Source organism: Staurois parvus, unplaced genomic scaffold (genome assembly GCF_062004578.1).
Source record: "Staurois parvus isolate SC_StPar_1 unplaced genomic scaffold, SC_StPar_1.0 ptg002140l, whole genome shotgun sequence".
Lineage (NCBI taxonomy): Eukaryota > Metazoa > Chordata > Amphibia > Anura > Ranidae > Staurois > Staurois parvus.
Window position 1 is genome coordinate 1,003,936 of NW_028319936.1, and position 72,089 is coordinate 1,076,024.

Sequence of the window (72,089 nt, forward strand, 5' to 3'; positions counted from 1 at the left end):
AGCTATCACAGCCGGGTGCCCACACTGAAGATGCCAGCCTCCTGGAATACAGGACGGCCAGTGAAATGAGCGGCGGGACACACACCACAGGACCGAGGGACAGGCAAGTGGCTGTTTTTCAAAAGTCAGCAGCTACAGTTTTTGATAGGTTGAGTGGAACTATCCTTTAAGACAGGGTCCCCCCTTTCTTTCATTTTTCCTTATTTGTCCTAGAACTTGTAGATTAGAACAGTTCCTCGGGTTCTTTTTTATAACAAAACAGGGCAAAAAAAATAGTGTACAATGAGCAAAGCTGACTTTCAAAGTGCACTAATCGGGCAATCCAATTTTAGCTTTGGATGGTAGCTGTGCATTTCTACATTTTGCTCTTAAAAGAAAAGCTCCACCCAAAAGGGGAAGTTTTGCTTTAAGGCCTCATCCCCTGTTCCCCGTTAAGCATTGGTATCTTTGGGGAGTGGGTACCCAATTTTGACAGGTACCCGCTCCCACTTCTGCTGCGACTACCTAGGCGATTGGAAATGGAAGTTCTCCTATACCCCCCCCCAGTCTTTTGGGATATGTGACAGGTCCCAGAGGACTGTGGGACTATTCGCAATGTGCAGCACTGCAGCTGGGAGCCCACACTTAAGATGCAGGTGCTGGGGACACGGGGTTTATTTACTAAAGCTGGAGAGTCCAAAATCAGACTCCCTTCTGCATAGAAACCAATCAGCTTCTAACCTCAGCTTGTTCAATGAAGCTTTGGCAATGAAACCTGGAAGCGGATTGGTTTCTATGCAGAAGGGAGTCTGATTTTGCACTCTCCAGCTTTAGTAAATAAACCCAAGGATGTCCAATGAACCTGGCTGCTCTGAGGACACCACTGGATTGTAGGACAAGTGAGTGGCTCTTTTATAAAAGTCAGCAGTTAGTTTTTGTAGTTGCTGACTTTTATTTATTTTTTTTTCACCAGAGACTGGAGCAACTTATTGCATAAAATTGACAGAGTGGGATAAATTACATTTCCATACATATAAAATAGGGAAGCACAGACAGGCTAACCTGCGTAAACCTGTCCAGTAATATCTGTTCAGCACTGCTCTTCATAAACAACACCACTTTTTTTTTTTTTTTTTTTTTTAAATATTTATTCATTATCCATATAAAATACAAATGTCATCATTACTCTCATATAACATACAAAAACTTTCAGATATATCAAACCCATTAATTATATCCCTTTCTCTCTTTATTCCCCTTCAATCCTTATACCCTTTACCTCTACCCCCCCAACTATTACCCCCACCCACCCCAGAAAACCAACCTCCCCCCACTAATAAAACACCCCATTCTGCATTTCTCATTACATCTTTTCCTAAGTAATATGTACTTTCACCTATCCCACTCTACTACTTCATATATTTCACCTTGGACACAAAATCTTCCCATTTTCCCCACCTTCTGTTATATAACCCCATCTTGTCTTCTTGCATATAATACAGTTTCTCCATCCTACATATCTGGTTCACTCTTTCCACCCAATCCTCTTCTCTCTGCACCTCTGAGTTATGGCAAAACTTAGGTATCAGACCCTTTGCCGCATTCAGATAGTACCATATACCCGAATCCTTGTATTTATTCACTGATAGTTCTGAACTATGTGGTAGACACAACTCTGGGTCCAAACCTATCTTAGTCACTGAGATTATCCCAATTAAATGAACCATTGTCCTCCAAAAACCTTGAATCTTTGGGCACTCCCACCATACATGATATAACGTACCTATCTTACCACACCCCCGCCAACACTCTGGTGTGTTCTCCCCACTCATCTTATATTCAACGTTCGGTGCCATGTGCCATCTTGGTAAACACTTATAGTTTACCTCCACCTCTCTCATGCTTATATTCTCGTGTGTTAGTCTATATATTTTCCTTTGTTTGTCTTCATCTATCTCTATTCCCAAATCCCTTTCCCATTTTTCTATGTGCATTGACTTTGTGTCATAAACACCACCACTATACCTTCATAGATATATTCCACAAATGTCTGCTGAAGTCAGTGTTTTCTGAAAGAAACTTGAAGGTCACCATTGTGGCCAATTACACTAGTACAGGGGGTTATTATTGTTACCAGTGACCCTAATGCTAGAGGTTAATATTACTGTCAATGACACCAATGCTGGGGCTTAATTTACTCCCACACTACAAGCCATACACGGTGAAGCAGCACCCAACTTATTGGTCATGACTTTTTTCTACCTTCAAAGTGTCCCTCCTAACTATGCATGCATATCTTGGTACCTTATTTTGCCTTTATACCTAATGTTTGCCTCTTGTTCTAAAAGTCTGTGACTAATTGAGGGTATGCTGAAAATGAAGGGGGGGGGGGGGTGATTTTGTGTGTGTGTGTGTGTTTTTTGGGCGGTTTTTTTGGGTGTGGTTAAACGTCGGAGTGGTCAGTAGGGTGTCCTTAGATTAAATTTTGAAAATCTTCTAACTTTATCTTAAAAATGTTCTTTAGGACGGGGCGCTGCTGCAGGTATGAAGTGTTGGCACCTAGAGGTGCCTGAATATACCTTCAGCAGCCTCCAAAACTTCCTGCCATGGCTGAATCTCTGGCTGTGTGACCTAGGTGCATGCTCTGAGGCTATTTAGAGCTGTACCTGCCAGAATCGCTCTGGACAGAGTCAGTTTAATATTAGTTTTCCCTGCCGCCAGTAAGACAGTCCTAATATGCACATTGTGCAAGTTGGTGCTTTTTTTCAGAGGATATATAGGATTGGAGTAGTTGTGGGTAGAATTGAAAACCATTCTGTATGACACCTAGTGGGTGCCACCAAATTCTCACTTTCCCTCATTATAGAAATTCCCTTCATTTAATTTTTGGTGGATATATTGTGTGCCCTCCTAACTCTCTTGTATTGAACTGTATCATTGCTGTATTGTCTCCCTTTATATTGTAAAGCGTTGAGCAAACTGTTGGTGCAATGTAAATCCTGTATAATATTAAGAATGCTTTTCTTCTGTAGTTAAAGCAATATTAAAGCGGAGTTCCAGTGGTTTTTGTGTTTAAAAGTCAGCAGCTACAAAAACTGTAGCTGCTGACTTTTTAAAAAACACACACTTGCCTGTCCCGGAGTCTGTTCTCACCTGCGGCATCCCTTGTCCTCTTCTCTCCTCCATGGCGCCAGCAACTCTACTGTGGGCACCGGGCTGTGACCACTTATGGCTTCACAGCCTGTTGCCCACTGCACGTGCGTGAGTCGTGCTGTGCATTTTCATTGGTCCAGCAGTCTTCTGGGACCTGTGAAAGTTACCAGGAGACTGCGAGAGGGAGGAGGGGACTGAATTTCCAGCTCACTTCACCGCGGCGAACTGAGCCAGAAGTGGGAGCAGGTATCTGTCAAGAACAGGTATCCACGCCCCCCCAGAAGGTGCCATATAGGGCAGTTGGGGGGGCGGGGAGGAGGCAAATAAGCAGAGCTTCCACATTTGAGTGTAGCTCTGCTTTAAAGGCTTTTCTCTTTTTTTTTTTTTTTTTTTTTGTTAAAATGAAAAACATGCTATACTTACCTGCTCTGTGCAATATTTACCTCTGTTTTGGAAGTTCCCCATAGGCACTCTCTCTCAGTAAGCCGGCTGATATAGGAGACATCCATGTGTTCTCTCCCAAGCTTGGCTGTGTGCTTGAATAGGCACACACAGTGCGGCTCCGCCATTCCCCCCCCCCCCCCTACAGTATTTGATTGACAGCAGCAGGAACCTGTGAGACCAGGAAGAGAAGGATTGATGCTGCAGGTGAGAAAGCATTGGATCGGTGGAGTCAGGTAAATGTTTAGGGTAAGGTCACAACAAGTAGTGGGAAATGTTTTCCTTAACATTTTGACTTTAGAACCACTTTATTATAGTAAAGGTTTATGGGTTACCTTCCTTTCTATTATTAAAGGGGTGAATACATTATGGACTGATTATGCAAACTTGTATCAAATATTACATTGCGATGCTCTTTTTGCAAAGCATACAATAGAAATAGTCTTCCCATTGTCAATGATGTCTCTGTACATTCGGCATCCTGCACTGGAATCCTGTCTTTGTCTACTATTATAATAGCTGCATTGTTCTTGTGGTTTGGATCCTACAGAGGATGATTATAGTATTCATTTTCAGCACATGAATATACTCATTTCAGTTAACAAAAACTACATATGTTTCATTCTATTTTTGTTTTTGTATCATTTTAAGAACTGAGTTCAGCCGCTATTGCCAAGTACATTTTAAATATTCGCTTTTTTTAGATCAGCTAAAACTTTTTTCAGCTTTCCTAGTTGTTCCATTGACACAAAGTAAAGTTTTCAGTATAGTAATGTAGTAATTCTTGTAATTTTATCCTACTGAACTGTAAATAGCAAGGTCCAAAACCAGGAGAGGCCTCTTAGCTATCCAGGCACTGTTAAGCAAACACTGCTTTTGTTACCAGAGTTGGGGTAGGGTTGTTAAAGTAAATCTTCATATTACATGTATGCTTTCAGTATATTGCTGCTTTCATTAGTTATTTGAATTGCAGAAAAAATATTTGTGCATTTGCTTTGCTTGTTGTAAAGTACCCTGGATTGTCCAGGACTGTCACGAATATTTGAACGAAGTCCTGCCATTTCTGTGTCCCTGCCAATGTCCTGGAAAACTGAGATCAGGGTGGGGGCAGCAGCAAATAGGGGTTCCTAATTCTGCAAGACCCTAGTACAGGAGTTTAAAAAATTAAAAACTTTCCTGGTCCCACTTGCTCAGCAGGAAAGAGGGGGTCATGGCACACTGGGGACTATTTTTTCATTTGTGGGAGCGGCAGGGTAATCTGCAGTGCTGCTGTTTCTTGTTAACCACTTGCCTACCGGGCACTTATAACCCCTTCCTTACCAGGCCAATTTTCCGCTTTCAGTGCTGTCGCACTTTGAATGACAATTGTGCGGTCACGCAACATTGTACACATATGAAATTTTTATAATTTTTTCCACACAAATAGAGCTTTCTTTTGGTGGTATTTACTCGCCGCTGGGTATTTTTTAATTTTTTTTTATTTTTTGTGCTATAAACAAAAAACCAAAAAAAAGTTTTTCTTTGTTTCTATTATAAAATTTAGCAAACATGTAATTTTTCTCCTTCACTGATGTGCGTTGATGAGGTGGCACTGACGGGCAGTTGTGGGTGGCACTGCTTGGCACTGATAATCAGGGCACTGATCATCAGTGCCCTGATCGGTGCCGATCCCTCCTCTGACAACTGCCGGTTCTCGGCAGTACTTTCCTCACGCAGTGAGGAAAGTGCAGCCGATAACTGGCAATTGCATTTCCAGATGATCAGTGTGTCATTGGACATGGCTGATCATGTGGTAAAAGGCCACTGTGATTGGCCTTTTACCATATCACGTGATCAGCTGTATCCGTAGGACACAGTGATCGCCGGGGGCGCGCATGAGAGCGCATTCTGGGAGGACGTCATGCTGCCCTCCCAGAACTGGCTGCCCGTAGTGAAGCTGTCATTCGGCTATCTGCCGTCGGCAAGTGGTAAACTCCCGGCCACTTTTGTATCACTCTGCCAAAGCAATGTAGAAGAGGCTGGGATGTTACCTGTCACCAGATTAACTAAACTGCTGAAAGCAACACAACAGGGCAAGTGACACAGAACAGTGTTGGAGACCCATCCCTCCCCCAGCAGCTTGGTCCAGGGATGACAGTGAGGACTCCGACATCCCCAGCATCCCCGAGGCAGTGTGAGTTGGTGGGAGGGGGTGCAGCCAGCCTCAGTCCCCATTCATTCTACTAGTGAATTGTCAGCAATGGAGGTAAGCTCTATGCTGGTGTTAGGGATTTGCAAAACTGCTGTGCTATTATAGATGTGAAAGTCTGCAATGGGCATATCTCTCCTTTTTTCTTGTAGCACTACCAGTGACTGTGAGAAATTGGGTTTAAAACTACACTGTCCAATTTTTCACGGTCAGGACAGTGCTACATGAAAATGGAGATTTTTTTTTTTTTTTAACTTCTATCTAAAATTTTAGAAAGGAAAGTGCTGTTCACTGACAAAGATGGTGTCTCTGTTTTCATGTAGCATTGTTCTGACTGTGAGAAATTGGACAGTGTAGTTTTTAAACCCAATTTCTCAGTCACAGTTTGCTGACGCCATCACTAAGGCCCCGCTTCACGCACCACATTTTTTACAATTGATGTTGAGCCACACCCACAATTGAATTCCCCCACCCCCAATTAAAATGATACTCCGCCTTTCTGGACATACAGAAAAAATTGTCCCTAAAAAATTTTTTTAAATGTTGGTAACTATGCTAATGTGTACACACAGTCATATGCAGTGGGGTTGATTTACTAAAACAGGAGGGTGTAAAATCTGGTGCAGTTGTGCATGGCAGCCAATCAGCTTCTAACTTCAGCTTATTCAAGGAAACTTTGGCAATAAAACCTAGAAGTTGATTGGTTGCTATACAGAGCTGCACCAGATTTTGCACTCTGCAGTTTTAGTAAATCAACCCCCAATAAGTGTAAGTGGAATTCATCATAGCAATCATTTCGATATATTTTAATTGATCTCAAATGAACACTGGTGGTTTGCTATAATCTACACTTTGCATAATATCTCTATTTGTGCTACTGAATTGACAATGCCTAATGTATATCTCTATTTGTGCTACTGAATTGACAATGCCTAATGTATTATCAGGTGTGCATTGTCTGTTCAGCTAAGGTGTGGAGATTTAGCAAAATTGTCAAGTTAATTATGTACCTGTGCCTTAAATAGGCCATACATTATACAGTTTTCTATCCTCCTACCAGGGGTTGCAGGAAAGAAAATTGCTCAATTCCCCCATTAACACAGTCAGTGTTGATGGGTGAATTCCTCATGCAGCGCTATTGTGTTCAGCCGTCACAGAGCCTTCCATGCCGGCAGAACACAATGATCTCTGCTATAGCCGTTCGCAGTGATCAAAATAAAAAAACCCTGACAGGCTTGTTGTACAGGTGATGGATCAACTCCAGTACATCAAGCATGACTATAGACGGATTGAATCTCAACTGGTCCCTGCTGAACCAGCCCAGATTTGATCCATCTATGGCCGGTTTAAGGCCTGGTGCACACTAGTGCGATTTTGGATGTGACTTGAATTTCACAGAATCACGTGACAATGGAAATCACGTTGTTTTAATGGTGTCCGTTCATACCAACATGACTCCGCATGGAGCGATTTTGGAGAAGGTTCCTGTACTAATTTGGTGTGTATCCAGTGCAATTTTGGCCCCATAAATATACAAACCTTATTATTATTATTATTATTATTATTATTATACAGTATTTATAAAGCGCCGATAGTTCACTCAGCAATGTACATTACAAAGGGGGACAGAACATGTGACAGAACAATACCAATACAATGCAAAACATGAGGGGATTAGGGCCCTGCTCTTTCGAGCTTACAATCTAGAAGGGACGGGATAGTTGTACAGGAGGAGATAGCTGTGGGGGATGGAGTGGTAGGAAGAGTGGAGGAGGTTGGTCAAGTTAGCAGGGGGTAGGCTTCCCTGAAGAGATGGGTTTTCAGGGTGCGCCTAAAGCAGTGTTTCTCAACTCCAGTCCTCATGGACCCCCAACAGGTCATGTTTTCAGGATTTCCATTATTTTGCACAGGTGATTTGATCAGTTTCACTGCCTTAGTAATTACCACAGCTGTTTCATCTGAGGGAAATCCTGAAAACATGACCTGTTGGGGGTCCATGAGGACTGGAGTTGAGAAACACTGGCCTAAAGGAGAGGAGAGTAGGTGATAATCTGATGGGTTGGGGAAGGGAGTTCCAGAGGATGGGTGACACCCTGGAGAAGTCCTGGAGGCGGGCATGAGAAGAGGAGACCAGGGAACTAGAGAGAAGGAGGTTTTGTGAGGAGCGGAGTGTGCGTGCTGGGTGGTACTTGGGTATTAGGTCGGTGATGTAGTTCGGGGCAGTATGGTGGACAGCTTTGTACGTCAGTGTTAGGATTTTAAATTTGATCCGTTGCGCAATCGGAAGCCAGTGGAGGGATTGGCAGAGGGGGGTGGCGGAAACGGAGCGGTTGGAAAGGTGAATGAGTCTGGCAGCTGTATTCAGGATCGACTGAAGCGGGGATAGCCAGCGGCGAGGCAGGCCAGTGAGGAGGGAGTTGCAGTAGTCGAGTTGTGATATGATGAGGGAGTGGATGAGCTGTTTAGTGGTTTCTGGGGTTAGGAACGTGCGGATTTTGGCGATGTTGCGGAGGTGGAGTCTGCACGAGTTTGTTAAAGATTGGACTTGGGGCTGGAAGGATAGGTTGGAGTCCAGAATGACACCAAGTACTCTGGCCTACAGGGCGGGTTTGATATTGGCGTTGTTGGATGTGATGGAGAAGTCAATGGGGGGTGGGGTTCGGGCTGGGGGGAAGACAAGAAACTCAGTTTTGGAGAGATTCAGTTTAAGGAAGTGGAGCGACATCCAATCTGATATGTCGCTCAGTAGGTGTGTGATTCGGGCAGAGACAGAGGGGGTGAGGTGGGGGGTTGAGAGATAGATTTGTGTGTCGTCGGCATAGAGGTGGTAGTTGAAGCCGTGAGAGTGTATGAGTTGGCCAAGGGAGGAGGTGTAGATGGAGAAGAGAAGGGGCCCAAGGACAGAGCCTTGAGGGACCCCAACAGAGAGGGGGAGTGAGAGGGAGGTGGTAGCATTATAGGTAACGCTGAAAGAGCGTTGTGACAGGTAGGATGAGAGCCAGGAGAAAGCAGAATCTCTGAGGCCGAGGGAGTGTAGTATTTTGAGGAGGAGGGGGTGGTCAACTGTGTCGAAGGCCGCAGAGAGGTCAAGGAGTAGGAGCACTGAATGGTGGCCATTAGCTTTGGCGGTTAGAAGGTCGTTGGAGAGTTTAAGTAAGGCGGTTTCGGTGGAGTGTAGGGGATGGAAGCCAGACTGTAGGGGATCGAGGAGGTTGTTGTCATTGAGGTGAGAGCATAGGCGGGTGTAGACGAGGCGCTCAAGGAGTTTAGATGTAAATGGGAGCAGGGAGATGGGTCTGAGGTTGTTCGGGTCATTGGGGTCCAGGGAGGGCTTTTTAAGTATGGGGTGATGTGTGCATGCTTCAGTGGGGAGGGGAAAGTGCCGGAGGAGAGGGAGAGATTAAAGATGTGGGTGAGGGAGCGTAGGATGGAGGGGGAGGGAGGTCGTAGGAATTGTGAGGGGATAGGGTCGAGGGGGCAGGTGGTGAGGCGGGCATCAGAGAGGATCTTGGAAACTTCCTCGATGGTAGTAAGGTCAAAGTTGCATCCAAGTAGCACTATATAATCACACTGAACGTCGGATCATTGTATTGCAGTAGAAGGAACCTAGCCTAAAAAAGACACTTGTGCATGCCTAGGCCTGGGAACCAATTATACTAATGCAGGCATGGACCAATGATGTCATTACATCACACCAATTATGCTGAAGGGAGTATAAATACTTTGGGAGCCTTGCCATGTATCTTTGGGCATAAGGGTGCCTCCTATATGCGGTTTTGTCCCATCTAGCACTGAGAGTGCTGGTAGTAAAAGAATGGATGCCCATTAGCTTTGTAGTCTCAGAAATGTCAGCAACATTAGTTTCACTAAATTCACTACATGAATCAGCCTACACTGGAAATTCACACGGTTTCTCAATACTACTGTTTACTTGCATTTGAAATATAGTTGACAATAATACAAAAATAATGAGGATTTGGAGCAAACTTGAAGTTATAATATTGGCTTTAATGTGAAAAGTTTACAAGTGGTTACAGTGCTCAAGTAATGACTTAAAGTAGAGTTCTGGTCTAAAAAAAAAAGAAGAAAAGTCAGTCAGCAGCTACAAATACAATACAATATAATAATACTTTTTAGTATACAGGATTTATATAGCTCCAACAGTTTTCTCAGCGCTTTACAATATAACGGGAGACAATACAGCAACAATACAGTTCAATACAAGAGGGTTAGGAGGGCCCTGTTCCTTGGAGCTTACAATCTAGGAGATTTTATTATAAGGACATTTGCATGTCCAGGTGTCCGACAATGTCCGCACAAGAGCTGATTTCCCTAATCAGTTTTGGGTGAAGGTGGCAGCATCTTAACTAAAGGAAACGGGTAGTAAAGCTTTCCAGCTGGTTTCCTACTGAGCATGCACAAGCGATGCTGTGCTTTGTGATTGGTCCCGAAGTCTTCTGGGATCTGTGATGTGTCCCAGAAAGCTGTGGGAGGAAGGAGGAGGGGTCGGAGATTGCCGCAGCAAACTCAGCTGGAAGTGGGAGTGGGTACCTTTCAAAACTCACTCCTCCTTAAAAAGTGCCAAATGTGGCAGTGGAGGTGGGGGGGGGGGGGAGGATGCCAACAAGCGGAAGGTGGTAACTCCAGCCCACTAACCTGTCTGTATCCTAAAGCAGACCTATATCAATATTGGGCAACAAAATCTGAGTGCATGAAGAAAAAATACATATTCTGATGTTATCATCAGTGAAAACGTCACATTAAAATGATCAGTAGATCCAAATGAATGCAGCTTTTTTTCATTGATAAATCATTAATATCTGTCACATACAGGGGCGGACTGACCATTTGGAAACTTAGGCACTGCCCGAGGGCCCGGGGTCAGTAGGGGGCCCCATGAGATGCCCCTGGTACACTTCTTTTTTTTTTTCTTTCATAGGCTTTTTTGAGTTTGGGCAAGGACACGGGGGCCCCATGAGTTGTCAGTTCGCCCCTGGTTACGTACCTGATTGGAGACTGAAATGACGAGGTCGGTCTCACTTGTGTCACTAGCCCTGACCCCACTGGAAGTGGAACAGAGGGTGTCTAGGGTCCAGGGGGACAAGAGCGCCAGCAGATGTTGTTTGCAGCTCGAGACTTTGGAAGACTGATGGACCACCAGGAACAGTAGTGATATGCAGAGCTGGTATGATAGGTCACCAGGTGTGCACCAGAGCAAGGCAGGAAGCTGGGATGGGACATAGGAGCAATGTCCTAGGAATAGCTGGGGTCATCAACTGGCGGACAGCAAGGTACCAAATCATAAACAAGCCAAAGTCAGGAGCAAAGCCAAAGTCAGGAACAAGTATCAAGCAGGAGAGGAATCAGAGTCAGGTTTGGAACAAGCCGGGTCAGCAACAAGGAAATCACACAGGAGCGAGCAGGAAATGGGGAACAGCTGAAGACCAGTCAGCACAGGTAGGGGCACCTTTTAAATAGTCCTTCTGGCACCAATCTTCGCCATGCGTGTGCGCAATTGCGCATGTCTATTCGCCAGCCATCTCATGGGAATTTCCTTACAATATCCCATTTAAATTCTGGTGTATTAACCCATGTGCTTTCACGCGATAAAGTACTAACCGGCTGCCAACACACCAAAACATCCGTGGCGAGTTGCTGTGCACTGTGGCATGCTGCAATGCCCTAATGTATCGGAGTGCCATTCAAGATGAATGACTATGCAACACATGCTTGCTTCATGTTGCAGTAATCCACATGTTCTCATAATGTGTATATGTAAATGAGCTCTAAATGCATTTTGTTTTTTTTAAAGCAACTAGCGCAAGTGTCTGAATTTTAATTGGCACATGCCTTGCAATCTGTATAGCAGGGCTCAGACTGGGAAATGGAGAAGCAGCATAAGAATCAATAAGGTGTGCCGCAGTGCTCATGTGCTAAAAAAGAGAACACACTGACCGGAAGAAAGAGCGATGTGATGGTGAGATGGGCTTATCAGTCTGCCTCCCTATTTTTTACTTTCCAGCCACAAGCTGGGGGCAGGGACTAGACCTACAGTGAAGGAAATAAGCATTTGATCCCCTGCTGATTTTGAATGTTTGCCCACTCACAAAAAAATGATCTGTCTAAAAAAGTTTCCTTCCTTGCCAGATAGCACTGTGCTGTGGCAAATCTCAGGACTGGATGAACAGTAATGTAAACAATCCTTTGGCAAGCAAACAGCTACTGTATATGTATTCATCATTGTATTTAGCTGTTTATCCAGAGTTTAGCTTTCAGCTGGGGTGAGTGTGACAAAGCTGTTCCCCTATAGAAACACTATAGTGGGTAAGCACTGTCGCCCTAAGGCAGAAAATATGTTACTAATAGAATCACGTGCTGAAAAAAGAAGAAAAATGCAATCATCATATCTAAGGATTGGTAATCTGCAATTATTAGATTTTTGTTCTTGGGTTACATACACTTTAAAGCTGAATGCAGTGATCAATAAAAAAAGACCTTTGAAATAGGCAAATCCTTCTGCAATGCAAGGGTTAAATGCTCATGTCTAGGGGTAAAGATACATTGTATTGAGACGCCCCTCCAAATCATTGGATTCAGGTGTTCCAATCACCTCCATGGCTACAGATATATAAAATTAAGCACCTAGGTATGCAGACTGCTTCTACAAACATTTGTGAAAGAATGGGTCGCTCTCAGTGAGGTAAAGCGTGGTATCGCGATAGATTGCCACCTGTGCAATAAGTCCATACGTGATATTTTCTTGCTACTAAATATTATACAGTCAACTGTTAGCCCTTGTTCACATCTATGCGGTTTTGAGGGCCACAATTTGCACAGGCATGAGAGCCCATTCATTTGAATGGACTTGCGTGCCCCAGGACATGCAAGGAAGAAGTCCCTGCACTACTTTTGGAAATCAAAGCCCGCATGGGAACCGAGGTTCCCAGTACAGTTGCGATTTCCAGTGCGGGTGGCGTGCCATTAGAATTAATGGCACCTGCCTGTGGGTAACACATTCCTTGTGGGTGGTGCAGCTGCGGGTATTTGTGCGGGTCCCGCAGTGGCACCACCTGCATAGATGTGAACCAGGGGTCAGTGGTGGTATAACAAAGTGGAAGCAACTGGGAATAACAGCAACTCGGCCATGAAGTGGTAGGCCACGTAAAATGACAGACCGGGTCAGAACATGCTGATGCACACAGTGCACAGAAGTTGCCAACTGTCTGCTAACAGTCAATAGCTAAACTTCATGTGACTTTCAGATTAGCACAACAACAGTGCATAGAGAGCTTCATGGAATGGGTTTCCATGGCCAAGCAGCTGCATCCAAGCCTTACATCACCAAGTGCAATGCAAAGCGTCAGATGCAGTGGTGTAAACCACACCACCACTGGACTCTAGAGCAGTGGAGACGTGTTCTCTGGAGGGAAGGATCACACTTCTCTGTCTAACAATCCGATGGACGTGTTTGGGTTTGGCGGTTGCCAGGAGAACGGTACTTGCCTGACTGCATTGTGCCAAATATAAAGTTTGGTGTAGAGGGGATTATGGTGTGAGGTTGTTCTTCAGGGGTTGGGCTTGGCCCCTTAGTTCCAGTGAAGGGAACTCTTAAGGTGTCAGCATGCCAAGACATTTCGGACATTGCATAAAGCAAGGTGTATAAAGACGTGGATGAGTGAGTTTGGGGTGGAGGAACTTGACTGGCCTGCACAGAGTCCTGACCTCAACCCAACAGAACACCTTTTGGATGAATTAGAGTGGAGACTGCGAGCCAGGCTTTCTCGTCCAACATAAGTGCCTGACCTCACAACTGCGCTTCTGGAAGAATGGTCAAACATTCCCACAGACACTTTCCTAAATCTTGTGGACAGCCTTCCCAGAAGAGTATAGGTATAGGGTGGGCCAACTCAATATTGAACCCTACAAAAACTGGGATGTCATTAAAGTTCATGTGCGTGTAAAGGCAGGCGTTCCAATACTTTTGGCAATATAGTGTATTTATACTTGCCTTATTCACCTCTCCTCTGGCAGCTGGTAATCTCCTTGGCTCCAGGATGTGGGCAGACCCTTGCCATCCTTACATAATTTGCAGAATTGCTGGTCCGGAATTGTATATGATGATGTTGGTATAGTGTACCTGCAACCAGAAAGGCAGCAAAGGGAACTGGCATTGGGGGACCAGTTGTACAGTGCAGAAGAAGCCTGCAGGACAGGAATAACATAAGTACACTCACCGGTCACTTTATTAGGTGCATTATGCTAGTACCTGGTTTGACCCCCTTTTTGCCTTTTGTTCCATATTGACATGAGTTACTGTTGCCTTTCTATCATCTCAAACTAGTCTGCCCATTTTCCTCTGACATCAACAAGGCATTTTTGTCCACACAACTGCCACTCACTGGATATTTTCTCTTTTTTGGACCATTCTCTGTAAACCCTAGAGATGGTTGTACATGCAAATCCCAGTAGATCAGCAGTTTTTGAAATACTCAGACCAGCTTGTCTGGCACCAACAACCATGCCACATTCAAAGTCACTTAAAACCCCTTTCTTCCCCATTCTGATGCTTGGCTTGAACTTCAGCAAGTCGTCTTCACCACGTCTGGATGCATAAATGCATTGAGTTGCTGCCATGTGGTTGGCTGATTAGCTATTTGTGTTACCAAGCAATTGAACAGGTGTAACTAATAAAGTGGTCGGTGACTATATAACTGCTTATTTCTCTACCCTAGACAATTCCTCTTTTCACTTAACCCAGTGTTCAGCATTAAATCCACTTCTCCATATCTATGCCTGGATGACGGTAAGAAACCAAAGTTCCTTCTTATCCTTCATTAGTAGTTGCTGTTAATCTCCCATCATAGCCAGCTTTGTTCCCAGTGTCTTCATTGTACTGGCAGGTATTATGTTCCTTCCTATGACTTGTGACTGACAAGAATACTTCTACACAGTTATGTTCCTGGGTAGTATAGGTCAGCGTTTCTTAAAGGGCAAATTCACCTTTAAAAAAAATAAAAATAAATTCAGCTGTTACAAATACTGTAACTGCTGACTTTTAAAAATGAGGTACTTACCAGCCCCTGGAGTCTGGCGCTGTCTTCCTGTAGTTGGATTTTCCCAACTGTCAAGACACCACAATCTAAAGTGTAAAAAAAACTTGTAAAATGTTGCTTATCAATTTGAAACTTGAGCCTGGGACAATGAACAGAACCAAAAATTTTACAATAGAAACCCCCTTAACATCAGAGATTACCCTCTTCTGATCAGAGGTCCCCTCAACACTACATCAGATGTTCCCTATCACATCAGAGGTCTTCCCATCACATAGGTGGCCTTCTATAAGTCAGAGAGCAACCCCATCAAAAACTCCCCTCATCACCTCAGAGTCTGCCCATCACAGAGTTCCCTCTTTCCATCAGAATCCTTATCTTATGGCTTCGGGAGCATGGCAGAGGGTAGGAGGAAGAACAGGTCTTAAAGAATGTGCACTACTGTCCTCTGCTGATGCTGGGTTGGTCCACTCAAGATCAATTTCATGTGTTACTATGGTGAGCTCAGGTTGGTTGCTAGAATCATAGCAACCAATGACACAATGCACCCTGGCCCAAGAGGGTCATTGGTTGTTATAGTGCTGGCGGCTGGCCTGCCTGCATCCTATTCAGGGCACTCTGGGTGAACCCAAACGGCATCCTGCTGGAGAAACACTGATATAGGTCATTCTAAGCGCAGTTGGATAGTGCCCTAGCAAATGGGTCCCTTTTTTTTTTTTTTTTAACAGGAAAACAACAACAAATCGTTAGATAATTCACTGACAGGGGTCCATTTGCACAGGAAGAGAGACTAGGAAATACAGAAGTATACCTGAGGAGGTATAGGCTTCAATGGGGTGCAAATAATGTATTTGAAATGCAGGATAACAGAGGATCCTCTGGAGTCACTGCACATGACTGAATGCACTAGGATCACTGGTTGACGCAAAAGTGCAGGGGGTCACTGGAGAAGCTAAGGTCACTGGAGACACCAAAGCGCATAGGTCACTGGAGACACAGAAGTCTATGAAGATACGGGAGCTCAGGGTCACTGGGCTCGCTGAAGACACGAGTCACTATAGATAACAGATTGCATCAGTCACTGGAGACACGGGAATCTATGAAGAAATAGGAGTGCAAGGGTCAGTGTAGATGCTGGAGTCACTGGAGACACCAGAACACAGGGGTCACAGGAGATATAGGAGTTACTGTAGATGCTAGGGTCATAGGAGACACATTAGTCTCTGGAGACACAGATGACATAGGAGACACAGGTCACTGGAGATATAGGAGATGTAGGGAGTTGCTTGAGTGCACAGGAGTCGCAGAATCACTGAAGGCACAAGACTGCACATGAGTGCAGGGGTCACTGGAGGCACAGGAGTGTAAAGGTCACTAGAAATGCAGGGGTTACTAGTGGCAGAAGAGTACAGGGGTCTCCAGTATCAAAGGAGTGCAGGGGTCTCTGAAGGTGCAGGGGTCACAGTTACTAGAAAGAGGAGTACACCTGAGGCACAGGTAGATGGTAGAGACACGGACTTTGGCTCAGACATAACACTGCAGTCAAGCACTGATAAGTGTATTGCTTAGCTCTTTAAGACCACTTCTGCAATCTGATGAGAAATCCAGAAATGCTGGTGTCAGCACAGAATGGTGTGTATGACAAAGTAGATCACCTGTGGATTTGTTAGGAATGGCACCTAAACAACACACTCAACATACAGTACAGGTGAAACTCGAAAGATTAGAAAATCGTGCAAAAGTTCATTAATTTCAGTAATGCAACTTAAAAGGTGAAACTAATATATGAGAGACTCATTACATGCAAAGCAAGATAGTTCAAGCCGTGATTTGACATAATTGTGATGATTATGGCTTACAGCTCATGAAAACCCCAAATCCACAATCTCAGAAAATTAGAATATTACATGCAATTAATAAAACAAGGATTGTACATAGAACAATATCGGACCTCTGAAAAGTATAAGCATGCATATGTACTCAGTACTTGGTTTGAGCCCCTTTTGCAGCAATTACTGCCTCAAGCAGTGTGGTATGGAAGCTATCAGCCTGTGGCACTGCTGAAGTGTTATGGAAGACCAGGATGCTTCAATAGCGGCCTTCAGCTCTTCTGCATTGTTCGGTCTCATGTCTCTCATCTTTCTCTTGACAATTTCTCTTGATTCTCTATGGGGTTCAGGTCAGGCGAGTTTGCTGGCCAATCAAGCACAGTAATCCCACGGTCATTGAACCAGGTTTTGGTGCTTTTGGCAGTGTGGGTAGGTGCCAAGTCCTGCTGGAAAATGAAGTCGGCATCCCCATAAAGCTCGTCTATGGAAGGAAGCATGAAGTGCTCCAAAATCTCCTGGTAGACAGCTGCGTTGACCCTGGACTTAATGAAGCACAGTGGACCAACACCAGCAGATGACATGGCTCCCCAAATCAACACAGACTGTGGAAACTTCACACTGGACTTCAAGCATCTTGCAGTGTGTGCCTCTCCATTCTTCCTCCATACTCTGGGTCCTTGGTTTCCAAATGAGATGCAAACGTTGCTCTCATCAGAAAAGAGGACTTTGGACCACTGAGCAACAGACCAGGTCTGTTTTTCTTTAGCCCAGGTAAGACGCTTCTGACGTTGTTTGTTGTTCAGGAGTGGCTTGACAAGAGGAATACGACATTTGAAGCCCATGTCCAGGATCCGTCTGTGTGTGGTGTGTCAGGAATGGACTGGCCAGCAATAGTGGGACTCAGCTGCCTTATGAGCTGCAGTACCAGGGCTGGCCAGCGGGTGCTCCCAGCAATCAGAGACTCAACCTTGCAGCCAGTCAAACACCTGGAACTAATTATACTGGTGTATTTAAGGGACATTCAGACCTGCAGACTCTGCCTTGGTGTTGTGTTTCTCTTGGGCCCTGTATCCTGTTCCTGCTCTCTGTTCCTGTCTGATTCTCTGCTGACCCTGCTCTGATCCCTGGCTTGTCTGACCATTCTCCTCTGCCTGACCCTCTGTACCACGCTGCCCGCTACCTGCTGAACCTGGCCTGTGACCCCGACCATTCTCCGCTTGCTCCCCCTGTACCTACCTGCCCGACTGATATTGACCCGGCCTGCCTGACGACGCTTGCATTGTATGTACTGTTATCTGTGGGTGGTTGGTTGGTTTGTTTGCACTGTGTTATGTTTTAGTATTGCACTGCGTTTATGTTTGTATGGTTAGTGTTAATAAATTACATTGTTTATAACATATCTGAAGTCTGCGTTTCCCTGCGTCAGTCACACACCTCTGGTCATACCCGGGAGCCCTGACATTACACCAAGGCCAATCCTGACCAGAAGTGGCTGCACAGGGAAGCCATCTTGGCTTGTTGATGGGAAGGATGGATCTGGATGAGGTTGCGTATTTATCTCTGCTAGTGTTTGATGACAGAGAGTATGCTTATCAAACTCTGAAGGAGTATACCCGGGATGAACTGCTAGAATGTATACGGCTCGCTCATGTTCTAGTAGATCAGGGCACAGAGTTGAGTTCTCTGAGGTGCAGCCTTTGATTGAGGTTTGTGCTGAGTTGGTTTCATCTGGTACCCCCGAATGCAGGGATGAATTTTTGCCACCATTTAGTGCAGACCAGGTAGAGTCCCTGGTATGGTTATTAGAGGATGATGTGGGTTACTTTCTGGAGCGGTATTCCACATGTTCACCACAGACACTAAGAGATTGTATAAACGCAGTGCAGTCTTTGGTCAGACAGGCTTTCTGTAAGCTCAGCTTTGTTCAACCCATACTGCAGACATGGACAGAGTTGTTGCACCCAGCCTCAGTCAGCTTACAAAGACCCAGTCCTGCTTCTAATTTATTTCCTCAAAACTCTATTCCTGCATTCCCAACAGCTCCTCCTGCCCTGCTATCTACCGCATGTCAGTACCCTGTTCCCACTCGCTGCACCTATCCTGCCTTTAACCCTGTAAAAAAGCCCTCTGTAGCAACTGCTCCCTCTCCTGTTCCATCCTCCAGTTCTTCTCTGTCTCCAGCTGCTCCATTCGTTTGCAGACCTGCGTTTACTTGCAGTGCTCCAGTAGTTAAAACCAGAAAAAAGCGAAAATTCTTTCCAACCAATACCATCCTGCCAGTATCCAAACCGGTGAGCCTGCCTTCCGTGGTTCAGCCTGAAGCCTCTACTCAGCCTGAAGCCTCTACTCAGCCTGAAGCCTCTACTCAGCCTGAATCCTCTACTCAGCCTGAATCCTCTACTCAGCCTGATGCCTGTACTCAGCCTGATGCCTGTACTCAGCCTGATGCCTGTACTCAGCCTGATGCCTGTACTCAGCCTGATGCCTGTACTCAGCCTGATGCCTGTACTCAGCCTGATGCCTGTACTCAGCCTGATGCCTGTACGCAGCCTGATGCCTCTACTTGGCCTGATGCCTCTCTTCGGCCTGAAGCCTCTACTCGGCCTGAAGCCTCTACTCGGCCTGAAGCCTCTACTCGGCCTGAAGCCTCTACTCGGCCTGAAGCCTCTACTCGGCCTGAAGCCTCTACTCGGCCTGAAGCCTCTACTCAGCCGGACGCCTCTACCCAGCATGATGAACTGATCCAGCCTGACGATCCTATTAGGCCAGTTGACTCGATGCCCGCTGTTGATCCAGATGATCCGGTACCTGATACGGTGCCCGCTGTCGTGCCAATTGACTCAGAGCCCGCTGTCGTACCTGGTGACTCGGTGCCCACTGCCTTGCCAGATGACGCGGTGCCCGCTGGCGAGCCAAATTACCTGATGCCTGGTGACCCAGTGCCCGCTGTCATGCCTGGTGACCCAGTGCTCGCTGTCGAGCCAGACAATCCGGTACCTGATGACCCGGTGCCCACTGTCGTGCCTGTTGACTCGGAGCCCACTGCCTTGCCAGATGACGCGGTGCCCGCTGTCGAGCCAAATGACCTGATGCCTGGTGACCCGATGCCCGCTGTCCAGCCAGATGATTCAATGTCTGCCCCAGTGCCCGCGGTCATGCCAGTTGACTCGGAGCCCACTGCCTTGCCAGATGACGCGGTGCTCGCTGTCGAGCCAAATGACTTGATGCCTGGTGCCCCGATGCCCGCTGTCCAGCCAGATGATCCAATGTCTGACCCAGTGCCAGCGGTCATGCCAGTTGACTCGGAGCCCACTGTCGTGCCTGGTGACTCGGTGCCCGCCGCTTCGCCTGGGGGCCCGAGACCTGTCGCTCCGCCTGGGGGTCCGGCGCCCGCCACTCCTCCTGAGGGCCCGAGACCTGTCGCTCCGCCCGGGGGTCCGGCGCCCGCCGCTCCGCCTGAGGGTCCGAGACCTGTCGCTCCGCCTGGGGGTCCGGCGCTTGCCGCTCCGCCTGGGGGTCCGGCGCTTGCCGCTCCGCCTGGGGGTCCGGCGCTTGCCGCTCCGCCTGGGGGTCCGGCACCCGCCGCTCCGCCTGGGGGCCCGATGCCTGTCGCCCCGCCTGGGGGCCCGATGCCTGTCGCCCCGCCCGGGGGCCCGGTGCCTGTCGCCCCGCCCGGGGGCCCGGTGCCTGTCGCCCCGCCCGGGGGCCCGGTGCCTGTCGCCCCGCCCGGGGGCCCGGTGCCTGTCGCCCCGCCCGGGGGCCCGGTGCCTGCTGCTCTGCCTGGGGGCCCGATGCCTGTCTCCCCGCCTGGGGGCCCGATGCCTGTCGCCCCGCCCGGGGGCCCGGTGCCTGCTGCTCTGCCTGGTGGCCCGCTGCCTGCTGCTTCGCCTGGTAATCCAATGTGCCTCTGCCCGGAGTCCAGCCCGATGTGCCTCTGCCCGGAGTCCAGCCCGATGTGCCTCTGCCTGGTGTGCCGCTGCCCGGAGTCCTGCCCGGTGTGCCAGTCTTTGATATCCCGCCAGTTACCAGACCCGGGCGGTGGAACATTTTGCCCAGCTAGGACTGTTTGGAGCGTCCTGAGGCCGCTCCTTGAGGGGGGGTACTGTCAGGAATGGACTGGCCAGCAATAGTGGGACTCAGCTGCCTTATGAGCTGCAGTACCAGGGCTGGCCAGCGGGTGCTCCCAGCAATCAGAGACTCAACCTTGCAGCCAGTCAAACACCTGGAACTAATTATACTGGTGTATTTAAGGGACATTCAGACCTGCAGACTCTGCCTTGGTGTTGTGTTTCTCTTGGGCCCTGTATCCTGTTCCTGCTCTCTGTTCCTGTCTGATTCTCTGCTGACCCTGCTCTGATCCCTGGCTTGTCTGACCATTCTCCTCTGCCTGACCCTCTGTACCACGCTGCCCGCTACCTGCTGAACCTGGCCTGTGACCCTGACCATTCTCCGCTTGCTCCCCCTGTACCTACCTGCCCGACTGATATTGACCCGGCCTGCCTGACGACGCTTGCATTGTATGTACTGTTATCTGTGGGTGGTTGGTTGGTTTGTTTGCACTGTGTTATGTTTTAGTATTGCACTGCGTTTATGTTTGTATGGTTAGTGTTAATAAATTACATTGTTTATAACATATCTGAAGTCTGCGTTTCCCTGCGTCAGTCACACACCTCTGGTAATACCCGGGAGCCCTGACATTGTGGCTCTTGATGCACTGATTCCAGCCTCAGTCCACTCCTTGTGACAGTCCCCAACACTTTTGAATGGCGTTTTCCTGACAATCCTCTCCAGGCTGCGGTCATCCCTGCTGCTTGTGCACCTTTTTTTCTTCCACAATTTTCCCTTCCACATAACTTTCTATTAATGTGCTTTGATACAGCACTTTGGGAACATCCACCTTTTTTTGCAATTACCTTTTTGAGGCTTTCCCTCCTTTTATGGAGGGTGTCAATGATGGTTTTCTGCACAACTGTCAGGTCAGCAGTCTTTCCCATGATTGTGATTCCTACTGAACCAGACTGAGAGCCCATTTAAAGGCTCAGGAACCCTTTGCAGGTGTTATGGCTTAATTAGCTGATTAGAGTGGGACACTTTGAGCCTAGAATATTGCACCTTTTCACAATATTCTCATTTTCTGAGATTGTGAATTTGGGGTTTTCATGAGCTGTAAGCCATAATCATCACAATTATGACAAATCACAGCTTGAACTATCTTGCTTTGCATGTAATGAGTCTATCTCATTTATTAGTTTCATCTTTTAAGTTGCATTACTGAAATAAATGAACTTTTGCAAGATATTCTAAAGTTTGAGTTTCGTGTGTGTGTGTGTGTGTGTATAGTTACATAGAGAGGTGGACCTAATAGAGATTTCATAACCATACCAAAAGCACACAAACACAGAACCATGTCAGGTTACTGTATCATTGGAACATTCCAACCAATGATCCAATTTTATCCTTTTACTCCAAATCACTGCGCTATCAACCAATTCTAAATGTTACGGAGAGTTGAGAATCCATTTATGTGACCACAAGGCTGTTAACCTAAAAATGTCCTATACTAATACTGTAACGAGGCAAAAGACTGCTCACATCTAGACACCTGGAAATTTTAAAGTAGAACTATAGGCACATTTTTTTTTTTTCCATTTTGGATAGAACAAGGGAGGGTTATGCCCCCTGTCAGACTTTTATGCCATCTGTGTCCTATTTCAGAAATGTCACTTTTTGTACCAATCCCAAACAGGAAGTGAGAGGAATCTGTTCAAATTAAAGGAATTCCTTGAGGACCCCCAGGTCACCAGACCTAGTGTCCTCATTGGAAGATTTCTCCTGTATTTGGAACAACCCAAAATGTGGGATTTTCTTTTGATTTCACTTTTAATGATAACGGTAAACGGTAAACAGGACAAATAGAGATAAATCTCCTTAACTAGGTGGCAGAGACAACAATAAAAACTGACAAGTGTTCTTATCCCTCTCCACTCCCCCAAAAGTAAAAAAAAAAGTGTTTTGCCTTTTTACTAGTTATACTTTATTTATTTATTTATCGAGTTTATATAGCGCCAAAGGGTTTGCTCAGCGCTGTACAATAGAGGGGGGACAATACATGAAACAGTACAGTAACATCAAACAGCACACAAGGGGTAAGAGGGCCCTACTCTTTTGAGCTTACAATCTAGGAGGGAGGGGGTAGAGGTACAGGAGGAAACGGCTGTGGGGGATGGAGTGGTAGGAGGAGGGAAGGGCAGCGGCTGTTAGGTGAGGGTGGGGTAGGCTTCCCTGAAGAGGTGGGTTTTCAGGGAGCGCCTGAAGGTGAGGAGGGAAGGTGACAGTCTGATGGATTGGGGTAGTGAGTTCCAGAGGATGGGGGAGGACCTGGAGAAGTCTTGCAGTCGTGCGTGGGAGGAGGAGACCAGGGAGCAAGATAGAAGGAGGTCCTGTGAAGAGCGAAGGGTACGGGTAGGGTGGTACTTGGGAATCAGGTCGGTGAGGTAGTTAGGGGCAGTGTTGTGAATGGCTTTATAGGTCAGAGTGAGCAGTTTGAATTTAATGCGTTGGGCAATGGGGAGCCAGTGGAGGGAGAGGCAGAGGGGGGTGGCAGAGGTGGAGCGGCTGGTGAGGTGGATGAGTCTGGCAGCTGAGTTCAGGATGGTCTGAAGCGGGGAGAGTTTGCACTGGGGTAGGCCGATGAGGAGGGAGTTGCAGTAGTCCAGGCGTGAGATAATCAGGGAGTGAACGAGTAGTTTAGTGGTGTCTGGGGTAAGGAAGGAGCGTATTTTGGCGATGTTGCGAAGGTGGAGCCTGCATGTATTTGTGAGTGATTTGACATGAGGTTGGAAGGAAAGGTTTGAGTCCAGAATGACGCCAAGGACCTTGGCTTGCTGGGCGGGATTGATGGTGGTGTTGTTGGTAGTGATGGAAAGGATGGGGGGGGGGGGGGCACGGGAAGGGGGAAAGACGAGAAGCTCGGTTTTGGAGAGGTTGAGTTTGAGGAAATGGAGCGACATCCAGTCAGAGATGTCGTTTAGGAGGTGAGTGATGCGGGCGGAGAATGTGGGGGTGAATAGGTAGATTTGAGTATCATCAGCATAGAGGTGGTAGTTGAAGCCGTGGGAGTGTATGAGTTTGCCAAGGGAGGAGGTGTAGATGGAGAAGAGAAGGGGTCCAAGGACAGAGCCCTGGGGGACCCCAACAGAGAGGGGGAGGGAAGAGGAGGTGGCGCCGTTGTAGGAAACGCTGAAGGAGCGTTTTTTTCCATTTTCCACTTTCCAGTCCTCATTTCCACACCACTGTCTAGATTGGCAACTGCCTTTTAATGTGGATGCCACCTCATCAACCAAGTTCTGAAAGTGGAACCACTTATCCAGTATGATGACCTAAAACATAGAATAAAATGTATCCTAACGTGAAACTCAACCCAAAATGTGAAGATTTAGGATACTGTAGGGAACATCTTATTATTGTTAATTGTACATAAGCAATACCTTGAAAAATTAACTTTTTACCTTGAATTCCTGCTGTAAAATAACTGTACACTTCATAGTTTGAGTATATCTAGGAACTACTGTGCCAACAGCCTTACAGCTGTATATCAGCATTGTAAGATCTAAGGCTTTTTTTTTTTTAACAGCTGGTCTCAGGAGATTTTGAGTAAATTTGCTGATGTCATTACTGTACTACTCCCTGTTCTACTTGCTAGAGGCTCTGACATGAAGAAGCAAATCCCTGCCTCTATAAAGACGGCTGCCTTCACACAAACACAGGGCAGAACAAAGCATGATATATCAGTAATGGGGAGAAGATCAGCAGAAGGTTGAGCACAGGCAATACTGGTCACCAATCCTTTGCGCTCTGCCTGTCTTTTTTGGCACATTTTCTTTATTTCTGTTCCTAATAAAAGGGGTCTTTGCCTTGCGGTATTAATATACAAGTTAACCATCTATAATTAGGGATGAGGAAACTGGCCCATTTTCAAGGCCAATATGTAAGCTGTTGTTGAAAAAGGGGGCATGAGGAGCTGGGCAATGCTATGGACATCTACCAATAAAAGAAATGTTTTTAAAAAACATTCAGTGAGGAGAGGGACTTTAGCAATAGCCCCTGAAAGACCTGCTGGATTTTAAGGGGCTCTCCTGCTTTCCCTATTATCAAATTACCACAGACTCACCTATCCAATGATGGTGACTGACAGACTTTGAATCCTTAAATTATGTTCTGCAAAATGTATTGTCTCAAGTCTCATTTCACATTTATGATGAACTGTGCATATTTGGACTCAGTCATTTATATTTTGTGTTTGCAGCATTTTTTAGATTAATAATACAAGTGTGGCGTGGTACTTTTAATTGATTATGGTCTCAACTACCAATTTAAGATTTGGTGCCTAAACAAAAACTAACTTCACCAATCAAAGGGCCAAGAGCTTTTGTTAAAATGGAGCATAGCAGCTGGATAATGTGACAAAGTTTGAAAGAGTTGTGCAAAACCAACAGATGTAAATTGAGGATGTTACTTCATCACTCTAAACCAATATGGTGAAACTGAAAGATATATGAAGCCTGAAGGGAACAAGGTAAGGTCAGCATTAGCTTCACAAAGATATATTTTTGTATGTTTCAGATATTACTGAGGCTGAATCCTGACCAAGGTCAATGTGATTCTTTCTCAGTTTTGTTTCAGCCTAAAGCTGAAACTGAAATGAAATGTTTATTTTAAGAACATTCATACAAGTGTAGCGCTACTCCCGTAGGAGCCCCGGGAACGTTGCTCAGGTTCTTTCTCAATGGGTTGCCACACAGCCAGGCACATGAACATAGTCACTCGTTTCCTCAATGACCAGTCTAGGGGTGTTTTTGTTGTTTTTATTTTTGGAGAACTTGGATAGGGATAGGGGAATTGAGTGGGATACTCCAAACACAGAATCTATGTACAAATTTGAGAACAATGAACTCGAACAGACTTACTTCTTTAGGGCAAAAAAGCTATTCAGGACATCAGCTAATGTCCCCTTTAGCAAACAGTGTTGACTTTCTAGCACACGAGGGGTGGGGTAAAGGCTGCCCAAAATGTCTCTAAGATCTCTTGGCAGTCTGTACTCCACGAATGGTCCAGGGACAGTTGGTTGCCTCCTTCCAACTTCCAAGCGACACTTTCCTCTAGTGATACTAGACTAGATCTTCAGCAGACATCCCCTCAGTAGCTTCAGCATCCAGGCCCTCAGGTTGCCCACCAGAGGCCTCACTAACAGCGAGTACATGGCAGGATAGCTCAGGGAATCCTAGAGCCCCCTTAGGCTGTGTTCCCCTCCTACTGGAGACCCAAAGCTCAGTGTGCTCAGAGAATATATACAGTTACCCAGCATCCTTCAGGGCTTGGCTCCCTGGTATTGGCCAGGGTTGTAAAAATATTCAGGCTGTCAACTGAATTACTCCACACCTAAAATCCAGAGGGTTTTACTGATTTCTAGAACGCAGAGGAAGTTACCAGATTGACAGCAGCTGAGAACAATGGACAGACCTAACTGATCGATTGCAACCACACTGATTACAGCAAGGCAAGCTATAATTTACTTGACAAAAATACACAGCTCCACTGAACACAGTGAGCCAACATTAAATCTAACTAATCCTAGCACCTATCTAGGAGGGTACTACACAAGCTTTGAATCTTTTGTGGGGCCAAGTTGACATTCGTTTTTAATTGCAGTAACAAGAAATTTCAAAGGAGCAGGATGATTTGCTCAAACACATTTCCAACAGTGAATGTGGTTTTTGTTTGGGAAATGACATTCTTTCCAAAATCGAAAGTTGAAGTAAACAATTTTGAAGTATTTAGCAGAGGGGGAGTTTAGCTGACAGTCTGTGAGTGGTACAAACTGAGCAACAACTTCTTAACTCCTGAGAGCGAGGGCCGACTAGAGAGCTAAATGTACATGGTGATTGGATGCCTCTAGTCTGCAACTGAGGAGGGAGAACTTGGTATATCTTTAAAGTGGCCCAGCTGTGGAAAGAGATTTGGGGATGGAAATAGATGAGGGGATGCAGAAAAAAAATATATAGATTATCTCATGAAAATATTAGTATGCGAGAGGTTGAAGTAAAATATAAGTGTTTTGATAAGATGGCACATCACACCGAAAGTTGAAAATAGGATGAATGGGGAGATTTCACTGTTGTGTTGGAGAGGGTGTGGAGAGATAGGCACATGGTATCATATATGGTGGGGGTGCTCAAAAATACAAATATTCTGGAAGAAAATAGTTCACGTAGTGGGGAAGATTACTGAAGTTAATATTAGATTGGACCCAGGGGTTTGTCTTTTCCATAATACAGAGGTACCAGTGAAAACATAAGAATTCGGGTATATGGTATTTATTAAATGCCGCAAAGAGTCTGATACCCAGGTATTGGCGAAAAAAGGAAGTACCAACGGAAGAGGACTGGGTAGTTAGAGTGAAATTTGTGAGATGGAGAAACTTTATTATATGCACGTAGATAAGATGGGGATATTTCATGTAAAATGGGAGGATTTTAAAGGAAAGGTGAAATATATGAAGATATAAAATTCTACTATATATATTATGATCGCTCTCTATAGTGGGGCAGGGGGAAAACGCAGAGTAGTTGGATGGGGGGTGGGAGGGGTGGGTAGATGGGGAGGGTTATGAAGTTATTTTAGGGAGATAATTATTTGTAAAATTGTATCGTTTTGTTTGTTTTTCTTTTTTTCCGTTAAGTGGGGAAAAGGATTGTAATATTAATTTTGTTGAAAATAAATAAATATTTATAATAAAAAAAAATAAAGTGGCCCAGCTGAACCTACAGTCAGGTCCATAAATATTGGGACATCTACACAATTCTAACATTTTTGGCTCTATACACCACCACAATGGATTTGAAATGAAACGAACAAGATGTGCTTTAACTGCAGACTGTCAGCTTTAATTTGAGGGTATTTACATCCAAATCAGATGAACAGTGTAGGAATTACAACAGTTTGCATATGTGCCTCCCACTTGTAAGGGACCAAAAGTAATGGGACAGAATAATAATCGTAAATCAAACTTTCACTTTTTAATACTTGGTTGCAAACCCCTTGCAGTTAATTACAGCCTGAAGTCTGGAATGCATAGACATCACCAGATGCTGGGTTTCATCCCTGTTGATGCTCTGCCAGGCCTCTACTGCAACTGTCTTCACTTCCTGCTTCTTCTTGGGGCATTTTCCCTTCAGTTTTGTCTTCAGCAAGTGAAATGCATGCTCAATCCGATTCAGGTCAGGTGATTGACTTGGCCATTGCATAACATTCCACTTCTTTCCCTTAAAAAACTCTTTGGTTGCTTTTGCAGTATGCTTTGGGTCATTGTTCATCTGCACTGTGAAGCGGCGTCCAATGAGTTGTGAAGCATTTGGCTGAATATGAGCAGATAATATTGCCCGAAACACTTCAGAATTCATCCTGCTGCTTTTATCAGCAGTCACATCATCAATAAATACAAGAGAACCAGTTCCATTGGCAGCCATACATGCCCACGCCATGACACTACCACCACCATGCTTCATTGATGAGGTGGTATGCTTAGGATCATGAACAGTTCCTTTCCTTCTCCATACTCTTCTCTTCCCATCACTCTGGTACAAGTTGATCTTGGTCTCATCTGTCCATAGGATGTTGTTCCAGAACTGTGAAGGCTTTTTTAGATGTCGTTTGGCAAACTCTAATCTGGCCTTCCTGTTTTTGAAGCTCACCAATGGTTTACATCTTGTGGTGAACCCTCTGTATTCACTCTGGTGCAGTCTTCTCTTGATTGTTGACTTTGACACACATTCACCTACCTCCTGGAGAGTGTTCTTGATCTGGCCAACTGTTGTGAAGGGTGTTTTCTTCACCAGGGAAATAATTCTTTGGTCATCCATCACAGTTGTTTTCCGTGGTCTTCCGGGTCTTTTGGTGTTGCTGAGCTCACCGGTGCGTTCCTTCTTTATAAGAATGTTCCAAAAAGTTGTTTTGGCCACGCCTAATGTTTTTGCTATCTCTCTGATGGGTTTGTTTTGTTTTTTTCAGCCTAATGATGGCTTGCTTCACTGATAGTGACAGCTCTTTGGATCTCAACTTCAGAGTTCACAGCAACAGATTCCAAATGCAAATAGCACACTTGAAATGAACTCTGGACCTTTTATGTGCTCATTGTGATTGGGATAAAAGAGGGAATAACACACACCTGGCCATGGAACAGCTGAGAAGCCAATTGTCCCATTACTTTTGGTTCCTTAACAAGTGGGAGGCACATATGCAAACTGTTGTAATTCCTACACTGTTCACCTGATTTGGATATAAATACCCTCAAATTAAAGCTGACAGTCTGTAGTTAAACTCATCTTGTTTTTTCATTTCAAATCCATTGTGGTGGTGTATAGAGCCAAAAATGTTAGAATTGTGTCGATGTCCCAATATTTATGGACCTGGCTGTATGTGAGTGAAAAAAGTCTGGTGAAAGCTGTGGAACCCGGGTTATACATGTTTCCTGGAAACCTTTTGATAAGCAAGCCCTATTTGACCACTCAGTTTACAGAGGGTCAATATACACTGATTTAAAAAGTGCTCCTTTTAATTTTTTTTGAGCAGAGTATAGCAGGAAGTCAATTTTAAACTCCTGAGATATTGATCTGATCAGTTAAGTAGCAGAGGGGGTTGTTAATCAGTTTCAGCTGATTTGGTGTTAATGAAATTAACAGGTGCACTAGATGGGCAACAAGGAGACGACCCCCAAAAACAGGAATGATAGATGGAAGCCGCTGACATTTTTTTTTCCCTACTCTTTTATGACTTTGTTTTTCACTAGTTTTGAACTTGGCTAGGGTCAGTGTCACTACTGGTAGCAAGAGGCGATACCTGGACCCTACAGAGGTTGCACAGGCAGTCCAACTCCTCCAGGATGGCACATCAATACTTGCCATTGCCAGAGGTTTGCTGTGCCTCCCAGCACAGTCTCAAGAGCATGAGGGAGATTCCAGGAGACAGGCAGTTACTCTAGGAGAGCTGGACAGGGCCATAGAAGGTCCTTAACTCATCAGCAGGACCGCTATCTGCTCCATTGTGCAAGGAGGAACAGGATGAGCATCGCCAGAGCCCTACAAAATGACCTCCAGCAGGCTATTGGTGTAAATGTCTCTGACCAAACAATCAGAAATGATTTCATGAGGGTGGCCTAAGGGCCCAACATTATCTAGTGGGTCCTGTGGTCACTGCTTGGCACCATAGAGCTCGATTGGCATTTGCCATTGAACACCAGAATTGGCAGGTCCGCCACTGGCGCACTGTGCTTGTCACAGATGAGAGCAGGTTCAACCTGAGCACATGTGATAGATGTGAAAAGGTCTGGAGAAGCCGTGGAGAATTTTATGCTGCCTGTAACATCGCTCATCATGACCATTTTGGTGGTGGGTCAGTGATGGTCTGGGGAGGCATATCCATGGAGGAATGCACAGACCTGTACAGGCTAGACAATGGCACCCTGACTGCTATTGGGTATCTGGATGAAATCCTTGGACCCATTGTCAGACCCTACACTGGTGCAGTGGGTCCTGGGTTCTTTCTGGTGCACGAAAATGCCCGGCCTCATATGGCAAGAGTATGAAGGCAGTTCCCGGAGGATGAAGGAATTGATACCATTGAATGGCCCCCAAAATCGCCTGACCTAAATCCAATAGAACACCTCTGGAATATCATGTTTCATTTATCTGACGCTGCCAGGTTGCACCTCAGACTGTCCAGGAGCTCGATGATGCCCTGGTCTAGATCTGGAAGGAAATACCCCAGGACACCATCTGTCGTCTCATTAGGAGCATGCCCCGACATTGTTAGGCATGCAGCACATGCAAACTACTGAGTACCATTTTGAGTTGTTGCAATGCAATTTCAGCACAATGGACTAGCCTGTTGCATATTTTTTTCACTTTGATTTTTGCAGTGTCTTTGAATTCAGTCCCCTGTAGGTTGATAATTTTAATTGCCATAAAACGATAGGGCATTCTTGCATTCCTAACGCGTTATCCAGTCCGTATCAGTATAGATATCAAGCATGATATTTTTCCCCATTGAGTGTTCCTGTGTATTTTGGTAAGAGGCTTTGCATATTCACTGGAGGTGGAAAGCTGGAATGTCAACACTGAAGTTTTCTTTTTAAGCACATTAGAGGTGTTCACAAGTTTTAGATTTTCCATCTGGATTTTTGGAATTTCTATTGAGATAGCTCATCTATGCACTATTTATCTGTATTTTGGGTGCTGCACTCGCAAGTAATGGTGGCAGTGACGGTGGCTGGTGACTGAGTTTCTGGTAGTGAGCAGCAGCTTACTACTTCATACACCTCTATTAGTGGCAGGGTCTCCATGTTGGAGCCCACTGCAGTACAGAGCCGTCCTAGGGACTGAGCCTAAGCGCAAGTTCTTGCGAAATGAAGCATGGTGTATTTCCTCTGTGCCGATGGGCAGAATACAATGTAAGCAGAAAAGCTGCTGGAGTTGAGTGATCAGTGCTACTTTCTGAAAATGACTGAAGTCAGGTATTAGGACAGGTAGGAATAGACCATGTCATTGCTTTAAGAGACTGAGTCCTTCTACAGGTGTGTGGGGTTCTAGAGTATAATGTGGCCTCTGGTCTGAAGGTGTCATCAACCCACACTGAAGCAAAGTCAATTGCCCCTAAGAGGCACCTGTTAACATGTGGGCCAGCAACTGGAACCCAATTCACACTGTATACATTCAGGGCTGATTATTTGCAGGTAATCACTCAATGAGCGATTACAGCAAATAGCTGTGGAAACTTTTAGCCTCGTATTGTTTTCAATGGGGCTGTCACCTATGGCTAATCACAGAAAACCCCCACTAGGTCTCCTGCATCTAGTCAAAAATGGCTCCATTTGCAAGTGTTAATGGGACAGCATAGAAAAAAATATCTGATGAAAAATCTACAAGAAGCAGCTAAAGCTTGATCTGCTTATACTTTGCCTTCCCAGATTTCTCATTTCCCATCCTATCAACACACTATTTTTAAATATAACTTTTAATAACTGTTTTCATTAAATAACTTTTATTTTGGACCCAGTGATGTCATCACTGAGTCTTTGTGCCTCTCTATGTATAGCAGGCAGATCATGGCTGTTGGGAGGGGCTGGCAGTGTGATGTATATAGCTTCCTTAATGCTCCACACTCCCCTCCTGTCTCAGTATTCCTCCCAACAAGTCCACTTCCTTGATGCATGCAATAAGTTGGCACTTCAGAGCAGTTATGGATATATAAAAATGCTTTGACAAGTAAATGTCAGTCCGAAGGTGTAGGAAATGCTAGGCATACTGTATTTGCATGCACACCACCCTAGGTAATGCTCACATGTGATACTGAACCTCCATGCAGTGGTGTATTTGTTTTGTGCTGCCCTAGGCAACACAAAAATCGCTGCACCCCCGCTGTCTCTAGTGCACCAACGTTTGCTGGGCGGAACTTAGTGGTCGGCCACATCTTTCTGTGAAGGTGACCGTTAGTGGTATGAGCGGTGAGAAGGTGTCAGTTAATGGTATGAGCGGTGCCTAGGTGTCAGTTAGTGGTATGGGTCAGCCACCTGGCAGTCTCTGGTTAGCCACCTGGCAGTCTGTGGTCAGCCCTCCCCCATAGAATAGATGGTATACACAGCAGTAGGATGGAGATCACTCACCAGGTGGGGCGGAGACCAAGGGGGGGGGGCATGTATTGCCCTCGCAGCTGCATTTCCCTTCCCTCTTCCACCTCTGTGACAGAGATTCCTGTCTCCCGTGGACACTGTCGTCCTCCGGGATCATCTTTCAGACCTGGCTCCCCACCGCCATCCACTGAGGAGAGCTCCGACCCTGAGAGCAGCCTATAGCCTAGCCGGGTGCACTGGATGCTGGGAGTTGTAGTTCGGGGCGGCAGGGAAAGGACTACAATTCCCAGCATGCAGTGTGCCTGGCGAGGCTATAGGCTGCTCTGAGGGTCGGAGCTCTCTGCAGTGGATGGTGGTGGGGAGCCAGGGCAGAGAGATGATCCCAGATGACGGCAGTGTCCAGGGGAGGCATGATACTCCCACTCATCAGTGTATTCCTCTGCTGTAGTGACATCAAAGATGTCCCTTCTTCCAAGGCGCAGCGCTGCCCCCCCTGTAAAGTGCCGCCCTAGGCAAGTGCCTTGTTTGCCTAGCGGCAAATACACCCATGCCTCCATGACTAAAAGAATTTAAAGAAAACAATGAAATGGGGAGGTCAGGGACAATCAGGTCGGGGAATAAAGGGCTACATGTTGTTGAATGTGTTTCAGCCAGGAAATGAGGCAGGTTCTCTGACTTGCTACAGCTTCCAATGCGCACTGTCAGAAGCTTACAGTGTGCAGTGAAATCAGAATAAGCAATTGTAGCACCCCACTAGATAGGAGTTAGTATTTGTTAGATTTAGTGCTGGCTCACTGTGAGCTGTTTGTGTGTTTGGTAAATTGTAACTTGTCTCACTGCGACCAGTGTGGCTGCAATTGTCTGGTAGGTAAATTTAGCTGTGCTCACTGTAACCAGTGCAGCTGAATATTTAGGTCAGTTCAGTGTTCTCAGCTACTTCTAGTCTGTTTTTTCCTTCTGCTTCAGAGAGTGGAAGAATTTTCTGGAACATAGGTGTGGAATTATGCTGATGGTAGTATGACTATTTATGCAATCCTGGTCAATCCCAGGGAGCAGGACCCTAAAGACTTCTGGGTAACTGCATACATACTCTGAGACAGTGTTTTTCAACCTTCTTTTAGTCAAGGCACCCTTTAGAATAATGCACAATCCTGGGGCACACCAGTTTGAGGGCTTGTTCACACCAGGAAGGGCATTTGAGCGTTTGCACATGTTGCATTTTTTTTAAACGCACAAAAGGGTGCCAGCAAGATTTTTAAAATTGTGCAGCACCCAAACATATGGTACTACAATACCATGTGTTTTAACAGGCACAAACGTGATGCGTGGGGATGTCATTAAGAATATATATTGCCCACTGCAAAAGGCAGAACATTTTTGTGTGGTGCAGGAAAAAACGTGATTTCACACCTGTTACTGTACTGCACCTGGTGTAAAGAAGCCCTAAAATGTACTCTGAGGCAGAGTTCAGTGATCTGTAAGTGGTAAAACCCCCTCAGCCCCCAATTCCCCCCTCCTAGCACAAACCTTCCCAAATCCCCTGTTCTAGGACAAAACCCCCTTCCTAGCATAACACCCCCAAATCACCCCTCCTAGCATTACCCCACCAATCCTCCCTCCTAGCACAACCCCTCACCCAAATGACCCTTCCAGCACCCCCTCCCCAAGATCCCTCCTCTTAGCACTCCCCCTCTTGCTAGTACAAACTCTGTCCCTACAATAATGACCGCAGCATAGAGGGGGAGGAGAGCCATAAGGAGGTGTGGGTTGTGCTCTCTGTCCCCCCCCCCCCCAGCTCCTCTTCTGTCTATCCATTTGGATCTGAGCAATCCTGTTAACTCCTGTGTACAGTGGAGGCAGAGAGATCAGCCTGCACCTCCCTCACTTTCTGCTTCTCTCTATACTTTTGCCAGCAAACCCTTAGCAACCAATGGCATAATCGGTTGGTAGGACGTGGTCTGGTGACCAGCTAAGCTTTCTGTTTTGCTGGCAAGAGTACAGAGTGGAAAAGAGAGGTTCGGGCTGTTGCCACGGCACCCCTGAGGACTCCTCATGGCACCCCAGTTGAGAAACACTGCTCTGAGAGACTGTGCTTCTGGGTCTTTTCCTGCTGAGGATCAGTCCAGCCTGGAAGGCTGCTGCCCTCCTGGGCAACACTGCCATGTGGGCGACCTGAGGACCTGGATACTGAAGCTCCAGAGAGCTGATGGAAGGGCTGTCTGCTGAAGATCTAGTCTAGTAAAACTGGAGAAAGGTGTCGCTTGGAAGTTGGAAGGAGGCAACCAACTGGTCCTGGACATCCTGTGGGTACAGACTGCTGTGAGAGATCTTAGAGACTTTTTGGCTGCTGCCACCCCTCGTGTGCTAAAGAGTCAGAGGTGTATTTGCTAAAGGGAACATCAGCTGGTGTTCTGAAGAGCTTAGTCTATCTAGTTCTCTGTGAAGGGACTCTGCTCTTGTTGTTCTAACAATAGAAACTTGTGTGCTGTTAATTAACTGTACAAAGCCAAATCCACAGTTTGCTATATGTAAGGACTTTTGTTTCAACTCTGCATTTAATTGTTTCTGCTACAACCCAAGTCCACAGTCTGCTATATGGAAAGACTTCTGCTTCAGGTTTATAGAAATGAGATAATTGTCCTCAACTTGTACATAGTTTCTGTCTTTTGGAGTATCCCATTTGAGTCTCCCAACCCTATCCAAGTTCTCCAAAAAATAAAAACAACAAAAAGAACACCTCTAGACTCCTTATTGAGGAAAAGAGTGACTGTTTTATGAGCTCCTACGGGAGCAAGCGCTACATAATTTCAGTAAAAGAGGCACCTGTAGAAGTTTGCAAGCCTGAAGGTAAAGCTGGAGTTCAGCTTTAGGATTGTTTGGTGCCACATGGAATTAAAAAAACAAATTCCAGAAAAGGGTCAAAGCACATAAGATTTTCAATAGTCATAAATCTGAGCTGGAATGTTAGCTTTCGTGTATGGTAGAACTACAAGTCCAATCTTGTGATCAAGTTCCCAGTGGAACGTACCTTATTGACTTTACTTCTCAGCAGCTGAAGAAAAACAGATTAATTAAGCTAAAAAAGGATTAAAATGTAGTATAGATATCATTATACAGTGTCTACATTTTATGATGAAATTACAGATTTAGACAATTTTATAAAATCTAGTTTTTACTTATTACAGATTTGAAGAAATGTTCATGTTGTTGTTTATACTGTTCTTTTGCGTTCTCATTCTTAAAATAAATGTTTCTTGTGAGAACTTAAGTTTGTGTATATTGCAGAGTTCACCGCCCTTCCTTCCTTCAACCCATAAAAAGATGCTTCCTTCCTCTCCCCAGAAAATGAAATTATCACAGATTCATATCTACCTTTTTAAAAGCACTGTTCTATTTACAGTAAATAGCATATTCTGTAATTGTTATAAACCACAGAAACCTATCATTTTCACAGAGCAGTGCTGTGATTAAAGCTGAACTCTAGGCACATAAAAATGAATGCAGAGAGGTATCCATTAATAAATCATGATGTGTGTTTTTTGAAATGCAGCTAATGTAACACCTGAATTTGACTTGGTATCAGCCTATTGCATCCCCTTTACAGCCAGACTGTGATGGGGGAATGGCCAGAATAGGGAGCCAATAAGGTGTTACATACAAATGTGCTGGCAAGAAACATGCTGATAGGAGGAGTGAGCAGACAGATCACGTCATCAGTTAGAGGATACTCTTTCATTGCCTAGTCAGCAGGTAGGGGGTGGGAATCAGACACCACTGTAACCCTTCTACAGTCTAAAGTTGGCAGTCCGTTTTCACATTGCTACCCTGTGGCTTGGCCTCAACGCAGAAATACCCGCAGTTCTCGCGTGGGTTTCCCAAAGCTCACCAACGACTAAGCAACAAGACTTATAGTGTGCTTGCAGCAAACATGCCAAAAACACTGGACATAAGTCTCTAGGAAATTGCAGGTAACCCTCAGGAAAACTGCACTGTAACCATACTGCAGAGAAGTAGAGTGAAATGGCCCTAAATGTCTGTAACCACCAGTGACTTGCAATGTCTGCACAAAAACCTATATTCACTTTAAAGGTACCCCTTGAGACTTGTGAATATTTAATTCCACATCTCAGTGTCCAGGACTGGATTTATAAGGAATTTTAATTTCTGGATCAGTTGCCACTATGTAGATATGGTGGAGAGGCACAGATATAATTACTACTGTATTAAGCATTTTCAAAAATAGAAGTTCCCTGTTCTCTGAAGGTTTGGCATTTTGTTTTAGCCCCACCTCCCTTAAATAAGACGGGTATATGCTTTTTCTATAATGAACTTCAATATGTAGTGAAGCTTGTTTAAAGTACCTTCTGTGATAAAATGGGAAGCTGATGTACAGTCGTTTTCACTGGCGGAAAGCTATCCTTGCAAATAGTACTTCCTCACAGGGGTGTATTTACCACAAGGTAAACAAGGCATTTGCCTAGGTAGCATTATTTAGGGGGGCAGCACTGCCCCCCAGAAGAAGGGACATGTGTATGGGGACCAGGTGGGATCCGAGAGACTGTGGGCTGCTTGATGGTGTATGCAGAGCCCAACTGGAGTTCCTGGGGATGGCCAGATCTGTGAAGGTGACTGTCTTTCTCTCTGTTCCCGGGGGGAGGGTGGTGTTGGTGGAAGGCTATCTTTGGTGGGGGGGATGGGGCAGGAGTGTTGGTCACTGTCAGGCTCTATGTTGGTCAGTGTCAGGCTCTCTCCATCGAGGAGGGGGGGCACCCAATTTTCGTGTTGCCTAGGGCAGCACAAAACCTAAATACACCACTGCTTCCTCATGCTGTATCAAGCCTTGGGAAAACTCGCAGAAAATACTTCATAGATGGTGTATGACTCACGGTAGACTTGCCAAAATATGCCCATCCTTATCTACATTGTGCTGGAGAGAATGCAACCAAATAGGAAATCTTTATATTCTCTGGGGATGTAAGACTCAGGATTTTATGGGAAGCTGTGTCTAGACTGATTTCTGATCTTACGACGTATTGAAACTTTCCCCCTCTCCTGCCCTTTTGAGCATAGGACTAGATATACTGTATATCCAGTTGATCACAGTACCATAGTGGCCATATTCTATTTGCAGCTAGATTGAATATACTCAGTAAATGGAAGTCCTCAGACTCTCCTAAACCTTCCGATTTGATTAGATGTTTAAACTAGCAATGTCTCTTTGGACAAATGTTAGCATGTAAGAAATGATGTGCACATTCAATAAAAAAATGGAGTGCATGGGTTATCCACCCTATGGCATTGCATATTCATTGACCAGGTTATTATAGTCAGTAAAAAATAAACAAAGAGAAATTGGCATTTTCATGGTGCTGACACCTTCTCTCAGGACAAAAACTCTTCAAGATGAAAGCAACAACTTTTATAAAACTTTTAATGGGGTGAAACATTCCCCCAACAGGTAATAAGAACAAAGAAGGCTAGAAAATAGTACTCTTATGTGTCATTAGCACCACAACCCCCCAGGGTGCATTCCCCCTCCTTAATACATTGCATAATGTATTACAAACAGTATATCACATAGTGTATCGGTCTATAGGAGGGGATGCCAGGTCCCAATGCATTTTGCACTGTAGCTTCTTCTGGAGTTCAAGGGGTACGATTGTGGACAGCTACTAAAAATTCAAAGAAAAAAAATTGAAACAATAGGAGGAGTGACACGGAGGATTTTGATGGCTGTCGATTATATATACTCTGAGATTTGCAATATATTGCACTTTTGGCTTTGCTAAGCATATACTGCCTCATCAATGTTGTAATATATACCATCATGTTAGAGTATGGATTATAGTATATAGTTTAAATCTGGACTATATCAACCCTATGTTGTGCTTGAATAGGTAGCTAATTGAAAAATGTGTAACTTGAATGGACGATATTGTGTTGATGTGTGGGTTTTTTTTTTTTGGTTTTTTTTTGGGGGTTTTTTCGCTGGACCATGAGCTTATACACAATTTGGCATATTACTCCTTTTTTTGGGTTTTTTTTTTTTTCTTTAAATAAATTTTGGAAAGAAACAAGCCTAAAGCCCTTCAACACAGGTCCTTAGTTTGTCTCAGACTGGTTCTCATTGGTGAGAATCATCATAGTTACTAAAAAGGAGCAAATTAAAGAAGTACAGCCAAAGCTCTTTTGGTTGCACTTCTCCTGTGGATCACAGGAGTGCAGTTCATTCTGCACTCCTGTGACCCTTTTTCAGCTGACAGCGTGCTGAAGCCTACTGTTGGCTGATATCACTCCACTGGTCCAGGCTGGGGAAAGATCCGACTTTAAAGTTAGGATCCAGACCCAGAGACTGGAGCGGTACCTGGCTCAGCCTGTCTGCTATCTTCTGAGAGAGAGCCAGCCGCTCCCTCCCCCTCCACAGCCCAGCGCTCCAGTGAGTGCGGGAGGGTGCAGAGCAGACGGAGGGGATTGACAATCACCACTCTCTGCTCACAGGGCAGTGAGAACTCAGCGATCAGCAGTCATGTGATCGCAGCATTCTTACACTTAGAGCCAGCGGGGGACAGATGCAGCACCGTATCGATACTGCATCCACCTAGGTAAGTGTAATTTGGGGACCCCCCCCCCCCATACTTCACTTTTAACTAACTTTTCCTTACAAACTAAGGTCCAATCTCCTGACCAGCGTATCATGTCGGGGGGAGGCTTGTAGGATTAGTGATGTGATCCTTCTACTGACTGTGGTCCGTATTTTGATTTGTATCTCTTGAAACCAAATAAACATTACTGAAAGAAAAAAATACATGACTTAAAATATTAATTAGTATGAACTACTTAAAGTTTTCTTTGCTTTCAGTATCAGCAATGAGCCTGTCATGGCTGATAAGCTGGCCACTACACCAAGTCCACCAACCAACCAGCCAGCCACAACAGCTGAGTAAAGAACTGGTTTCCCATTTTTTTTGAATGAGTCTAACCAAGAAGTACACTGGGACAAGTTTATTGAAGTCACCGGAATGTTTAAAGAATATGCCAACATGTAAGTTTTTGTTAAATTCTTTGGGACTTCCTGTTTCTGGGGAAAGGTTTTCATATACACTGCTCAAAAAAATTAAATGAACACTTTGAAAACACATCAGATCTCAATGGGGAAAATATGCTGGATATCTATACTGATATGGACTGGATAATGTGTTTTGGAATCTAAAGATGCAACATTGTTTGAAAATTTAAAATTATCAACCTACAGAGGACTGAATTCAAGGACACCTCAAAAACCAAAGTGAAAAAATAATGCAGCAGCCTAGTCCATTTTGCTGAAATTTTATCGCAGCAACTCAAAATGGTACTCAGTAGTTTGTATGGCCCCCACGTGCTTGTGTACATGCCTGACAATGTCGGGGCATGATCGTAATGAGACGACGGTTGGTGTCCTGGGTTTTTTTTCCCAGCCCTAGACCAGGGCATCACTGAGCTCCTGGATAGTCTGAGGTGCAACCTGGCGCCGTCGGATGGACCAAAACATGATATCCCAGAGGTGTTCTATTGGATTTAGGTCAGGCAAGTGTGGGGGCCATTCAATGGTATCAATTCCTTCATCCCCTAAGAACTGCCTGCATACTCTCGCTGCATGAGGCCGGGCATTGTCGTGCACCAGGAGGAACCCAGGACCCATTGCACCACCGTAGGGTCTGACAGTGGATCCAAGGATTACATCCCAATACCTAATGGCAGTCAGGATGCCATTTTCTAGCCTGTAGAGCCCTGTGCGTTTTCTCCATGGATATGCCTCCCCAGACCATCACCAAAATGGTCATGCTGAACGATGTTATAGGCAGCATAACGTTCTCCACGACTTCTTCAGACACTTTCTCGTTTGTCACATGTGCTCAGGGTGAACCTGCTCTCATCTGTGTAAAGCACAGGGAGCTAGTGGCAGACCTGCCAATTCTGGTGTTTAGTGGCAAATGCCAATCGAGCTCTATGGTGCTGGTCCGTGAAGGAGGTAATTTTGTAGGACTCTGGCAGTGCTCATCCTGTTCCTCTTTGCAGAAAAAAGCAGATAGCGGTCCTGCTGATGGGTTAAGGACCTTTTATGGCCCTGTCCAGCTCTCCTAGAGTACTGACACTGATCCTAGCCAAATGCAAAACGAATGAAAAACAGTCAGAAAAGAGGAGTAGGGAGAAAAATGTCAGTGGCCTCCATCTGTAAAACCATTTCTGTTTTGGGGGTCATCTCATTGTTGCCCATCTAGTGCACCTGTTAATCAGTTTAAGCTGCTTTGGTGTTAATGAAATTAACAACCGCCTCTGCTACTTAACCGACTAGATCAATATTCCAGGAGTTTAACTGACTTGATGCTATACTCTTATTAAAAATTGTTCCTTTTTTTATTTTTTATTTTTTTTGAGCAGTGTATATACACTATATTGCCAAAAGTATTGGGACACTCCTCCAAATCATTATATTCAGGTGTTCCAATCACCTCCATGGCCACAGGTGTATAAAATCAAGCAGACTGCTTCTACAAACATTTGTGAAAGTGGGTCACTCTCAGGAGCTCAGTGAATTCAAGCGTGGTACTGTGATAGGTTGCCACCTGTGCAATAAGTCCATCCGTAAAATTTCCTTGCTACTAAATATTCCATGGTCAACTGTTAGTGGTAACAAAGTGGAAGCAACAGCAACTCAGCCACGAAGTGGTAGGCCATGTAAAATGACAGCATGAGGTCAGGGCATCCTGAAGCACACAGTGTGCAGAAGTCACCAAGTGTGCAGTCAATAGTTTAAGACCTCCAAACTTTGTGTGGCCTTTAGATTAGCACAACAACAGTGCGTAGAGAGCTTCATGGAATGGGTTTCCATGGCCAAGCAGCTGCATCCAAGCCTTACATCACCAAGTGCACTGCAAAGCGTTGGATGCAGTAGTGTAAAGCACGCTGCCACTGGACTCTAGAACAGTGGAGATGTGGTCTCTGAAGTGACGATCCATGCTTCTCTGTTTGGCAATCTGATGGATGTGTCTGGGTTTGGCAGTTGCCAGGAGAACGATACTTGCCTGACTGCATTGTGCCAAGTGTAATTTGGTGGAGTGGAGATTATGGTGTGGGGTGGTTTTTCAGGGGTTGGGCTTGGCCCATTAGTTCCAGTGAAGGGAACTCTTAAGGTGTCAGCATACCATGACATTTTGGACAATTTTATGCTCACAACTTTGTGGGAACAGTTTGGGGATGGCCCTTTCCTTTTCCAACATGACTGCACACCAGTGCACAAAGCAAGGTCCATAAAGACATGGATGAGTGAGTTTGGGGTGGAGGAACTTGACTGGCCTGCACAGAGTCCTGTTTTCAACCCAATAGAACACCTTTGGGATGAATTATAGTGAAGACTGTGAGCCAGGTCTTCACGGTCAACATCAGTGCTTGACCTCACAAATGTACTTTTTGAAGAATGGTCAAAGATACCCATAGACACACTCCTAAACCTTGTGGACAGCCTTCCCAGAAGAGTTGAAGCTGTTCTAACTGCAAAGGGTGGGCCAAATCAACATTGAACCCTACGGACCAAGACTGGGATGACATTAAAGGTTAAGTGCATGTAAAGGCAGGCAACCCAATACTTTTGTCAATATAGTGTATGTGTGTGTGTGTGTGTGTGTGTGTGTGTATATGTATGTGTGTGTGTATGTGTGTGTGTGTGTGTGTGTGTGTGTATGTATATATATATAATATATAGTGAGTGTTCAGCTTGTATAACAGTGTAAATTTGCTGTCCCCTCAAAATAACTCACCACTCAGCCATTATTGTCTAAAACGCTGGCAACAAAAGTGAGTAAGTGAAAATGTCCAAATTGGGCCCAATTAGCCTTTTTTTCCTCACCAGTGTCATGTGACTCGTTAGTGTTACAAGGTCTCAAGTGTGAATGGGGAGCAGGTGTGTTAAATTTGGTGTTATTGCTCTCATTCTCTCATACTGGTCACTGGAAGTTCAACATGGCACCTCATGGCAAAGAACTCTGAGGATCTGAAAAAAAGAATTGTTGCTCTACATAAAGATGGGCTAGGCTATAAGAAGATTTCCTACACTCTGAAACTTAGTTGCAGCATGGTGGCCAAGCCCATAGAGCAGTTTAACAGGACAGGTTCCACTCAGAACAGGCCTCGTCATGGTTGAGCAAAGAAGCTGAGTGCATGTGCTCAGCTTCATATGCAGATGTTGTCCGAAATAGATGTATGAATGCTGCCAGCATTTCTGCAGAGGTTGAAGGAGTGGGAGGGTCAGCCTGTCAGTGCTCAGACCATATGCCGCACACTGCTTCAGATTGGTCTGTATGGTTGTCATCCCAGAAGGAATCCTCTTCTAAAGATGATGCACAAGAAAGCCTGTGAACAGTTTGCTGAAGACAAGCAGACTAAGGATATGGATTACTGGAACCATGTCCTGTGGTCTGATCAGACCAAGATAAACTTATTTGGTTCAGATGGTATCAAACGTTTGTGTGGCGGCAACCAGGTGAGGAGTACAAAGACTAGTGTGTTTTGCCTACTGTCAAGCATGGTGGTGGGAGTGTCATGGTCTGGGGCTTCATGAGTGCTGCCGGCACTGGGGAGCTACAGTTCATTGAGGGAACCATGAATGCCAACATTTACTGTGAAATACTGAAGCACCACATGATCCCCTCCCTTCAGAGACTGGGCCGCAGGGCAGTATTCCAACATAACGACCCCAAACACACCTCCAAGACGACCACTGCCTTGCTAAAGCAGCTGAGGTTAAAGGTGATGGACTGGCCAAGCATGCATCCAGACCTAAACCCTATTGAGCACCTATGAGGTGTCCTCAAATGGAAGGTGGAGGCGCGCAAGGTCTCTAACATCCACCAGCTCCATGATGTCATCATAGAGGAGTGGAAGAGGACTCCAGTGGCGACCTGTGAAGCTCTGGTGGACTCCATGCCCAAGAGGGTTAAGGCAGTGCTGGAAATTAATGGTGGCCACACAAAATATTACCACTTTGGCCCAATTTGGACATTTTCACTTAGGGGTGTACTCACTTTTTGTTGCCAGCGGTTTAGACGTTAATAGCTGTGTGTTCAGTTATTTTGAGGGGACAGCAAATTTACACCGTTATACAATCTGTACACTCACTACTTTTACATTGTAGCAAAGTGTCATTTCTTCACTGTTGTCACATGAAAAGATATAATAAAATATTTACAAAAATGTGAAGGGTGTACTCACTTCTGTGAGATACTAACTGTGTGTGTGTGTTTGTATTTTTCGCTCCATAAGACGCGCCTAGGTTTTAGAGGAGAAAAACAAAAAAAATATTCTGAACCAATGGACTGCAGACACAGTACAGGGGATGCCCAGAGACTGCGGACACAGTACAGGGGATGCCCAGAGACTGCGGACACAGTACAGGGGATGCCCAGAGACTGCGGACACAGTACAGGGGATGCCCAGAGACTGCGGACACAGTACAGGGGATGCCCAGAGACTGCGGACACAGTACAGGGGATGCCCAGAGACTGTGGACCTTTTGGGGAGGGAGGGGAGCGGGCACCTGAATTTGACAGGTACCTGCTCCCACATCCGCGGAGTTGTACTCCCTTTAGTGTGGGCACCCGGCTGTGACAGCACTGGACCAAGGAACAGGTAAGGTCCTCCTGCAGAGAAGAGATGAGCAGCCGGCCCAGTATTCTGACACTGTGGCGGAGACCAGCGCTCCATATTTGCTCCATAAGACACACTGACATTTTCCCCCCTTTTTATGGAGCAAAAAATGCGGTGTATATATATGTATATGTGCGTGAGGAAAGCGCAACCGAGAACAGGCAACTGTATTTACCCGGTGATCGCTGTGTCATTGGACACAGCTGATCACGTGGTAAAAGGCCGCCGTGATACCGCACCCCGTGATCAGCTGTGTCTGTAGGACACAGCGATCACTGGGGGCGCGCAGGGGGGCGGGTTCTGGAATGACATCCATGGACGTCTTCTCAGGATACCACAACTGCGCTATAGCTGTCCTTCGGCTATAGCGCAGTTGGGAACTGATTAACCACTTGCCTTCCAGAGGATTTACCCCCCCCCCTCCTGACCTGGCCATTTTTTTGCGTTGCGGCGCTATGTTACTTTTAACTGACAATTGCGCAGTCATGAAACACTGCACCCAAAAGAAATGTATTTCTTTTTTTTTTTTTTTTTTTCTCCCCACGAATTGAGCTTTTTTTCGGTGGTATTTGATTGTCTGCGTTTTTTTTTTTTGTTTATTTTTGTTTGTCTTTTTTTTTATAGCGCAAAAAAAAAAATTTTTTGAGAAACCATAGTTTGGACTTTTTGCTTTTAAACATGTCCAGTAAAAGAATTTTAAATCAATTTTCGTCATAAATTTAGTACAAAATGTATTCTGCGACATGTCTTTGCTAAAAAAAAAAATCCCAATACGTGTAAATTAATTGGTTTACGTGAAAGTTATAGCATTTACAAATGGTGGTATAGATACTGGGTTTTTTTTTCTACTAGTAATGGCAGCGATCAGCAACTTTTAGTGGGACTGCGGCGGACATTCTGTGCAAAGCAGACAGGGAGAGACTGTTTTTTTTAAACAAAACAGTCTTCCTCCCTGTCGGAGATGCTCAGGAATTACTGGGTGGGGCCCGATTGACAGCCGTGGGCATGAATAGCGCACCCCCTACCTGCAAATGCAAAATCACATATACATGATTTTGCGCACCTCTGCCGCCCTGTTGCAGTATTTCTGCTATAGGCTGGTTGGGAAGCCGTTAATCATATTTAATTTTGAGGTTTACAGTTGGGAAAACAAGATTCTGGAAGACTTCTACTGCACCAACAGATATTGTGATTTACGTGGCCCTAATAAAACTTCTGCCACCTAATATAAAAAAAATGTTCGTATCTAGACCTAAGGAGGATTTGGCCAGAAATTAACTTTTTATTATTCTCTTTCTATTCTTTTCTATGGGGTTCAGAATCGCATCAGCTGCAAATGGATGGTGCTGCCAGGTCTGAACATCCTATAAAGTCTATTGCCAGTTCAAGTTGTTTGTTCATCATGTTTATATTTTGTCACTTCTTTACCTTTCACAATCTTGGAGGATGCCCACTGGAATTACATTCAAACAAGACAGGACTTCACATATATTAAGGTAAGAGTATTCAAATAGAACTATATTTGATTTTTTTCACAATACTTTATCACCCAGTAAGGGTTGTTTACATAAGCAGTGTTGCCCAACATAGTCTAAATGCAAGTACAAGGAAAATAGTCTTGTTTCCTATTGTTTCCAGTTCAAACCAATGCCCTTCCTTGGTTTTTACTGAAAAATGAATAGGGCATGTTGTATGTTTTCTTCAATGCATACTAATAACATACATAACAAAAAAGGGTAATAATGACCCTAAACACCTGTAAAAAAAAATGCATTGCAGTGCAACTTAAAAAAAAGGCCAGTAAGCATGGTAAAAACTATAACTAACTTACATATTTTTTTACATATTTTGCAGGCACACCAGAACATATCATCAGATGCCTTCATTAATTAGCTCCATAGGGGCATTCAAGTTTTGTACCCTGTTATACAGAGACGTCTGATAGAAACAACAAGCCTGTTACTTCACTTTGCAGATTCTTTTGATAGGAATTGTCAAGCATGTCACCCTGCTCCTCAGAGACATTTGATAGAACCTGCCTCGGATGCTACCCTGCTCTGTTGACACTTTAAATAGAAACCGCCAAGGTTGTTACCCTGCTCCTCATAGACTTTTGATAGAAACTGCCAAGCCTGTTATCCTGCTCTGCAGAGAGTTTTGCTAAAAACCACCATGTCTGTTATCCTGCTCCACAGAGACTTTTGATAGACGTCATCAAGCATGTTAGCCTCTGCTCTGCAGAGACTAATGGTAGAAACTGCCAAACATATTGTGCCCTGTTCTACAGAGAAACCAAACTCTGCAATCCAAATATGTAAGCCATCATATCTGGTCCACATTCTGTGTTCTGCAAACACATTCTATTAATTCTATTAATGTAACACCACTGATTCTGGATCCAGGGAATAGCCGATCGCCTTAGGGGTCATGAAGGATTTTTTTCTCTAAGAGAAAAGTAGCCTATGCTTTATCAGAGTTTATCAGAGTTTATTGCCTTCCTTTTGGATCAACGATAGGTTTAGTTTTCCAAAAACTCATAATTTTATTATAAATTCTGCAGCCCTGAGCCGTAAAATCAAGTGCTCAAAGCAAATTTCAAAACACACACTTAAAAGGTCAGTTCACCATTTTATAGCAAAAATGAAAAAGTGAGCTAATGCCAGGACTGCTGCACTGGCTGCATGGGCGCTGATCAGCAAGTGATTTCCTCCTCTCTTCCTTCTTATTTGTGTTATTTGTCTTATTTTTCTGACTTTATGCTATGCCAGAAAGCCACTTTAGAAACCTTCCTAGCACATGGCTAAATCTAACATTTACAGAAGACTAGCCCAGCCAAACTCTGCTGATTCCCTGCCTATTGCCTACCTGGAATCTTCTGATGCCCTGCCTGCTGCCCAGCTGGGTCCTGGTATGAAGGTCAACTCCCAACTGCTGATAAATCTGATACTTCTGAGTTTCCATTGTTATTACATCCCTTGCATGGGTTGCCTGACTGGCCTGAGATTCTTCCAGTAGTCACCTTTCTCAAGTCTTTCTTGCAGTGTATTGCTCCAGTTGCGTAAAAGCCTGGTGGTCTAGACATTTCCTCTGTTACTGGTAGCTGTATTTGCCATATCAACCCCAATCGTAGCACTATTCTGGGAAGTGGTAAAGTACCAGATGTACCTTGCTACAACCCAGATCCAATTGCAGATTGTGGCGCTCTTCCGGGGAATGGTCGAGTACCATATGTACCTTGTATCGACCCAGATAAAATTGCTGCATTTGCCATAACAGCCCAAGAAGTAGCAATATTCTGAGGGGTGGCCAAGTACCATATGTACTTTGCCACGTTCCAGATGCACTTGCTGCAAATTCAAGTGGACTAGGGGATCTTAGCTGGGGAATAATACCTTGGAAGGACCTAGGTGGCAGTTGATTTGCAAAACAAATCCTGGTGAGCAGGCAAGTTACTTGGTTATAACAAGACTCCCTGTCAGGGTTCCAATACTGTCACATGACCCCAGTGCTAAGTGTTCAGTCAGGTGTACCTGCTGTCTGGAGGGACTTGAAGTATCAAGTTTTTTATCTCTCTGAGAATCCTATCATCCGGACACCCAGCCAATTGCCTGAGTCTGGCAGTGAGGCACCAAGCCAGTTGTCAGGCCTCGGCAGTGGGGCATCTAGCCTGTTATCTGATCCTGAAGACAGGGCATCTTGCCAGTTACTAGACTTCAGAAGTAGGGAATCTGGCATGTCTTCTGAGTATGGGAGATTATCTCTGTGAACTTATGGCATGTGGATATCCCATACGGATTTGTATAATCAAGTCTGTTTGGAGTGTCTGGAGGCTAGAGGAGGGAACTGTCAGGACACACAGGCAGAATACTAAGACAATATGGAATAGTAGAGGAGGGACTGCCCAGTTCCTATGTACTTTGCTCCTTGTGGCCTTTGACTTCTCATTCTGGCTTATTCCTTACTCCTCACCCTGATCTTGCTCTGTTCTGTTTTGCATGCCATCTGTACATAGTTTATTTGGATAGTTAGTTAGATTTGCTTTATTGTTTTCACTTCCATCGATTAGGTTCACTTTTTGTATAGTAGTGTGTAGAGAGCTGATTTATATTTTGTGGTATTCATGTGGTCTCACCTATTTGTATGTAGCCCTTTATGGGTAAATAAATATACTGCATGCAAAGTTATTTGGTCTGCTCTACTCAATGCCACTTGCTTCAATAGAGTTTTATGTCTCTGTTCAAATCCAGTAGAAATTAGAGTAGTGTAGGGACTGGCCACAGAGGAATTACTTTTGCTGCAGGCGTAGCTTAAAGCTTGTGGGCCCTGATGCAAAAGTTAACCTGGAGCCACCCCCACTACCTTCCACCACACCATGCGCCAAGATGCTCCCACCATGCGCCAAGATATGATAGCTGTATGGTGGCTTTCTCTCTCCTACTGCCATCTACACGTACACACAAGGCAGGGGCTGGCAAGCCACACTCTGAGCTGTTGGGTGAAAGTGGTAGGTTTGTATGTAAAAGAAGAAACTCAGCAGGCCCTCTGACTTCCAGATCCACATACAAGTGTACCACTTTCACCCAGCAGCTCACAGTGAGATCTGCCTGCCCCACCTTATGTGTACATGCAGGGCTGAGCAGGAGTGGAAGGGGGATACTGTACCTGGCTGGGGGGCTGATCTGAGAGTGTGCCACTGCAGATATCGCACCTTTTAAAAAAAAAAAAAAAAAACACCTTTCTTTTATATGTTATTAACCTCCCTGGCGGTATGATTATTTCAGATTTTTGGTGCTGAAAGCGGTACCATTTTTTTGCATGGAAATATGTATTTTTTTTATTGTAGGCTGTAATTTTTAGGAAAAACTCACTGAAATCTGTCCGAACAAGAGTCTAGACAACATCCCGGGTATGATAAAATTTGAAACACAAAATCATAAATTATAATTTAATAAATAATCATAAAAATAATATAAAAATAATAAAAAATTTAATTCAATAATATAATCAAACCAAAAACACTGAAATGTGAAATAGAGCGCCAAGTTCGCACATTGCTGAGCTCAGTCGCAAAATCGTTTTCAGTTTCTGATGACGAATTTCCCCCACAAATCATTATCACTCAATTCTGTAAGTGGTTCTGATTTACTATCGCTGTTCTCTAGCTGGTCTAAAACCGCTTTTGACCTAAAGGGACACTTTTTGGACGCCATGGACATTTCTGTTTCCAGGCAGAAAGAACAGACAAAATGCAGGCAGGGCGCAGGACAAAGCACTAGGGACAATATGTATGTGAAATAGGTTGAAACAGCAATGTTTTACTGTGTAAAATGAAAAAAAAAAAAAAATGACATTTTTTAAAATTTTTAAATTTCCCGCCGCCGCCGGCGGCGGCGCCCGTACGTCCCGACGTCACAGGGACAGGACACAGAAGCCGGATGCCGGCATCGGCCGGAGGAGATGGCCGGGGACGCTGCAGGGGACACATCGTGGGAGCGCAGGGTAAGGTAAGTGAAGAACACATGCCGGAGCAGCGCCGCATGGTATTCCCGAGTGTAGCTCGGGGTTACCGCTTTTGGTACTGAAATGTTACCCCGAGCTACACTCGGGAATACCGCCAAGGAGGTTAAACAGCACCCAGTTACCTCTCTCATGGCTAGACTGCAGTGATATGGAGGTGCAGGATATTAGGGGAAAAGTAACACCCCTCTTCCTGGTAATGACATGTGCTCTCCTGCCTCCTCATCTGTATTGACAGATGACCCCTCCTTCAAGAGCCCCCCACTTCAGCTAATCATAGATGACCCCCTCCTCCAGTAAAGACAGATGACTTCATCTCCTGGTAATGACACATGTCCCCCCACCAGGTAATGACAGATCACTCTTCCCCCCACCAGGTAATGACAAATGACCCTCCCCCCCCCCCCACCCCCCACCAGGTAATGACAGAAGCCCGCGGGATGAAGACTTGATTGTAGTGATGGACAGTGCACGCTGTGTACCCATTGGCTGGAGAGGCAGTGGGAGGCAGTGCTGCCTGCCCCCTGCTGCCTCTTCAACCAATTTGGTAGCTGAATTCCTCTCAAGCCCCTCCCCCTTGACGTCACTCAAGATTTCTCGAGTCCCAGCCAATTCTAATACAGTAGACAGTGGCAACTCTATGTACTGCCTCCCTGCCGCCTCACCACTCCTCCTCTCCCCTGCAGACTTTATGGGACCCAGTCCGACTATCCCCTTATCAGCAGCCCTGAAGGTTGGAGTGGGAGAGCTGAAGGCTTGCGGGGGTGCAACTGAAATCTGGGGGGGGGCGCATCCCACCCCAGCACACCCCCTAGATCCGGCCATGATCTGACCAATATCTTTTTACCTTCCCAATGACAGCAGCACCAGCTCCTGGACAGTGCTCTCCTCCCTTGCTCAGCGTGGTGACAGCTTGGTGTCCATCCCTGCCTAGTTGTCAGCAGTAACACTTTTCTGTCCAGCAGGGCTGGCCCTCACCCCGTCACCTCTCCACTACTCTCCACCTCAGGACTTGATAATGGAGCCAAAATCTGAGGGCTCAGAGCTTGCGCTTTGCTCCGAATTCCGCTTTGCCCGTGATAGTGACAAGGAGACAGCATGGGCCCCCCTGGAGCATGAGCTGTGACTCCTGAGACCCCTGTTGCTACGCCCATGTTGATGCAGCTGGCCAGCTTAAACATGTATTGCAATGCATGTGAACCAAAAATCCCTGTTTTAATGCAAAGTTTGCAAGAAATGTATACAGAGGGTTGATGTACATGATTGGTTTTGTGTACAGTATGTGTAAAGATATTTGGATTTGAGCGCAGATGCATTTCTATTTCTGTTCTTCAGTTCAAAGTTAGTTTGATAGAAACCACCAAACTTATACCTGGGGGGCATCCTGATTATTTCCCTTGTCAAACACACATGATCAGCTCTCCTCCAATCACAGAGCAACTTTGTGAACTGCCAAACCACTATTTGCATGCAGTCACACACCGAGCATTTACTTGTGGATGTCCAAGCTGGACACAGCCTACTGCATCAAGGCTCTGACACCCCCAGATAAATGCACGGTCTGCGGCTATATGTGAATCACTGCAGCCACTGTCAGCTTGTCATTAGTTTGAGGCATACCGGCCACTGCTATTTGCTTGACCCAGCAGTGGTTCCACTGGCAAGAATCTGCCGCTGGAATCCGCAGAATGCAGATACGCTGCTGTGTAAAGGAGACCTTACATTTGACAAATCTGGCATTACTCCAAGTACAGGTTCTTTTTAACTGATCACATTAGAGGTATTGTATATAACAAAACTGCACTGCTATTGTAGGCGGGGCCCCCTGCACTTGTAGGTGGTGCCCAGGGTATCCAATCCAGGAGACAGCACACACACAATTCTTGATGTTGTAATTTATCTTTGTATACAGATTAACGGTAATGACTATACAGTAGATCGAGAGAATAGACATTTTTTCAACGGCCCTGATATAGGGAAATATAGTTGTTACAGTTGCAAGAAAAAGTATGTGAACCCCTTGGGATTACGTGGAGTTTTGCATGAATTGGGCATAAAATGTGCTCTGAACGTCATCTAAGTCACAACAATAGAAGAACACAGTCTGCTGAACATAATACTACACAAACATTAGATGTTGCCATGGTGTAATTGCACATAACATGTAAACATTCACAGTGCAGGGAGGAAAAAGTATGTGAGGCCCTAGCTTAATGACTTCTCCCAGAGCTAATTGGAGCCAGGAGTGAGCCAACCTTGACTCCAATCAGTGTGATGATATTGGATGTGTTGCTGACAGCTGTCCTGCCCTTAAAAAACACACACCTGTTTTGGGTTTACTGGTTTCAAGAAGCACTGTCTCATCAGGCTTGGCCCTGTATTACCAGAGGGCAGCTTCCACTGGACGGATGGTGGTTTGTGGTGTACCAGAATGGCACTATAATACAGCAGGGAAGCACCTCATATTACTGGTCCGAAAAGCGAGATGTTTCCTCAAGGCAGGCATTGTCCCTGAGCTGACCTTACACACCAGGAATGTTTCCCTGCACTATGCACTTTCTATCACCAGTGGGATCTCTGTCCCTGACCTACCACTTCCTCCAGGCACACCTGAATGGAGTGGGTACCCTGTTATATAAGGCCCCACACCTAGATGGCTGGGTGGATCTGGAGAGGTTGCAGCATCCAATCAGACAGCTGGCTACTCTGTGAAACTGATAGAGTCCCTAGGGCAGAGTTTCTCAACCAGGGTTCCATGGATCCCTGTGGTTCCTCCAGAGGTTGCTAGGGGTTCCTAGAGCAATGAGCAATTTCTACCTCCCAGAGAAGTTCCCACTGACACCAGTGGTCTTTTTAGCTATCTGCAAGGGGGCAATTCTTCTCAATGACCACAAGTGTAAGGCGCATTCTCCCAACTGACCACTGATCACGCTAATCTATCATAAGCTTTAGAATAAGTCATTTTTAGCAGGTGTTCCCTAAGATCAGAAAGTTATTCCCCTAACAGACTCAACTCCATCTGTAATAATGGCACAGGGACACCTATAGAAGAGAGGGGGACATGCACCTGTCTACACATGATTGTAAGCTCGAAAGAGCAGGGCCCTTGATCCCCTCATGTTTTGCATTGTATTGGTATTGTTCTGTCACATGTTCTGTCTCCCTTTGTAATGTACAGCGCTGAGCGAACTATTGGCGCTTTATAAATACTGTATAATAATAATAATAATAATACACAACTAATTACAGCCTCAGTTTAATCACTGAGGGTAATACCAACTCAGAAGTATCTTCCAATCCCAGTTCTAATAACAACAGGGATCAGAACCAAGGAGGTAGTTATCTACTGAGCCCACAGCACGGTAGTGTTCTGCTTTAGAGCATAAAGATGACTGGGGGCAATTTTCATTATTGTTTTAGACGGAACTTCTGTGTTTTGGTAACTAATTCTCTCCAGAATGTAAAGTGGAGCCAGTTTGCTTCAATGTAAAATTTTAGATGGATGTTCAGCATTGTGTACAGAAATGTAAATTTTTCAACAAGAGACACCCAAATCTGACCCTGGGACATACCTTGTGTATGTGACTGGGGCGGATTATTTAGCCCCTTGTACCACTCGCTCTTCTGTGTGTGAAAGGTATTTTCAGTAGTAATTATAACATTAATTAAAAACTAATAATGGCCAAATAAAATGGAGACAGTCAAGATTCTGTTTCTCTGAATATTTTACATGTAATCATGTTGGTAAAAATAAAATAAAATGCAATATATGCTAACGTAAGCATTGCATAATGCTCTTTGGCAAAACATGGGGATAATAAAGATGTCTAAATAAAATATAAGGTTTTAATTGCAGACTGGAGGTGTCAAGGGAGTGCTAAAGAAAATAAAATTTGAAGGTTTAAAAGAGGTGTATTTTTAAGGTATCTCCATCAACCTATGAAAACAATGATATGGGAATCTGACTTACATCCTTATAGCAAGGTGAAAATAAACCATAAAATGAATGACCTCCGAAAAAAGAATATATCACACCAGCTGTCATTGTTCACTTACAGGTGAAACTCGAAAAATTAGAATATCGTGCAAAAGTTAATTTATTTCAGTAATGCAACTTAAAAGGTGAAACTAATATATGAGATAGACTCATTACATGCAAAGCAAGATAGTTCAAGCCGTGATTTGTCATAATTGTGATGATTATGGCTTACGGCTCATGAAAACCCTAAATCCACAATCTCAGAAAATTAGAATATTGTGAAAATGTGCAATATTCTAGGCTCAAAGTGTCCCACTCTAATCAGCTAATTAAGCCATAACACCTGCAAAGGGTTCCTGAGCCTTTAAATGGTCTCTCAGTCTGGTTCAGTAGGAATCACACTCATCGGAAAGACTGATGACCTGACAGTTGTGCAGAAAACAATCATTGACACCCTCCATAAGGTGAACTCTAGGCAAAAATTAAATGCAAATAGCCCACTGAACATCAGTTACCTCACTCATCAGCCTTGATTCTGAACACCTCTTTCTAAGCTATCCTGCAGTGTATCAGATCAAAGTCACAGCCTCCTCTATGAGCCAAGCTCAATTCCCACTCTGTGGTCCAGACATATTTCCCCGCTCATTACCTTCTTTGGCAGTGGTCTCCTCACCACCCCCGTGAGTCCTCTGAAGAGAAGATTCAGCCAATGGCAGTGTCGCCACCACCAATAGGAGGTGTGCACACCATGCAGGCAGTAATGTGGACATCCAAAGAAGGACATCATAAAATAAACAACAAAGAGAAGGATGGTCATGTGACTGTGGTTTCAGATAGATAAAGATAAATAAAATGGGCATTTGGGTAGTTTTTCTTGGTTTCTTGGTTTTTTAGAAGGGGGTGGGAGGGGAGTTGCTAGTATCAGTATTTAACCACTTGCCTATTGGACACTTTTAGCCTCTTCCTGCCCAGGCCAATTTTGCTATTGCACTTTGAATGACAATTGCGCGGTCATGCAACAATGTTGAATATTAAATTTGTATAATTGTTTTCACACAAACAGAGCTTTCTTTTGATGGTATTTAATCGCTACTGGGTTTTTTTTCTTTGCACTGAAAAATTTGAAAAAAAAGTTTTTTTTCATTTCTATTATAAAATTTTGGTAAATTTTCTCCTTCACTGATGTGAGCTGATGAGGCTGCACTGATAGGCAGGACCGATGGGCACTGATGAGGTGGCACTGGTGGGCATTGATGAGGAGGCACTGATGATGCTGCAATGATGAACACTGATGGGCAGCACTGCTGGGCGCAACTGCTGGGTGGCACTAGTGGGCACTGGGTGGCACTGCTGGGCACTACTGATCAGGGCACTGATCATCAGTGCCCTGATCATCAGTGCAGATCTGCTCTGTGACATTTGCCAGTTATCGGCAGTACTTTCCTCACTCTGTGACAGTGTGAGGAAAGTGCTGCTGATAACCGGCAACTGTGTTTACTTTGTGATCTGATGTGTCATTGGACACAGCTGATCACATGGTAAAAGGCCGCTGTGAGTGGCCTTTTACCTAGTCATGTGATCAGCTGTGTCTTTAGGACATAGCGATCACTGACAGCGCCATGTGCGTGCCGCTTGGGGTGCAGGGGGTACATTCTGGGAGAACATCATACGACGCCCTCCCAGAACTGAAAGACCACACTGTAGCCATCTTTCAGCTATAGTGCGGTTGTAAAGTGGTTAAAATCAGTGTGTATATTGGCAAGAAGGTACCTCCTTTCCTTTTGAGCCTTCAATAAAAACACATCCATGTAACATACAGCCATATCCTTTTTTCAAAGTCATGGTTTCCTTGCATTGTCATTTCTATTTCCTGGTGTGGGGACCAGACACATTTGCCTGGTCCTTATCTGCACAGGGCCCAGTCCCTTCACCGCCCCCTCAGTGTTTGATGCAAATATGTCTGTGAACATTATTCTGAGACCCAAACAACCAGTGGACCTTGCTCTGCTCTCCAGCCGGGGTCACTTACTTCCAGACTAGAACTGAAGGACTGCTACTGTGGACAGCCCAGAGCTCTCATACTGACAGGTAATAATCAGCAAGTATGAAATTGATAGTTTTTACATATATCATGTGCTTCAAATAGTATTAAACCCAAATGCAAACATTTTATTATATTGTAGCTTACCAATTCTTAGATGACTGCCATTAGTATTCTCTTTTAGATTTTCTTTTGTCTATTTTCATCTGGTGATCCAGCCAGTAAGTCTGCTGTTTTCTAAAGAACAAGTTCTTTTCCAGATGAATCAATTTACAGGGATGGGACTACAGTAACCATTTAACACTGACAGGGGTGCTTACAATGATTAGGTTTTATTTTATAAAACCTTTTTATTTATTGGGTGCCTCTGCTAACCACACATTGCTTCCATTGTGGGGCCTCGTCACTTCTACTATTTCATAGCAATTCTGCTAAATGTAGTCTGAACATCTAAACTTCAAAAGTCTCTGGTCATAACTGGGTCGCTACAATTTAACCCACCAATGAGCTTCCCTTATTTCCTCCCTTTTGGTCTGTTAATTATACTGTATCATTTAAAGCGTTTTGCTAAATCTGTTTGATAAGTGCAAAAATTATAGATTGATCCTGCCAATAATGCAGTGTTGCAGGCCTTTGCATGCTGCAGTGTGCAGTGTTATCAACCATTGAAGTTTTAGACTGGGTAAGGCTCACTTAAAAAAAAGACAGCATTGTTTTACTATGTGCCATGTACAGTGCTGTTAAAAAATGTTTGCCCCTTAATTATTTATGTACCACCCTTGCTGTAATGTCAGCTGTTAAAACCAACACAAGATGGCAGAGTCCTACAAATTCAGTGGCACTTACATTCTGCAGAGCAGCCCCATGGACCTTGTATGCTGAACTGCAGGACTTTGCTGGGGAGCAGTGTACCAGAGGACTACTTTTCCCAGAAGAGCTGGCATGTGGGGGCGGGGGCAGATGTATACAGAAGCCCAGGAGACTAGACAAGAAGTGAGAGGTAAGAGAGCTGGAGAGAAGAATCCGAGAGAGTTGTGCTGACTGCCAGAGAACCGAACTAGGCCTCAGAATCCGAGAGAGGAAAAGTAAGGAGGAGCCGCAGACCGCTGGCCTTGCCACCTTGTTCAGCTAGACAGTCTGCCAGTAGGTGACCAGATGGAACACTGCAACTGAGGCTGGAGAACCTGTGGGAGCCCCACTTGAGAAAGTGCAGAGAAGGGCAACCAAACTGATAAGAGGCATGGAGGAGCTCAGCTATGAGGAAAGATTAGAGGAACTGAATTTATTCTCTCTTGAGAAGAGGAGATTAAGGGGGGATATGATCAACATGTATAAATACATCAGTGGTTCATATAGTGAACTCGGTGTAGAGTTATTGACTCTGAGGTCATCACAGAGGACAAGGGGACACTCTTTACATCTGGAGGAAAAGAGATTTAATTTCCAAATATGGAAAGGTTTCTTCACAGTAAAAGCTGTGAAAAATGTGGAATAGACTCCCTCAAGAGTTGGTTCTGGCCAGCTCAGTGAATTGCTTTAAGAAAAACCTGGATTATTTCCTCTATACACATAATATAACTGGATACTAACATTTATAGGTAAAGTTGATCAAGGGAATATCTGATTGCCTCAGGAAGTAATGTTTTTCCCTGCAGGAGAAAATTGGATCATGCTTTGCTGGGTTTTTTGCCTTCCTCTGGATCAACTGTGGATATAGGATTATAACTTTTTTATTTTTATGGTTGAACTGGATGGACTTTTGTCTTTTTTCAGGCATACTAACTATGTAACTATGTAGCTTCCATCCGCCAAGAGAGAGACAGCCAGGACCTGCTGGAAGCCACCGGTCGGGTGAGAGAGTCCCATACACCAGTTAAGCAAGATAACATTGACATTCTCCTCATATCTGCTACTTTACTTCCACACAGTCGTGGGCATTGCATTCAGTTAACACGTGTTGCGGCCTAGTTCCCACAGCCACTACTGTTGAACACATTTGCAGCACAGTCCAGTCAGCAGGTCAGATCACATCAGTGCTCCACTAACCATATTGGCCTACCCTCCTAAAGGAACTTCTACCACCATTGCCATTGGTTACCGCAGAGGGGAGTTGCCCTTTTACCAACAAGCTCATTTGCCAGTTTGACACTTTATTTGCCTAAAGCTGCCCTTTCCCCAGCACATTAACTAGTTGCCGACCGCAGATAGCCGCATGACGGCTGCACTGCGGCCGGCCAGTTCTGAGTGGACGTCATATGACGTCCCCCCAGAACGCGCTCTCCTGTGCGCCCCAGGGGGCGCACACCCGGCGATCTCTGTGATCGCTATGTCCTACGGACACAGCTGATCACGTGATGTTGTAAAAGGCCAATCACAGCGGCCTTTTACCACGTGATCAGCGGTGTCCAATGACACGCTGATCAGAGGGAAATGCAAGTGCCGGTTCTCGGCTGCACTTTCCTCATGCTGTCAGATCGTGAGGAAAGTACTGCCGAGAACCGGCAGTTGTCAGAGCGGGGATCGGCACCGATCATCAGGGCACTGATGATCAGTGCCCTGATGATCATGCCCAGCAGTGCCACCCGCAAGTTCCGCCCACCTGTGCCCAGCAGTGCGCCCACTACCTCCACCCACCTGTGCCCAGCAGATCACCCACCTGTGCCCAGCAGTGCACCCACCTGTGCCCAGAAGTGCCACCTACCTGTGCCCAGCAGTGCCACCCACCTGTGCCCACCAGTGCCACCCACCTGTGCCCACCCACCAGTGCTGCCCACCAGTGCCACCCACCAGTGCAGCCCAGCAGTGATGCCAGTCAGTGCCGTCTATCAGTACCCATCATCAGTGTCACCTATCAGTGCCGCATATTAGTGCCGCCTATCCGTGACACCTCATTAGTGCTGTCTATCAGTGCCGTCTATCCATGCCACCTCATTAGTACTGCCTATCAGTGCCCTTTAGTGCAGCCTATCAGTGCCCATCAGTGCTGCCTCATCAACGCACATCAGTGAAGGAGAAAAATTACCTGTTTGAAAAATGTTATAATAGAAACAAAGAAACTTTTTTTTTTCAAATTTTTTGCACTTTTTTTATTTATAGCGCAAAAAGTAAAGTGCCCAGTGGCGATTAAATACCACCAAAAGAAAGCTCTATTTGTGAGAAAAAAATGATCAAAATTTCATATGGGTACAATGTTGCATGACCGCGCAATTGTCAATCAAAGTGCGGCAGCGCTGAAAGCTGAAAATTGGCCTGGTAAATAAGGGGGTATAAGTGCCTGGTAGGCAAGTGGTTAAAGGAGACAACACCCAAGTCAAGTGTCACTTAAAGGGAAAGTCCTTGTCCTTTGTTCTACCTCCCCTTTTGTATTAATCCTGCCAGGAACTATCACCTACATCACTGTCTACGTGTACACCAACTGGGCCCCAGTGAGTGCACAGAAGAATCCTCACTGCATTTAAAGGGACACTGACTACCCTGGTCAAAGGGCCTTTTTCTTATTTCAGATTTAAGCTTTGCCATCAGATTCTGAGGACCCAAAGTGAGCTAGTCCCATTGATGTTAGTTATTTTGGCTTACTGGGGTTGACAACACCTCAGGCTGAAGGTATTGGGTTATCTTCTGAAAAGCAGGCCTGCTAACACTGATTGAGATTCTGCTGTATGTGTTGTTTCTTTGTTAGGGTTGCTAAGAGTAATCATTGCCATTCCAATTATCAATACCAGTTTGTACTGTTCAACCAAGCTTACACTGAAGTTTAATATAAACCTTATATTAGTTTACTCTGTGTGCGTAAGTCTACTTTCTGGTGATAATTTACTCAGGTCAAAGGAATCCTTTGGTGCCAGCAGGGGTTGGGCTTTCAGAGAGAGGTCCAGAACAACAGGGAGTCCGAAAATAACTCAGCGACTCCTAGGGGGGTAGTGCTACAATTATTATTGTATTATTTATTTATGTTTTTACATATTTGTCACACTTGAAAATGATTCAAATCATCAAACAAATTTTAATATTGCACAAAGAACCCAAGTAAATACAAAATTATTTAATTTATGTAGCACTACTCCCTTAAGAGTTGCTGAAGATTTTGGGTCCCCCTATAGTCCTGCACAACCAGGCAAAACGCATTTTCTCATTTCTCAGAGACCGTGAACAGTCCTTGAGCAACTTCCTGGCAACTATGTACAAGTCTTAACACAGCAAACTCTTATAGGAGAGCTTTCCAGCCTCTCCTGGTGTACCACCCCAGACCCCAGATAAATACTCTTCTTTACCCAGCTGTCTGGAGGAAATCCCTAGGCAAGGAGATCCAGTGCCTGCCACTTTAAGAGCTGGTCAGGTTTCCCACCAGAATCCCCCTTTCCGCTTAAAGTGATACTAAAGGCATAATTTAACAAAAAAAGAAAAACCCAAACATGTCATACTTACCTGCTCTGTGCAGTGGTTTTGCACAAAGCAGCCCCGATCCTCCCCTTCCTGGGTCCCCTGCCAGCGCTCCTGGCTCCTCCCTCCTTGCCCCCGAGCCGCACGGAGCCATGGCTCGGCCCCAACCTCTCTCTCACTGGCTGTGATTGACTGCAATTGGAGCCAATAGTTCCCACTGCTGTCTCATTGAGGAGAGTCCTGGGATAGCCAACACATTGCTGGATCGAGTGGGGGCTTAGGTCGCCCAGGGGGTGTAGGATTACTCACTCTTCCTCTCTCAGGTGGACCTCTCTCAGGGGACTCCTGAAGTTGAGTGGTTCTCCTGTCTAGCAACCCTGCCTGGAGGTAGGCCCCTTTCCACTGAGCCCCCACCCAGGCCTCTGTATCTCAGCCTCTTCTACATCTCCTGCTGCTGAGCAGGTTCGGTCATACTTAAGGGCTGTCCTGACCCCATGTCAAGCCTCATGCCTGGGGATTGGTCAGGATCCTGTAAGTATGCAGATCATCCCCTCTTCACCCCTGCCTACTGCTTCTAGAACCTTCTCCAAAATGCTACAGCAGGGGGAGGTATCAAGGAACTGATCTGCAGAGCCTCTCAGCCCTGACCCAAGTTTGACCCTGCTGATTATTCCCTGGCTGCTGCTATCTAGAGGGTGGTACATTTATTAAGGAAAAAAGCTGTCCAAACCTGCTTGGCTATGTGAAAAAGTAATTGCTTCCTAAACCCCTTGCAGAATAACCCAAGTGCGCTTGAGTTTGAGGTCATGAACTGATAGCAGGACATTCTCCTTCAGGAGAGTGCAGAATTCATGGTTCCATCAATTATGACAAGTCGTCCAGGTCCTGAAGCTGTAAAGCTGCCCCGGACCATCACACTACCAACACCAAGTTAGACTGTTGGTGTGATGTTCTTTTTATGAAATGCTGTGTTAGTTTTACACCAGATGTAACAGGATGCACACCTTCAAAAAAGATCAACTTTCGTCTCATCAGTCCGCAGAATATTTGCCCCAAAGTCTTGGGGATAATCAAGATGTTTTTGGCAAATATGAGATCAGCCTTTATTTTTGGTCAGCAGTAGCTTTTGCCCTGGAACTCTCTCCTGGATGCCATTTTTGCCATTTAGGGGCCATTTTTGCCATTTAGGGGCCCCCTAGAGGATGTCTTTTGATGATGAAACGTGTCGGGCGGAGCCTCCCTCTGATGTCATCATGCTGTCGGACATCTTGGAAACGGTCCATTTAAATGCTTTTAACTGTTCTACATCTAGCTTGTAAGTAGGATTTCATTTGCGCAAATAAAGACGTTTTTATATGAGAGGCATGTTTTTTCTTTCATGATCTCATTTGACACTGCATTTTGAGTCCACAGTCGAGTTGGAGGTTTAGAAGATCCATGTTCTGGGCATGACACTGAGACCCTGCTAGTGCTCTATATAACAATGGTGGTTGGGACCCCCTATAATTATGGGGTCTCCATTTCTGGTAAGCCTCCATTCGATTATTTGGTGGTGGTACACATTCTGGTGACCATTTGAAGGTTATTCACATTGCACCTACAGCATTGTTTTACAGTTTTATCACTGATTGTGGAATCTTTATCTTTATATGGACTTTAATATATGTCTATATAGACCATAAGTTATTGTTTTGTTGTTTTGACCCTATTTCACAGTTCTTTATCTATACCTGTGGTTATTATATTTTTGCACAGTATTTCATTTACTTTCCATTTTTGATTGCCTTTCACTTGTGATTAATGTATTTACACAGTTTCAATTGATTTTTATTTTTTATTCTCGATCGCCTTTCAGAGGTATGAGGGTCTTCATGGTTCAGTATCCATTCCAATTAAGTTTTATAAAGAGAGGATATCCTCTTTAATATTTGCGGTTCTGTGACACAAGGTGATTAGAGATTTGCACGGTTTGACCCTATATAAATTGCTTTGGAATTGATGTTCTTGAATTTCTTTAAATCATGGCATGATGTTGCTTTTTGAGATCTTAGAGTGTGCTTCACTTTGTCAGCCAGCTTCTATTTAAGTGATTTCTTGATTCAGCAATACTAGCAGTACTCAGGCCTGGGTGTGGCAAGTGAAATTTAATGCAGCTTTTAAAAAAATGTGGTTAATCACAGTTCATTCATAATTTAGAAGGGGGGGAAATATGCTTTTTCACATAGGGTCAGGCAGGTTTGGACAGCTTTTTTTCCCTTAATAAATAAAGTAATTATTTAAAAACTGCAGTTTGTATTTGCTTGGGTTATCTTTAATATTAGAATTTGTTTTATCTGCATCATTTAAGTGTGACAAATATGCAACAAAATAAAAAAATCAGGAAGGAGACAAATACTTTTTCACAGCACTGTATGTTACCATGTAACCATGAATGTTCTTAGCTTAAAGTGTATATATTGTACAGCCAAGACCAGTTTTGGATAGAATAGGGAAGGGTAGAACCACTGTCAGTTTACTGTTTGCCGTGTCTTGTTTGGGAGATTGTCCTTCGCTTCCTGTCGCAGAGACACAACAAGTAGCGAGGGATCTCTACAAAGAGAGAAAAGTCCACTCTTAGATAATTGTCAGGTATCCCTCAGTGGAAGATTTTCTCTCTATGGCTATTCTGGTGACACCTGTGTAGTGGATTGTGATAGACAGTCCACGTTTTATTAGATGATCAGTAAAATGACAATTTTATAGTCTTTCTGCTTCTTGCTCTTTAAAATTCCTTACGCTCTTAAGTAAACAATCAGATATAGGTTGACAGAACAATGATGATAATTAAGATGGCGCCTTCATCCAGAGTCTCACCCTAGGTGATTCATTAGGAGAAAAGTATCTTTTAATGTAAACAACCCCCATAAAAGGGAATGAGTCTTTTTGGGGAAAATGATTGGAAGATATCAACACGGATGGAAGAACACGCAGAAACCCAGTGGACTTTTCACCCAATCAATGTATATGCTTTGCCTGCATCATAAGCCCTATAAATGATACTGTTAGTTCCTCAATAAAACAGAATTTTAGGAAGTTGACAAACTGCAACAGTGTCAGTGTCTTTCTTCCACGTGCACGTAATTCTATATTAATTTTGCTCATTGGTAGATCACGGTAAATGGTCTGTAAGTGACCGAGTCCAAAACACCTGTAGTGTTTTGGATCTTCCCCTACATTTTTTTCTGGTCACTAAGACAAATAAAGGGGTAAATCACCCCATCTGACACAAACAGCAATGTAAACCTGGGGTACATGGTTAAGAAGCCTAAAACCTCAAAATGTGAAATTATGAATGTCCATTGCTAGCATCTGTCTTGTCCTTCAAGCTAAATCACCTTGGTGAAGTGCTCCAGGGCACCTGATTCATAAGTTAGTCTTCTGAAAGATGATGGAAAGCAGAGTGATGATCAGAACAAACACATTTTGGGGGTTCACACACTCTCCCTTCATCAAGGCTTGACTAATAGCTTCAACAAATCTTGGACTCAAAGGGATTTAGAAGTGTATATAAAACTCTCATCCACTATTAATGTCTGTGAGTATTGCAGCATCAGGGCTTGACATAAGTCAATTCTCGATGAAGGGGGAGTGTGTGAACCCCCAAAACACGTTGACGCTTTTATTCTATTGATAATTCAATAAAATATCAGTCTGGACTTGATCGCCTTTATTGTGGACCCCCAACTGTTTCCTATATTCTAGTAATGTAAACCTGACAGGAGGTCTTAGGCTTCCCTGCTTTATCCAGGACAAAAAATATTTTCAGGTAACCTCCAAAATATTGAAAAAACTCATACTTATCAGAAGTACATAGTTTAACATTTCAGACTGTACATAATACATCTTTTTTTAACTCTATTTTGGCTTGATAGAAAACAGCAGTGGTAAAAAGCCTATTTATTACAAGTCTGAAGAGAGGGCACAAAAAAAACTATATACAAAATAAAAAAAAACACATACATAAATATTTATAAAATAACAAAGGAGGGAGACTGGTGTGCAGATGCAGGGGGCTTCTCTGGTCTGTTGAAATAGTGCGATGTCTACAGAACAGACTTTCCACAGTGGAGAAGGATATCATAAGCCACAGAATCTCTCCCCACTTCACAAACCGTCTACTAGAGATCTTGCTTCTGCCAGGGCCTTTAAGCGAGAGAGCCATAGCGACAGCATACCGGGTTTTAGGGATAGGGTGCCACAAACCCCTTTTCTTTGTTAGAACTAAATTCATAAATAGTGTCATTTTTTGCCATTTTCTTTAAATAGGTATATAACTATATATAATTTATTCAGTTAACATGCTTTTGTGTTTTCTTCCAAAATAATAATTCAAGTTTTTATCTTTTTCCTTTTTTCAAGAGTTTTAACTTTGTCTCTCCTCCTATTTTAAGGTGCCCTCTTCTGAAACTGGCAGCAGTTTATCCGCACTCAACTGCCAAGTGCCAAGGGAGCTTTAACAGTAGTGGTAGAGACCCTAGTAGCTTTTGGCATCTGTGCACAATGTTAAAGGCCCATAGGGAAGTTTAAAGCATTGTTGTTTGGATCTGTAAGGCCTGAGAAAAAAAACAAATGTTAATATTAGAAGGATAAAATTTGTAGGTATAAAATCACCATGAAAATAAATAATACTGAGTACCTGGGTAGGCCAGGAAAGTTTCCAAGGTCCCTCATACTTTCATGCAAGGCTCCAAAAATCCTTTATACCATAAAGAAAATATTTGACTGGTTTGTTGTGGAGGAACTCAAGTGTCCTGACCTCAACCGTACTAAAACACTTTGGGATGAACTAAAAAGCCAATTGCTAGCTAGGTTTTAACCAAAAATAAGGACCTGACCTCACAAATGCTCCACTGCCCAAATATTCAAACATTCCCATGGACTCACTCCAAAATCTTGTGAAAAGCCTTCCCAGAAGAGGGGAAGCTACATAGTAATGCCCATGGTTTTGGAATGGAACATCCAAGGTGAGATGGTCATGTGTTCAGAACCTTTTGGCCATACACTGTATATATGACAGCAAGCATGTAAAATTGTGAAATTTACAAAAAAAATTGTCCACTTCACAGTAGCACTGTGAGAGAATAATATGATCAAAATGTATGAAAAAAGTCCTTAGAATAATAGTCCACAATAAATGTGTGAAAAGAGGTTTCTCATTTCCTGCCAAAAACTACTTCTTTTCCGCCAAAACGCCATTTGTGCTCATGCAGACTCCTCTCCCTTATGGACGAACACTCACCAAATCGCTATGCCTTCCACTTTCATGGTTGGCATAGCTAGCTCTCTGATAGCTGTTCTCCACCACACACCTCAATCAAATCCACCATGTATCATCAACATGAAAAAGAAACAGATGCCTCCAGTGGTACAGTAACCCAAGTAAAATACTTTAATAAAATTAAAAGCCACTCACAAAATTAAAATCATTAATGCGCTCATCTTTGTTAACACATGGATAGGTGTCAGAAGTACTGTTACTAATGATGCCATGTTGTCTCACCACCTCCAGTATACCTGGATCACATTGATGTGTCCCTTCCGGCTCTGGTCCTGATGTTACTTCCAGTCGTGCCGCCGCGCAGCCGCATCCCGATGCGTTTCCTCACTTCCAACTTCATCACAGGGGGTGGCTGCAAGCTAACTCTTGATTCACCACTAGATGAGGAGGAGGGTATATATTTGAGGTTGTCGCACCATGCAGCCACCCCCTGTGACGAAGTTGGAAGTGACGAAATGCGTTAGGACATGCCTGCACGGCGACTGGAGGTGCTGTCAGGACCAGAACCAGAAGTATTCTTCAAATATATTAATAGTAAAAAGGTCAGATCTGAACATGTAGGCCCTTTTGCAAAATAATCTAGACTGGATGACAGGGGACAAAGAGGAGGTAAATTTCTTAAATACCTTCTTTAGCTCTGTGCATACAATGGAGCATGGGGAAACATTGACACAGCCCCAAAATGAATCACAATGGCCCAAAAATGATATGGTCGAGAAATATTTAGACAGAAAAAAGGTGAATAAAGCACATGGGCCAGATGGCATACACCCACGTGTTCACAGCCATTGTTTCTAATTTTTAGGGACTCTTTAATGACTAGCATAGTACCACTGGATTGGCATAAGGCCAATATGGTGTCTATAATTAAAAAGGGATCAAAGTCTTTACCAAATAACTACAGACCTGGTAGCAGAAGCGGCTCTCTAATTAGGCAAATTAGGTAGTTACCTAAGGCCTCATGCTCACAGGAGTCTCGTGGCCACCTAATTTGCCTGACGCAGCTGCTGGAAAGTGAAAGTGATGCTACAGCTCTATAACTGCCGATCACTTTCACGGAGTCGACAGCGAGGTGCCCCTCCTCCTGCCAGCGCCCCCTTCCCTCCTCCCATACTTCCCAGGATCTCTGCTGTTACCGAAGCCCAGGAACACTACCACCGGCTAGAGGAGAAAAAGCGATGTGAGACCGAGGCAAATTCATGCCTCGATCTCACATACACGCAGTGAAACTGGAAGTGATGCCACTTTTAGTTTCAGATGTACCCAGGGGCGGATTGACAACTCATGGGGCCCCCGGGCAATAGGGGATCATGGGGCCCCTGTGTCCTTGCCCAAACTCAAAAAAGCCTATGAAAAAGGTACCAGGAACATCTCATGGGGCCCCCTACTGACCTTGGGCTCTCAGGCAGTGCCTGAGTTTCCAAATGGTCAGTCCGCCCCTGGATGCACATTTTCCTGGCCAGTACAGTCGATGTGCTTAATTAGATGGTGTAAAGGGAGACATTGGGGTCTGTTAGCCATTAGATCTATTTATTCTACAGGGACTCTACATATATAAATACATATATAAATGTTCTGGAGTTTTGAGTAATTTTATTGCCAAAAATCGAGATTTTTACATGTCTGTAAAAAATAGAAGAAAATTGTTCTGGAGGTAAACTGGTTAATGCTGCTTGCTCAGGTGGTGTTAAGAGCCCTGTTTCACTTAAGCGAGCCTCGCGGCAGCTGAACATCTGTTTTTCAGCGTGACTTTAGAGGTGACAGGACACCTTAACGCTGCTGTGTGCAGGTAGTGTTGAAGTGGTAGTAAACACTTCTTTAACATGTTTACCTACAGGTAAGCTTATACTAAAGCTTACTTGTATGTAAAATCAATATCTCTTAAACATGCACTGTTTAGGAGATATTCGCTCTTTTTCATAGCCAGCGCATGTGCTCTGCAGGAATGGCATGCCCGTACCCCGCATTATCCCGCATATCCCATTTTATCCTCATTGGCTCACTGTCTGTGAGGGGCGAGCTGCACCCAGAAGGTGTTTTACCTTAATGCATAGAATGCATTAAGGTAAAAAACCTTCAGTCTTTTAGAACCAAAATGATAATATATACAGTTGCAAGAAAAAGTATGTGAACCCCTTGGGATTACGTGGAGTTTTGCATGAATTGTGCATAAAATGTGCTCTGAACGTCATCTAAGTCACAACAATAGAAGAACACAGTCTGCTGAACATAATACTACACAAACATTAGATGTTGCCATGGTTTAATTGCACATAACATGTAAACATTCACAGTGCAGGGAGGAAAAAGTATGTGAGGCCCTAGCTTAATGACTTCTCCCAGAGCTAATTGGTGCCAGGAGTGAGCCAACCTTGACTCCAATCAGTGTGATGATATTGGATGTGTTGCTGACAGCTGTCCTGCCCTTAAAAAACACACATCTGTTTTGGGTTTACTGGTTTCAAGAAGCACTGTCTGATGTGAACCATGCCTCGCAGAAAAGAGCTCTCAAAAGACCTACAATCAAGAATTGTTGACTTGCATGAAGCTGGAAAGGGTTACAAAAGTATCTCCAAAAGCCTTGATGTTCATGTGTCCACGGTAAGACAGACTGTCTACAAATGGAGAAAGTTTAGCACGGTTGCTTCTCTCCCTAGGCGTGGTCGTCCTGTAAAAATGACGCAAGAGCACAGCGCAGAATGCTGCATGAGGTAAAGAAGAATCCCAGAGTGTCAGCTAAAGACCTACAGAAATCTCTGGCACATGCTAACATTTTTGTTGACACATCTACAATAAGGAAAACATTAAACAAGAATGGAGTACATGGGAGGACACCACGGAGGAAGCCATTGCTGTCCAAAAAGAATATTGCAGCACATTTGAAGTTTGCAAAAGAGCACCTGGATGTTCCACAGCACTACTGGCAAAATATACTGTGGACAGATGAAACCAAGATTGAGTTGTTTGGGAAGAACACACAACACTGTGTGTGGAGAAAAAAAGGCACAGAACACCAACATCAAAACCTCATCCCCACTGTAAAACATGGCGGAGGAAGCATCATGGTTTGGGGCTGCTTTGCTGCCTCAGGCCCTGGACGGATTGTTGTCATTGATGGGAAAATGAATTCCAGAGTTTATCAAGACATTTTTCAGGAAAACGTACGACCATCTGTCTGCCAACTGAAGCTCCGCAGAGGATGGGTGATGCAACAGGACAATGACCCAAAGCATACAAGTAATTCAACAAAACAATGGCTGCAACAGCACAGAATACGCCTTCTGGAGTGGCCCAGTCAGAGTCCTGACCTCAACCCGATTGAAATGCTGTGGCATGACCTTAAGAGAGCGATTCACACCAGACATCCCAAGAATATTGCTACACTGAAACAGTTTTGTGAAGAGGAGTGGTCCAAAATGACTCCAGATCGTTGTGCAGGTCTGATCTGCAACTACAGGAAATGTTTGGTTGAGGTTATTGCTGCTAAAGGAGGGTCAACCAGATATTAAGTCCAAAGGTTCACATACTTTTTCCTCCCTGCACTGTGAATGTTTACATGTTATGTGCAATTAAACCATGGCAACATCTAATGTTTGTGTAGTATTATGTTCAGCAGACTGTGTTCTTCTATTGTTGTGACTTAGATGACGTTCAGTGCACATTTTATGCCCAATTCATGCAAAACTCCACGTAATCCCAAGGGGTTCACATACTTTTTCTTGCAACTGTACATATATACACACACATACCTGTATGCACAATTTTATGTTTATATACTTTTCAAAAAAGGGAAATAAAAAATATACATTTCACCTGGATGTCAATAAGTCAATTAATACCAATCCACTGAAAGTTACTGTGTCTATGCACTGGTGACAGTCTTCTATTGGTCGGGGGGCTCTGTTATTTTTAAGGGTACAATTAATGTTCCATAACAAGCAGTAGCAATCTTAATAAAAATAGCACAGAAACAGAGGGACCTGAAAACAAATATTATTGCGTGGGTGAGCTCCTTTAAGTTGCCTAAAACCCAGGTCTCACCCCTCTGCTGTGTGTGGAGTGGGTTTTCCTTCCTCTCGCCCCTCACTTCCATGTCACATGAGCAGAGTGGGCTGTGTTTCTCTTACCCTTTGCTTCCCTGCCATGTGGGCACAGCAGGCTATGTTCCTCTCACCCCTCGCTTCCCTGCCATGTGGGCACAGCAGGCTATGTTCCTCTCACCCCTCGCTTCCCTGCCGTGTGGGCACAGCAGGCTGTGTTCTTCTCACCCCTTGCTTCTCTTCTGTGTCAGCAGAGCAGACTGTGTTCCTCTCACCCTTGCATCCATTCCATATGATCAGAACCAGCTGTGTTCTTCTCATCCCCCACTTCCCTGCCTGCTGTCTGGCTCTGGACTCCCACAGGGAGAAATGACTTGTGGAAGCTGAGCCAAAGTTAGAAGACCTGGCTGAGACAGAGATGTACAGACTTTGATGCCATATGTGCCTACAACAGAGCTGAGAGATTGAGTCACAGAGCATCACTGTGTCCTGGGACCAGAGCTGAGAGACCTGTTGCCATGTGTATCTACAGCCTGTGAGGACCTGATTGTGACAACTGAGCCTTCTGGGGCAACCGACTGTCAAGCGTATGGGGCTGGAAGCGTCGCATACCAAGAGTGGTGAGCAGAAAAACCTAGCTGGATCCCTTACTGCTCATAGTTACCGCCCATGAAGACTGCCCTTTACTTAACAGCTGTCAGGGCTCCCAGGTATGACCAGAGATGTGTGACTGATGCAGGGAAACGCAGACTTCAGAAATGTGATAAACAATATAATTTATTAACACTAACCATACAAACATAAACGCAGGGCAATACTAAACATAATACAGTGCAAACAAACCAAACCAACCACCCACAGATAACAGTACATACAAGCAAGCGTCGTCAGGCAGGCCGGGTCAATATCAATTGGGCAGGTAGGTACGGGGGGAGCAAGCAGAGAATGGTCGGGGTCACAGGCCAGGTTCAGCAGGTAGCAAGCAGCGAGGTACAGAGGGTCAGACAGAGGGGTGGTCAGGGTCACAAGCCAGGATCAGAGCAGGAGAAGTCAGCAGCAGTTCAGATCAGGGTCAGCGAAGGAACAGAAACAGGATGCAGGACAGATACAGGGCCCAGGACAAACACAACACCAAGGCAGAGTCTGCAAGTCTGGCCATCCCTTAAATACCCCAGTATCATCAGTTCCAGGTGTTAGCTGGCTGAAAGGTTGAGTCTCTGATTGCTGGGAGCACCCGCTGGCCAGCCCTGGTACTGCAGATCAAAAAGGCAGGTGAGTCCCACCATTGCTGGCCAGTCCATTCCTAACAGTACCCCCCCCCTCAAGGAGCGGCCTCAGGACGCTCCAAACAGTCCTAGCTGGGCAAAATGTTCCACCGCCCGGGTCTGGCAACTGGCGGGATAGCAAAGACTGGCACACCGGGCAGGACTCCGGGCAGCGGCACACCGGGCTGGACTCCGGGCAGCGGCACATCGAGCAGAGGCACTCCGGGCAGAGGCACACCGGGCAGAGGCACATCGGGCAGAGGCACATCGGGCAGGACTCCGGGCAGAGGCACATCGGGCAGAGGCACATCGGGCAGGACTCCGGGCAGAGGCACATCGGGCAGGATTCCGGGCAGAGGCACATCGGGCAGGACTCCGGGCAGAGGCACATCGGGCAGGACTCCGGGCAGAGGCACATCGGGCAGAGGCACATCGGGCAGAGGCACATCGGGCAGAGGCACATCGGGCAGAGGCACATCGGGCAGAGGCACATCGGGCAGAGGCACATCGGGCAGGACTCCGGGCAGAGGCACATCGGGCAGGATTCCGGGCAGAGGCACATCGGGCAGGACTCCGGGCAGAGGCACATCGGGCAGAGGCACATCGGGCAGGATTCCGGGCAGAGGCACATCGGGCAGGACTCCGGGCAGAGGCACATCGGGCAGGACTCCGGGCAGAGGCACATCGGGCAGGACTCCGGGCAGAGGCACATCGGGCAGAGGCACATCGGGCAGAGGCACATCGGGCAGAGGCACATCGGGCAGAGGCACATCGGGCAGAGGCACATCGGGCAGAGGCACATCGGGCAGAGGCACATCGGGCAGAGGCACATCGGGCAGGACTCCGGGCAGAGGCACATCGGGCAGAGGCACATCGGGCAGAGGCACATCGGGCAGGATTCCGGGCAGAGGCACATCGGGCAGGACTCCGGGCAGAGGCACATCGGGCAGGACTCCGGGCAGAGGCACATCGGGCAGAGGCACATCGGGCAGAGGCACATCGGGCAGAGGCACATCGGGCAGAGGCACATCGGGCAGAGGCACATCGGGCAGAGGCACATCGGGCAGAGGCACATCGGGCAGAGGCACATCGGGCAGAGGCACATCGGGCAGGATTCCGGGCAGAGGCACATCGGGCAGAGGCACATCGGGCAGAGGCACATCGGGCAGAGGCACATCGGGCAGAGGCACATCGGGCAGAGGCACATCGGGCAGAGGCACATCGGGCAGAGGCACATCGGGCAGAGGCACATCGGGCAGAGGCACATCGGGCAGAGGCACATCGGGCAGGACTCCGGGCAGAGGCACATCGGGCAGGACTCCGGGCAGAGGCACATCGGGCAGAGGCACATCGGGCAGAGGCACATCGGGCAGAGGCACATCGGGCAGAGGCACATCGGGCAGAGGCACATCGGGCAGAGGCACATCGGGCAGAGGCACATCGGGCAGAGGCACATCGGGCAGGACTCCGGGCAGAGGCACATCGGGCAGGATTCCGGGCAGAGGCACATCGGGCAGGACTCCGGGCAGAGGCACATCGGGCAGAGGCA

At 45.2% G+C, this 72,089-nt stretch overlaps 1 long non-coding RNA gene across 1 annotated transcript; it reads left to right on the forward strand.

Moving 5' to 3' along the window:
• The first annotated feature begins 5,475 nt into the window (after window positions 1-5,475).
• On the forward strand, window positions 5,476-48,185 carry LOC149432450 (uncharacterized). Its single transcript, XR_016308988.1, has 4 exons — window positions 5,476-5,818; window positions 39,182-39,364; window positions 45,321-45,497; window positions 45,856-48,185. It is a non-coding gene; the product is annotated as an uncharacterized LOC149432450 (long non-coding RNA).
• The last annotated feature ends 23,904 nt before the right edge of the window (window positions 48,186-72,089 follow it).